We start from the raw sequence: 72,089 nt of genomic DNA, 5'->3' as shown, positions 1-72,089 counted from the left end.
TTTGTTGTTTGACTGGGATGTGCGGTGATTTAGCGGCGGTATATTACGTTATATCGATGTCGTGTTTCACTGTTATTACATCCTGTCACTCGTGTGTTTGCCGTGAGATCTTTACCAAGGCGGATTTATTTTACGCCGCTGTAGTAAATTTCCTGATGCTGCAGTTTGTGGAGTTAGACAGTTCTCACAACGAGGAATATATGAGGCGGATGTTCAGAAGTTGTATCCCTGTAGCAGGAGCGAGGCGATGGCCCATATAGGGGGTAGATGTCGCCCCGCCTTCCCCTATAACACTCCGTATGATGTTGGGCGTCCCACTCATTGGTGATTGGACTACCTAAGTAGACAGACCAGTCGATCTCTGCTGTTGGTTGGACGTGATTGAAGCGTCTGTGGATGTGGCGGATCTACGTGGCACTATCTGTGTCTGCTCATGAGAATCCATAAACCAACCATCTGGGCTTTCCTTCCAGAGCTGATACTGTTCGCTGACGTTCGGGGAGATACAAATGACGGTAAAATCCAGCACCTTAAGAGGGCGCCAAGTTTGATTTTCATGTTATGGTTCCCTTTCTTCCATGTACGGATGTAAAGAAGTGGTACTGGGACTCGGGCGGCGCGGTGGTGCGGGCACGCATCACCCATGAGACCGGTCCCCTACGTGTCACCCAGTGAAGGAGAAGGGCCCCTATTATAAAAGCACTGATGGGTGTCATTTTGGCATTTAGAGTGGCATGGCCCACATGAGAGGTCACACTGCCCTGCTGAGAGTGCGGGTCTGGTGTGCCCCCTGCAGGTGGCAATCAATGGAGGGAGAGAAAGATATGCAAAGCCCTGCTTTAGCGGCTGCTACAACAGGTGAAAGGGAAGTGAGCCGATGCAAGAACCGGCAGGGTCCAGTGAAGAGCTGAGAGCCCAATGGCAAATTACACATGAACAACTTTTGAAGGGGTTGTTCCAAAGTGCACAACCCCCCCCCCCCCCCTCCCCAGAATTCAGGGCCCAGGGTAACAGCTGGCTGCCGCAGGTCCCACACTTGGCACCCTCTAAATCAGCTGATTTTGCCATGGAAAGCAATGGCCGCCCAAGCAGTATAGTATTACAGGAAGCGGTTGACATGAATGACCATCCTGTAATTAGAGGATGACACGGTCATCCAGAATGGGCACTATGTCCAGTACTCAGGGGAACTCTCTTCATGAGGCCATCTGATGGTCCAGGCGGCATGCTGCAGGACCGCGGAGGGGCGGCCGGTTGCCATTTGGCCAGTGTTCATTTTCGCCAGCCATATTTACGGTCGGAAGAAAATAATTGTCATGTGGCTGCTGTCATTGGAGGCCGTGGCCCCTGACCGCTCCCCTTAGCATTTGTGCTTCTGTATACAGAGGCTTGAAGGGGGGAAGGTCAAGGGTCACAGCCATTAATGACAGAGTGGCGGTGGCCTGACCTGAGCTGGGGACAGAGTGAGGGTACTGCTTGTGAGGTGGCTGTAGAGCCACTATAGGGGTCACTATGACTAGTAGGGCCAGTATAGGGGTCACTATGACTACTAGGGCAACTATGGGAGACACTATTAACACTTGGGCAATTATGTTGGTCACTATTAATACTAGGGCCACTATAGGGGTCACTATTAATACTGGGGCTACTATAGGGGTCACTATTAATACTAGGGCCACTATAGGGGTCACTATTAATACTGGGGCTACTATAGGGGTCACTATTAATACTGGGGCTACTAGTGGAATCACTGTGACTGCTGGGACAATTAAAGGTGTCCATATTATTATTGGGGCCACTAAGAGGGTGACTGGCTACCGAGGCACTATTACTCTGTCACTTCCTCAGATATGTGTTGGGTATCTCGGGTATTGATGCTTTCCATGTCTGTAAAGTGAGTTGGGGGTTTTGCTGAGAGGGGGGGGGGTGGCATTTCGCACTTCGCCTTGGGCAGCATGAAGGCTCGGGGCCTCCAACTACTTATTCATGTAAAGGAAGTCAGAAAGATCAGAAATCAGCATGCAGGACAATAAGATCCCCGACAGCCTCCATATTCAATGCCTATTGCTGTTAGCGGCTAATTGGCTGAGCCTTCTGGAGTATTGGACGCCGGAGCCCTTCTGGATGCCATGACAGCTCTATATATCACAGCCTTACAGCTCCGCGTCTTCAGAGACACTTTGTAAGAGTTGATGGGCAGCTCAGATTGGACGCGTTCAAAGGTCACATTACTGTGACAAACGATGATGAAGTAAATGTGATGAATGGCGGGACGGTAATTAATCTGCGCGATCGCATCACTCATCCCATTGTGAAGCCGTAACTCCATATAAAGGAGCCTCCCGCCTTATTACAGCGCCGGACAGTGCGAGCCGCGCAATGAAAGTCTTTGCCGTACCCCGATGGCCCTGATTTGGGAAATACTTGTCTTTACTTAAACTTCCATCTTCTATTAACCCCTTCTAGTCATACGCTTTTTCATTTCTTGTTGTCATTTTTTTCATCCCTTCCTCCCAAAAGCCGTAACCTTTTACTTTTCACAGCCGTGTAACAACTTGTGTTTTGTGGACGAGTCGTACGTTCCAGGGGCACCAGATCATCTACTGAAATAGAAAAAAGCACAATTGTGTCTTTTTTAGGCGTTTCATTATTACCGCGGTACAAATGACTCGATATCCGTATTCTGTGGATCCCTACAATGAAGGCGAGTCACTTTATTCTGCCCCTATAACTGACCCATGTGAGGTCCTGCTATTTGTAGGGTGAGCTTTAGTTTCTGTTGGTACTATTTTGACATAAATACTACTTTTTAATCACTTTCTTTCTTAGCGATGATGTGACCAAAAAAAGCATAATTCTGGGATTGTGTATTTTTATAGCATGTAGTATAAATAATGTGATATTTTAACAGATCGGACCAGATAGGTTTACTTCTTTATTGCTAAACTTGTATTTGTTTTAAATACTAAATATTAACCTCGGTGCTTTTTATTAGTCCCACCAGGGGACTGGAGCCTGTGATTGTTGTACAGTATAGTGCAATACTTTTGCATTGCAGTAGATGGTATAGTGAACCCATCTCCGCCACAGGACATAGATGTATGCCTTGGTTGGGAAGCACGAATGGGTATAAACTAACGTCCTCTAAAGGGTGCGGGCTCAGAAGCAATCAATGTTGATCACAGCATGTAAAGGGTTCCCAAAGGAAGGGCACCCCCTCTATGATGTCATCGGCCCTTCATCATGTAATCACAGAGCGCCATTGAGTTGCCATGGCAAACAGATACCAGACAATGGTGTCCGGGTCTGCCATGGCTGGCGATCACTATGATAAGCGATAATGTACTATCATAGCAATTATAGCGACGCAGGTTCAAATCCCCAACAGGGACAGAAAAATGTTTAAAAAAAATAGTCGTGGCTTAAAAAAAAGAAAAGAATTGTAAAAATAAACAAACCTTTTTTTGCACACTTTACCCTCTTTTTTAAAAAAACTGGAAAATAAAAACAACCCACACTTTTGGTATTGTTGCCTTCATGACGACCCATATAATAATTTGAACGCACGCTTTATCCGTTTTGGCAGAAGCTGTAAAAAATAAAAGCTAAATAACTCATCCAAAATGTTTTTTTTTCATGTTGCCTCCTAAAAACTGCAATAAAAGTGATCGAAAAAGCCATATGAATCCCAAAATGGTACCAATACAAACTACAGCTCCTCATTCAAAAACAAGCCCTCACAGAGCTCTGTCCGTGGAAAAATGGAAAAGTTATGGGACCCTAAATGCAGCGATGCAAAACATGTTTTTCCCCAAAAAAATGTTATTGTGCAAAAGTTAAAAAAAACTAAAAATACACATAATCTTGTAATCGTACCGACCCGCAGAAAAAAATTATCACAGCATGTTGCATGATTAATACTATAAAAAACAAACAATGGTTGTAAGGGCTCAGACCGCTACCTCCTGCACTCCAATGGCAGCTCTCTCCACTAGGCATCCAGGACTGGGACAGGTTTTTTCCTGAAACCTAGCCTTGTTGTATATTCCTCCTGATCTAGTTCCTGCCCTTGTCCTGGCCCCGCCTGGCTGCTAATTGGGACTCTCTATAAAAGCCTGGCCTGCCACTCCCTCCTTGTGTGATTATTCTGCCTCACAGCACTGTTTAGTCGAGCTCCACGTTACCTGCTCCTCTACTATTTCTGCAAGACTACCCGATAAGGACTCCTGGCTTCCATCTGACTACACTTCCATTGCACTTCAACTGTGACTACCTGCTAACGACCTCTAGCTTCCTCCTAACTACTCTCTGGTCCTGCATGACTACTACACCCGTGGCTCCTATTCAGCGCTGGTAAGACGTTACAAAGGCAGGATTGAGGTGTTTTTTCTCCCTGCCCTACAAAAAAATAATATAATATATTGTATAGCTTTTATGTACACAGAAAATGGAAGTAATAAAACCGGCAGCCCTCATACGGCCACGCTGACGGAAGAATGAAAATGTTACGGCTTCTGAAAAGTGGAGATGAAACTCCCCCCCCCCCCTTCCCCCCCCAAATCATCACCAAAATAGGTATTGTATCTATGGACTAAGGTCAGTTCTGGTGCGTATTTATGGTTTGACCTTAGTTCTGGTGCTGTATGTATATCCTACGGTTGCTTCTGGTGCTGTATTCATGGTATGGGCTTGGTTCTGGTGCTGTACCTATGTTATGAGCCATTCTAATTATTTATTTACTGAGCTGTTCTGGTGTTTGCTGCTTTCTTGCCACACGGTGCCATCCTCCAGCGCTTCTCATATGCGCCACTTTTGACAAGAGTTTCTTTTATTTGCTACACATGTTGGACTATTGGGGATGAATGTGTGTGAAAGTAGAAGGAATTTTCTATCCAGGTTCTAATAGTAAAATCCCCCCTTTCCCACCGCAACAAATCTGAGACCCAATCTCACTCTGCATTATGAATCACCGCTTCTTCCACATTGGGGCAGATTGTAGCGATGCAGATATTCTCGTCCCGGATAAATAAAAGTGGACACTATGATGTATATTTTGATGAATGGCTCTCTCCCACGCGATTCCACCACGTAATGTGTAACTGTGGAGAGGTAGTAATGCGGCCGCACGGTGGAGGCGCTGCGCCCGCTGGGAGGGAAACAATCGCATTAGTATCTAAATGTAATTTGACAACTGAAAAAAAAGTAATAGAGTAAAGAAATCCAGATTTGATGAAGGTGCGCGGGAGGAGGAGGAGGGATATTAGCCCAGCTGATTCAGTTCATTACATTATGTAACTCGCAATATCTCAAGGGTCTCGCAGCGCCTTCACCGAGGACGTTCACAACCAAATGATGTTTTAGAATAAATCTGTAAGGCGTTTCTGCCGACCGTCATGGAGTCGCCTTGTGTCACCTAGGAGTCTGTGTGCATTTAAAGGGGTTGTCCCGCGGCAGCAAGTGGGTCTATACACTTCTGTATGGCCATATTAATGCACTTTGTAATGTACATTGTGCATTAATTATGAGCCATACAGAAGTTATCAAAAGTTTTATACTTACCTGCTCCGTTGCTGGCGTCCTCGTCTCCATGGTGCCGACTAATTTTCGGCCTCTAATGGCCAAATTAGCCGCGCTTGCGCAGTCCGGGTCTTCTGCTGTCTTCAATGGGGCCGCTCGTGCAGAATGCCGGCTCCGTGTAGCTCCGCCCCGTCACGTGCCGATTCCAACCAATCAGGAGGCTGGAATCGGCAATGGACCGCACAGAAGAGCTGCGGTCCACGGAGGGAGCAGACCCCGGCGGCCATCTTCAGCAGGTGAGTATGAAGACGCCGGACCGCCGGGATTCAGGTAAGCACTCTCCGGTTTGTTTTTTTAACCCCTGCATCGGGGTTGTCTCGCGCCGAACGGGGGGGGGGGGGGGTTAAAAAAAAAAAAACCCGTTTCGGCGCGGGACAACCCCTTAAATTCTGAACGGTCGCTATATTCTGCCTGGGTTCAGACATTAAGCCCATTAGTAGTGAAGTGAGTTCGTGTCTCACCATGTGAGACAGAGGAAAACCAGGGGATGTGATGTGATCTCCAGGAAAGGTAGTTGCTGGAGATGTTTTGGTAAAACAGGTTTTGGGCCTGAGTTTTTGGAATGGATGGCAGGTTTGGCAGTGGGGCTGTCCATTCCACTCCCTCCACTCCAGGTCTTGTTGTATGGAGGCAAGCTGCTCAGGTGCGGAGGCTGGACAATTAGGGGGTCCATAAAGTCTGCAAAGCTGCAGACAGGAGGAGGCCGGGAGCAGCGAAGTATGCTGGAGGCTGCTGGCCTCAAGAGACGCTTTATTCCTGACCAAGGGGAAAAACTGGACTTTTGTGCAACGTTCTGTGTTTGTGCCGCTGCAGTGAGCCGTGTCGTATAGTCAGGGAAGGGCTCTGTATAGTAAGTGCTGGAGAAGCAGGATTTTGTTTGTGCCTTAAGCTAAGGCTGTGTTTTGTTGATTTTTGTACTTTTTAATAAACCCAGGCCAAGCCTGTATTGACTATACCTGTGTCTTGGTCTCCGACTGCTGTTCACACTGCAACCCCGTGCTCTACCTGAGCTGACTCTCCCACATATGGTGGAGGATGCAGGCAGTGAGAAAACACAGTCTTAAAGAGACATACCTGGAAAACGGACTGTCATATTCTGCTGACACTGCATGTCCTGGGTGAAAGCGGCAGGTGACCTGCATAAGATGGCTGCTACCATGAAGGACCTAGTCAGACAGATGGTGCAGGCCAATCTGCAGCAACAGGAAACCAATCGCCTACTGTTGGAACAAGTGGCTGCACTTCGAGAGGCGGTGAGGGGCCAAACGCAAACCTGCAAGGCGCCCGTGGTGTGCATCCGTAAGGGCCACAGTGCAAGCATCGCTGTAAAAGATTACTCCTACGGACGACGTGGAGCATATCTCAGCATCTTTGAGAGGGTAGCATAGCGGGAAAGGCTACCTATGGACCAGTGGGCGGATGTCGTGGTGCCTTTCCTGACAGGTGAACCCCAAAAGGCCTGTTATGATCTGAGCGAGGTGAACTCCCATGACTACACCAAGCTAAAGGCAGAGATCCTGGCTCGTCTGGGGGTTATCATGCAGGTTCATGCCTAGGCTTTCCAAGAAAGTCCATCACCATGGTCCCAGATGCATGACCTTGTCCACCTGGTAACAAAGTGGCTACAACCCGAGAAGTGCACTCCAGCGCAGGTATGTCAGGTATGTCGAGGGGTCATCCTGGACAAGTACAACCGCTCCTTGCTCCCTAGGATACAGCGCTGGGTTGGACAGGCAAGACCTACCGACGCAGACCACCTGGTGGAGAGGTATCGTGCCACAGAAGAACTGCTACAGACTTCTTCCGGCAGGGGCATTGCCAAGGAGGCCAAGTTGGCTAAGGAGCCGGTAAGACTGCTCCATTTACTTCTGGCGGGAGGTGTGATGTAAAAAGAGCTGGTTCAGAGGGGGAGCCAGCTGCTGGGCCTCAACGGGGGTCTCATGACAGAGGTCCAGGCCGCATACAGTGTTGGAGGTGCCATGAGTGGGGTCACATAGCAGTCCTCTGTCCTCTTACCACCAAGCCCATGGACTGCAGCACCTCCACACGTGTCCTTATATGCACACCCCGTTCTGGCTGCAGAGTCTATGACAGAGACTGAACCACAAGTGTGCACAGTGTACATTGGGGGTCATCCCGTACCGGCTTTGCTGGACTCTGGAAGTCTTGTGACATTAGTGCACGGAACTCTGGTCAATTCGGGGGCATACAGCCGACAGAAAGTTGGAGTACTTTGCATCCACGGGGACACTCGAGAGTACCACAGCACTGTTATTTGTATAGACACTCCTTGTGTAACAACTACCCATGAAGTGGGGTAGTTCTGTCTCTGATACACAAAGTAATACTCGGAAGGGACTTTCAGTTGTTTTGGGACTTGTGGAGGGGTACAAACACATTGTCTTCTAAAAATGTAAATGCTGATGGTACTAATGTGTGCCAGGAGGTAACCCCAGAGCCATATGACCCAGATGCCGAGGTACCAAATGTAAGGGTGACCACAGGTGACAATGCCCATTTTCTCCTAGCTGTGCTGGCTGGTGACGCGCAGCGTCAGGAGGACGTTCCTGACATACGGGAACTGGAAATGTCACGTGATAATTTTGGTACTCCCCCGTTGTTAAGGGCCTGGGAAAATGTGAAAGTTTTAAGCGGTGTACCTCAAAACCCCAGGGCGAATGGGCAGTACTCTTACATGGCGGTTAACAGTGACTTACTGTACAGGGTAGCTAAGGTACACGGGGAGGAGCTGGAAGAGCTGGTTGTGCCCCAACCATACCGCCGTGTAGTCCTAGACCTGGCCCATAAACATGTGCTAGGTTGGTGCACCTAGGATGTAAAAAGACCCGAGAGCGGGTATTACAAAGGTTCTATTGGCCAGGTGTACATGAGGATGTTAAAAGATACTGTAGCTTGTGTCTGGTGTGTCAGCTTACTGCTCCCATGTCTCACTTTGGAAGCCCTTTGGTACCTCCACCAGTTATAGAGGTCCCTTTTGGCCGGATCGCCATGGTCCTAGTCGGGCCGGTAGTGAAGTCTGCTAGGGGGCATCAATTTATCCTAGTTGTGTTGGATTACGCCACGCGGTATCCTGAAGCGGTACCCCTAAGGAACACCTCCTCATAGCTCATTGCCAGGGAGCTGTTCCATATGTTTTCCCGCACAGGCATAACCAAGGAAATCCTCATGTTAAAAAGGGTGTTCAGCAAGAATGGGAAGGATTGGGATTGCTTGTTACCATATTTGATGTTTGCCATCTGGGAGGTGCCTCAGTCTTCCACAGGGTTCTCAGCATTTGAGTTGGTGTATGACAGACACCCCCGCGACCTCCTTGACATTGCCAAAAAAACCTGGAAGAGTGAACACACCCCTTACAAAAGTGTCATAGAACACATTACACTGATGCAGCACAGAATAGCAGCAGTCATGCCCATAGTGAAAGAGCACATAAAGCCAGCACAGGAGGCTACAAGTCGGGTCTATAACGGGGCAGCTTTGACCTGGGTGACAGTGTTCCCTTTCTTCCATGTACGGATGTAAAGAAGTGGTACTGGGACTCGGGCGGCGCGGTGGTGCGGGCACGCATCACCCATGAGACCGGTCCCCTACGTGTCACCCAGTGAAGGAGAAGGGCCCCTATTATAAAAGCACTGATGGGTGTCATTTTGGCATTTAGAGTGGCATGGCCCACATGAGAGGTCACACTGCCCTGCTGAGAGTGCGGGTCTGGTGTGCCCCCTGCAGGTGGCAATCAATGGAGGGAGAGAAAGATATGCAAAGCCCTGCTTTAGCGGCTGCTACAACAGGTGAAAGGGAAGTGAGCCGATGCAAGAACCGGCAGGGTCCAGTGAAGAGCTGAGAGCCCAATGGCAAATTACACATGAACAACTTTTGAAGGGGTTGTTCCAAAGTGCACAACCCCCCCCCCCCCCCTCCCCAGAATTCAGGGCCCAGGGTAACAGCTGGCTGCCGCAGGTCCCACACTTGGCACCCTCTAAATCAGCTGATTTTGCCATGGAAAGCAATGGCCGCCCAAGCAGTATAGTATTACAGGAAGCGGTTGACATGAATGACCATCCTGTAATTAGAGGATGACACGGTCATCCAGAATGGGCACTATGTCCAGTACTCAGGGGAACTCTCTTCATGAGGCCATCTGATGGTCCAGGCGGCATGCTGCAGGACCGCGGAGGGGCGGCCGGTTGCCATTTGGCCAGTGTTCATTTTCGCCAGCCATATTTACGGTCGGAAGAAAATAATTGTCATGTGGCTGCTGTCATTGGAGGCCGTGGCCCCTGACCGCTCCCCTTAGCATTTGTGCTTCTGTATACAGAGGCTTGAAGGGGGGAAGGTCAAGGGTCACAGCCATTAATGACAGAGTGGCGGTGGCCTGACCTGAGCTGGGGACAGAGTGAGGGTACTGCTTGTGAGGTGGCTGTAGAGCCACTATAGGGGTCACTATGACTAGTAGGGCCAGTATAGGGGTCACTATGACTACTAGGGCAACTATGGGAGACACTATTAACACTTGGGCAATTATGTTGGTCACTATTAATACTAGGGCCACTATAGGGGTCACTATTAATACTGGGGCTACTATAGGGGTCACTATTAATACTAGGGCCACTATAGGGGTCACTATTAATACTGGGGCTACTATAGGGGTCACTATTAATACTGGGGCTACTAGTGGAATCACTGTGACTGCTGGGACAATTAAAGGTGTCCATATTATTATTGGGGCCACTAAGAGGGTGACTGGCTACCGAGGCACTATTACTCTGTCACTTCCTCAGATATGTGTTGGGTATCTCGGGTATTGATGCTTTCCATGTCTGTAAAGTGAGTTGGGGGTTTTGCTGAGAGGGGGGGGGGTGGCATTTCGCACTTCGCCTTGGGCAGCATGAAGGCTCGGGGCCTCCAACTACTTATTCATGTAAAGGAAGTCAGAAAGATCAGAAATCAGCATGCAGGACAATAAGATCCCCGACAGCCTCCATATTCAATGCCTATTGCTGTTAGCGGCTAATTGGCTGAGCCTTCTGGAGTATTGGACGCCGGAGCCCTTCTGGATGCCATGACAGCTCTATATATCACAGCCTTACAGCTCCGCGTCTTCAGAGACACTTTGTAAGAGTTGATGGGCAGCTCAGATTGGACGCGTTCAAAGGTCACATTACTGTGACAAACGATGATGAAGTAAATGTGATGAATGGCGGGACGGTAATTAATCTGCGCGATCGCATCACTCATCCCATTGTGAAGCCGTAACTCCATATAAAGGAGCCTCCCGCCTTATTACAGCGCCGGACAGTGCGAGCCGCGCAATGAAAGTCTTTGCCGTACCCCGATGGCCCTGATTTGGGAAATACTTGTCTTTACTTAAACTTCCATCTTCTATTAACCCCTTCTAGTCATACGCTTTTTCATTTCTTGTTGTCATTTTTTTCATCCCTTCCTCCCAAAAGCCATAACTTTTTACTTTTCACAGCCGTGTAACAACTTGTGTTTTGTGGACGAGTCGTACGTTCCAGGGGCACCAGATCATCTACTGAAATAGAAAAAAGCACAATTGTGTCTTTTTTAGGCGTTTCATTATTACCGCGGTACAAATGACTCGATATCCGTATTCTGTGGATCCCTACAATGAAGGCGAGTCACTTTATTCTGCCCCTATAACTGACCCATGTGAGGTCCTGCTATTTGTAGGGTGAGCTTTAGTTTCTGTTGGTACTATTTTGACATAAATACTACTTTTTAATCACTTTCTTTCTTAGCGATGATGTGACCAAAAAAAGCATAATTCTGGGATTGTGTATTTTTATAGCATGTAGTATAAATAATGTGATATTTTAACAGATCGGACCAGATAGGTTTACTTCTTTATTGCTAAACTTGTATTTGTTTTAAATACTAAATATTAACCTCGGTGCTTTTTATTAGTCCCACCAGGGGACTGGAGCCTGTGATTGTTGTACAGTATAGTGCAATACTTTTGCATTGCAGTAGATGGTATAGTGAACCCATCTCCGCCACAGGACATAGATGTATGCCTTGGTTGGGAAGCACGAATGGGTATAAACTAACGTCCTCTAAAGGGTGCGGGCTCAGAAGCAATCAATGTTGATCACAGCATGTAAAGGGTTCCCAAAGGAAGGGCACCCCCTCTATGATGTCATCGGCCCTTCATCATGTAATCACAGAGCGCCATTGAGTTGCCATGGCAAACAGATACCAGACAATGGTGTCCGGGTCTGCCATGGCTGGCGATCACTATGATAAGCGATAATGTACTATCATAGCAATTATAGCGACGCAGGTTCAAATCCCCAACAGGGACAGAAAAATGTTTAAAAAAAATAGTCGTGGCTTAAAAAAAAGAAAAGAATTGTAAAAATAAACAAACCTTTTTTTGCACACTTTACCCTCTTTTTTAAAAAAACTGGAAAATAAAAACAACCCACACTTTTGGTATTGTTGCCTTCATGACGACCCATATAATAATTTGAACGCACGCTTTATCCGTTTTGGCAGAAGCTGTAAAAAATAAAAGCTAAATAACTCATCCAAAATGTTTTTTTTTCATGTTGCCTCCTAAAAACTGCAATAAAAGTGATCGAAAAAGCCATATGAATCCCAAAATGGTACCAATACAAACTACAGCTCCTCATTCAAAAACAAGCCCTCACAGAGCTCTGTCCGTGGAAAAATGGAAAAGTTATGGGACCCTAAATGCAGCGATGCAAAACATGTTTTTCCCCAAAAAAATGTTATTGTGCAAAAGTTAAAAAAAACTAAAAATACACATAATCTTGTAATCGTACCGACCCGCAGAAAAAAATTATCACAGCATGTTGCATGATTAATACTATAAAAAACAAACAATGGTTGTAAGGGCTCAGACCGCTACCTCCTGCACTCCAATGGCAGCTCTCTCCACTAGGCATCCAGGACTGGGACAGGTTTTTTCCTGAAACCTAGCCTTGTTGTATATTCCTCCTGATCTAGTTCCTGCCCTTGTCCTGGCCCCGCCTGGCTGCTAATTGGGACTCTCTATAAAAGCCTGGCCTGCCACTCCCTCCTTGTGTGATTATTCTGCCTCACAGCACTGTTTAGTCGAGCTCCACGTTACCTGCTCCTCTACTATTTCTGCAAGACTACCCGATAAGGACTCCTGGCTTCCATCTGACTACACTTCCATTGCACTTCAACTGTGACTACCTGCTAACGACCTCTAGCTTCCTCCTAACTACTCTCTGGTCCTGCATGACTACTACACCCGTGGCTCCTATTCAGCGCTGGTAAGACGTTACAAAGGCAGGATTGAGGTGTTTTTTCTCCCTGCCCTACAAAAAAATAATATAATATATTGTATAGCTTTTATGTACACAGAAAATGGAAGTAATAAAACCGGCAGCCCTCATACGGCCACGCTGACGGAAGAATGAAAATGTTACGGCTTCTGAAAAGTGGAGATGAAACTCCCCCCCCCCCCTTCCCCCCCCAAATCATCACCAAAATAGGTATTGTATCTATGGACTAAGGTCAGTTCTGGTGCGTATTTATGGTTTGACCTTAGTTCTGGTGCTGTATGTATATCCTACGGTTGCTTCTGGTGCTGTATTCATGGTATGGGCTTGGTTCTGGTGCTGTACCTATGTTATGAGCCATTCTAATTATTTATTTACTGAGCTGTTCTGGTGTTTGCTGCTTTCTTGCCACACGGTGCCATCCTCCAGCGCTTCTCATATGCGCCACTTTTGACAAGAGTTTCTTTTATTTGCTACACATGTTGGACTATTGGGGATGAATGTGTGTGAAAGTAGAAGGAATTTTCTATCCAGGTTCTAATAGTAAAATCCCCCCTTTCCCACCGCAACAAATCTGAGACCCAATCTCACTCTGCATTATGAATCACCGCTTCTTCCACATTGGGGCAGATTGTAGCGATGCAGATATTCTCGTCCCGGATAAATAAAAGTGGACACTATGATGTATATTTTGATGAATGGCTCTCTCCCACGCGATTCCACCACGTAATGTGTAACTGTGGAGAGGTAGTAATGCGGCCGCACGGTGGAGGCGCTGCGCCCGCTGGGAGGGAAACAATCGCATTAGTATCTAAATGTAATTTGACAACTGAAAAAAAAGTAATAGAGTAAAGAAATCCAGATTTGATGAAGGTGCGCGGGAGGAGGAGGAGGGATATTAGCCCAGCTGATTCAGTTCATTACATTATGTAACTCGCAATATCTCAAGGGTCTCGCAGCGCCTTCACCGAGGACGTTCACAACCAAATGATGTTTTAGAATAAATCTGTAAGGCGTTTCTGCCGACCGTCATGGAGTCGCCTTGTGTCACCTAGGAGTCTGTGTGCATTTAAAGGGGTTGTCCCGCGAAACAAAGTGGGTCTATACACTTCTGTATGGCCATATTAATGCACTTTGTAATGTACATTGTGCATTAATTATGAGCCATACAGAAGTTATCAAAAGTTTTATACTTACCTGCTCCGTTGCTGGCGTCCTCGTCTCCATGGTGCCGACTAATTTTCGGCCTCTAATGGCCAAATTAGCCGCGCTTGCGCAGTCCGGGTCTTCTGCTGTCTTCAATGGGGCCGCTCGTGCAGAATGCCGGCTCCGTGTAGCTCCGCCCCGTCACGTGCCGATTCCAACCAATCAGGAGGCTGGAATCGGCAATGGACCGCACAGAAGAGCTGCGGTCCACGGAGGGAGCAGACCCCGGCGGCCATCTTCAGCAGGTGAGTATGAAGACGCCGGACCGCCGGGATTCAGGTAAGCACTCTCCGGTTTGTTTTTTTAACCCCTGCATCGGGGTTGTCTCGCGCCGAACGGGGGGGGGGGGGTTAAAAAAAAAAAACCCCGTTTCGGCGCGGGACAACCCCTTAAATTCTGAACGGTCGCTATATTCTGCCTGGGTTCAGACATTAAGCCCATTAGTAGTGAAGTGAGTTCGTGTCTCACCATGTGAGACAGAGGAAAACCAGGGGATGTGATGTGATCTCCAGGAAAGGTAGTTGCTGGAGATGTTTTGGTAAAACAGGTTTTGGGCCTGAGTTTTTGGAATGGATGGCAGGTTTGGCAGTGGGGCTGTCCATTCCACTCCCTCCACTCCAGGTCTTGTTGTATGGAGGCAAGCTGCTCAGGTGCGGAGGCTGGACAATTAGGGGGTCCATAAAGTCTGCAAAGCTGCAGACAGGAGGAGGCCGGGAGCAGCGAAGTATGCTGGAGGCTGCTGGCCTCAAGAGACGCTTTATTCCTGACCAAGGGGAAAAACTGGACTTTTGTGCAACGTTCTGTGTTTGTGCCGCTGCAGTGAGCCGTGTCGTATAGTCAGGGAAGGGCTCTGTATAGTAAGTGCTGGAGAAGCAGGATTTTGTTTGTGCCTTAAGCTAAGGCTGTGTTTTGTTGATTTTTGTACTTTTTAATAAACCCAGGCCAAGCCTGTATTGACTATACCTGTGTCTTGGTCTCCGACTGCTGTTCACACTGCAACCCCGTGCTCTACCTGAGCTGACTCTCCCACATATGGTGGAGGATGCAGGCAGTGAGAAAACACAGTCTTAAAGAGACATACCTGGAAAACGGACTGTCATATTCTGCTGACACTGCATGTCCTGGGTGAAAGCGGCAGGTGACCTGCATAAGATGGCTGCTACCATGAAGGACCTAGTCAGACAGATGGTGCAGGCCAATCTGCAGCAACAGGAAACCAATCGCCTACTGTTGGAACAAGTGGCTGCACTTCGAGAGGCGGTGAGGGGCCAAACGCAAACCTGCAAGGCGCCCGTGGTGTGCATCCGTAAGGGCCACAGTGCAAGCATCGCTGTAAAAGATTACTCCTACGGACGACGTGGAGCATATCTCAGCATCTTTGAGAGGGTAGCATAGCGGGAAAGGCTACCTATGGACCAGTGGGCGGATGTCGTGGTGCCTTTCCTGACAGGTGAACCCCAAAAGGCCTGTTATGATCTGAGCGAGGTGAACTCCCATGACTACACCAAGCTAAAGGCAGAGATCCTGGCTCGTCTGGGGGTTATCATGCAGGTTCATGCCTAGGCTTTCCAAGAAAGTCCATCACCATGGTCCCAGATGCATGACCTTGTCCACCTGGTAACAAAGTGGCTACAACCCGAGAAGTGCACTCCAGCGCAGGTATGTCAGGTATGTCGAGGGGTCATCCTGGACAAGTACAACCGCTCCTTGCTCCCTAGGATACAGCGCTGGGTTGGACAGGCAAGACCTACCGACGCAGACCACCTGGTGGAGAGGTATCGTGCCACAGAAGAACTGCTACAGACTTCTTCCGGCAGGGGCATTGCCAAGGAGGCCAAGTTGGCTAAGGAGCCGGTAAGACTGCTCCATTTACTTCTGGCGGGAGGTGTGATGTAAAAAGAGCTGGTTCAGAGGGGGAGCCAGCTGCTGGGCCTCAACGGGGGTCTCATGACAGAGGTCCAGGCCGCATACAGTGTTGGAGGTGCCATGAGTGGGGTCACATAGCAGTCCTCTGTCCTCTTACCACCAAGCCCATGGACTGCAGCACCTCCACGCGTGTCCTTATATGCACACCCCGTTCTGGCTGCAGAGTCTATGACAGAGACTGAACCACAAGTGTGCACAGTGTACATTGGGGGTCATCCCGTACCGGCTTTGCTGGACTCTGGAAGTCTTGTGACATTAGTGCACGGAACTCTGGTCAATTCGGGGGCATACAGCCGACAGAAAGTTGGAGTACTTTGCATCCACGGGGACACTCGAGAGTACCACAGCACTGTTATTTGTATAGACACTCCTTGTGTAACAACTACCCATGAAGTGGGGTAGTTCTGTCTCTGATACACAAAGTAATACTCGGAAGGGACTTTCAGTTGTTTTGGGACTTGTGGAGGGGTACAAACACATTGTCTTCTAAAAATGTAAATGCTGATGGTACTAATGTGTGCCAGGAGGTAACCCCAGAGCCATATGACCCAGATGCCGAGGTACCAAATGTAAGGGTGACCACAGGTGACAATGCCCATTTTCTCCTAGCTGTGCTGGCTGGTGACGCGCAGCGTCAGGAGGACGTTCCTGACATACGGGAACTGGAAATGTCACGTGATAATTTTGGTACTCCCCCGTTGTTAAGGGCCTGGGAAAATGTGAAAGTTTTAAGCGGTGTACCTCAAAACCCCAGGGCGAATGGGCAGTACTCTTACATGGCGGTTAACAGTGACTTACTGTACAGGGTAGCTAAGGTACACGGGGAGGAGCTGGAAGAGCTGGTTGTGCCCCAACCATACCGCCGTGTAGTCCTAGACCTGGCCCATAAACATGTGCTAGGTTGGTGCACCTAGGATGTAAAAAGACCCGAGAGCGGGTATTACAAAGGTTCTATTGGCCAGGTGTACATGAGGATGTTAAAAGATACTGTAGCTTGTGTCTGGTGTGTCAGCTTACTGCTCCCATGTCTCACTTTGGAAGCCCTTTGGTACCTCCACCAGTTATAGAGGTCCCTTTTGGCCGGATCGCCATGGTCCTAGTCGGGCCGGTAGTGAAGTCTGCTAGGGGGCATCAATTTATCCTAGTTGTGTTGGATTACGCCACGCGGTATCCTGAAGCGGTACCCCTAAGGAACACCTCCTCATAGCTCATTGCCAGGGAGCTGTTCCATATGTTTTCCCGCACAGGCATAACCAAGGAAATCCTCATGTTAAAAAGGGTGTTCAGCAAGAATGGGAAGGATTGGGATTGCTTGTTACCATATTTGATGTTTGCCATCTGGGAGGTTCCTCAGTCTTCCACAGGGTTCTCAGCATTTGAGTTGGTGTATGACAGACACCCCCGCGACCTCCTTGACATTGCCAAAAAAACCTGGAAGAGTGAACACACCCCTTACAAAAGTGTCATAGAACACATTACACTGATGCAGCACAGAATAGCAGCAGTCATGCCCATAGTGAAAGAGCACATAAAGCCAGCACAGGAGGCTACAAGTCGGGTCTATAACGGGGCAGCTTTGACCTGGGTGACAGTGTTAGTATTGGTGCCCACTGTAGAAAGCAAGTTTGTGGCTACGTGGCAAGGTCCATATGAGGTAATTGAGCAGGTGGGTGAAGTCAATTACAAAGTGTACCAGCCTGGCAGGAGAAAGCCCAAGCAGATCTACCATGTGAATCTGCTCAAACCCTGGAAAGATAGAGAATCCCTTTCATCTGCGAGTGGGCCGAGTAGGGATGTTTCAGCTAAATCTCTGAGATCTGGCCCTAGTGAGAAAGAACAAGGAGTGTATATCTCAGAGACCCTGTCTAAGGTACAAAGGCAGGAATCAAAAGAATTTGTGCACAGAAACTCTGATGTATTTTCAGAAGTACCAGGGCAAACTTCAATCATCAAACATGACATCCTTAACGAGCCTCAGGTGAGAGTCCATCAAAAACTGTACAGGGTGCCCGAGGCTCGTAGACAGGCCATATCGGAAGAGGTTACAAAGATGTTGGACCTTGGGGTCATTGAGGAATCAAAGAGTAATTGGTCAAGTCCCATTGCCCTGATTCCCAAACCAGATGGCACACTGAGGTTCTGCAATGACTTCCGGAAGTTGAACGAGGTGTCAAAGTTTGACTCCTACCCAATGCCACGTGTTGATAAGCTGATAAAGAGACTGGGACGTGCTAGGTTTTTTTACCACATTAGACTTGACTAAACGGTATTGGCAGGTGCCACTCACTGACGAAGCCAAGCAGAAGACTGCTTTTGTTACCCTTGAGGGTTTGTTTCAGTACGTCTGTCTTCCATGATCATATCTGCATGATATTATTTTTAGGTAGGATTGGAGAAGTCACTTGCCAAAAGGGGGAGGGTATGTGAGACACTGAGGAGGTTAATTCTGAATGGTCGCTATATTCTGCCTGGGTTCAGAGTTTACGCTCATTAGGAGTGAAGGAAGTTCGTGTCTCACTACGTAGAACAGGGGAAAACCAGGGAATGTAATCTCCAGCAAAGGTAGTTGCTGGAGATGTTTTGGTAAGATGTGTTTGGGGCCTGTTTTTTTTTGGAATGGATGGCAGGTTTGGCAGTGGGGCTGTCCATTCCACTCCCTCCACTCCAGGTCTTATTGTGTGGGAGCAAGCTTCTCAGGTGCAGAGGCTGGACGATTAGCTCGTCCATAAGGTCTGCAAAGCTGCAGACAGGAGGAGGCCCGGGAGCAGCTAAGTGTGCTGGAGGCTGCTGGTCTCAGGAGACACTTTATTCCTGACCAAGGAAAAAACTGGACTTTGTGCAGATGTGTGGTGTTCGTGCCGCGCAGCGAGCCGTGTCATATAGTCAGGGAATTACTCTGTATAGTAAGTGCTGGAGAAGCAGGATTTTGTTTGTGCCCACAGCTAAGCCTGTATTGACTATACCTGTGTCTTGGACTCCGTCTTTGCCCTTCACATGGCAAACCTGCACTGTACCTGAGCTGACTCTCCCACAGAACGTAAAAAATAGTGCTGGGAAAAATAGGACATTGCCACGTCAAAAGAAAGGTCAAGACTTACTCTATCTTTTGCCAAAATACATAGGAAGCTTCCATAAAAGGGAGGGAGTGACCGACATACAATGCTGGGACAAGAACACAGCCGGCTCTATTTAGGAATTAGTAGTCATTCCGAAGATTTCTGCTGAAAGATTGATTTCTGCACTGCAGCGTAAATTTTTTGCCAATATGCAGCAGCCGCCTGTGTGAACGGCTAAAGATTGGGACTCGATAAGGGGTATTACTCATTCATGCGTTTTTTTTGTGTAAAACTCAAACAGTTGTGTGAATGAAGCCTAAATATGTGACATTCCAAAACCTCAAAATAATAATCTCCGGAAATACTCTGTGCAGCTGGTGAGTCACATCTTCCAATACACAACTGTGTGACGTCTCGCTTGTCCCCATCCACTTCTCTCAGCATTACACTGCTCTGTCCTTAAATACTTTGTGCTGCTCTCTCCATTACCTACTGTAAGCCTCAGCCTTTATCTTCCTACATAGGGAAGCAGCCACCCCTACTACCACCCGTGCGGTTGATATCCAACTTCTCATTTCACTGCCATTGCCTTCCCCATAACAATGATGTTCCTACCCCACATGGGCGGCCTCAGCTCCTGGCCCCCGTGGATTCTCTTACGCCTCTAGTGACGAGTAGTGAGAAGTCTTGCGATGTTCTTGAAATAGTTTCTATTTTTGTACCAATATCTTGTGTCCCCAGGTGAACCCGGCCTTGCCTCATCTTTCGAGCTCACAACATGCGCTCTGTCCTACTGCCAATAAATCCATTAAATACCAAGATGTGCGTAATCTGACTACAATTTGAACTATTCTGTTGAACGCTAAGAGATAACAGTTTTTAAAGATGGAAACATCATTTTCCTAGCAAAATATAAGACTCCCCTACTGAGAGGAAGGAAATCCTTTTGAATTTATCTAAACAGAGTTTCCCAGCAAGCAGTGGATGGGAGGACAACAACAGTACTGGTCTGTCCGACACTGATAAAGTCCGCATTATACCTATAAAGTTCAGGAAACAGGAAAGACACAGAGAAATGGCATCTCCTGCAACCAGAGAAGATGCATCTGTCACAATGCAATAAAACAAGAAAAGTTCTACCTCTATCTAACCCCAACAGAAAATAGACAATCACAAAAAACAGCATATTTACACAGAAGGAACAAAAACATTCACAATACTGTCCCTATAGAACTACTATAATACTGCCCCCTATGCACAAGAATATAACTACTATAATACTGCCCCCTATGTACAAGAATATAACTACTATAATACTACCCCTATGTACAAGAATATAACTACTATAATACTGCCCCCTATGTACAAGAATATAACTACTATAATACTGCCCCCTATGTACAAGAATATAACTACTATAATACTGCCCCCTATGTACAAGAATATAACTACTATAATACTGCCCCCTATGTACAAGAATATAACTACTATAATACTGCCCCCTATGTACAAGAATATAACTACTATAATACTGCCCCTATGTACAAGAATATAACTACTATAATACTACCTCCTATGTACAAGAATATAACTACTATAATACTGCTCCCTATGTACAAGAATATAACTACTATAATACTGCCCCCTATGTACAAGAATATAACTACTATAATACTGCCCCCTATGTACAAGAATATAACTACTATAATACTGCCCCCTATGTACAAGAATATAACTACTATAATACTGCCCCTATGTACAAGAATATAACTACTATAATACTGCTCCTATGTACAAGAATATAACTACTATAATACTACACCCTATGTACAAGAATATAACTACTATAATACAGTCCCCTATGTACAAGAATATAACTACTATAATACAGTCCCCTATGTACAAGAATATAACTACTATAATACTGATTCCTATGTACAAGAATATAACTACTATAATACTGCCCCCTATGTACAAGAATATAACTACTATAATACTGCTCCCTATGTACAAGAATATAACTACTATAATACTGCTCCTATGTACAAGAATATAACTACTATAATACTGCCTCCTATGTACAAGAATATAACTACTATAGTACTGCTCCCTATGCACAAGAATATAACTACTATAATACTGCCCCCTATGTACAAGAATATAACTACTATAATACTACCCCTATGTACAAGAATATAACTACTATAATACTGCCCTCTATGTACAAGAATATAACTACTGTAATACTGCCCCCCTATGTACAAGAATATAACTACTATAATACTGTCCCCTATGTACAAGAATATAACTACTATAATACTGCCTCCTATGTACAAGAATATAACTACTATAATACTGCCCCCTATGTACAAGAATATAACTACTATAATACTGCACCCTATGTACAAGAATATAACTACTATAATACTGCTCCCTATGTACAAGAATATAACTACTATAATACTGCCTCCTATGTACAAGAATATAACTACTATAATACTGCCTCCTATGTACAAGAATATAGCTACTATAATACTGCCTCCTATGTACAAGAATATAACTACTATAATACTGCCCCTATGTACAAGAATATAACTACTATAATAGTGCTCCCTATGTACAAGAATATAACTACTATAATACTGCTCCTATGTACAAGAATATAACTACTATAATACTGCCCCCTATGTACAAAAATATAAGTACTATAATACTGCTCCCTATGTACAAGAATATAACTACTATAATACTACCCCCTATGTATAAGAATATAACTACTGAAATACCGCCCCCTATATACAGGAATATAACTACTATAATACTGCCCCCTATGTACAAGAATATAACTACTATAATAATGCTCCCTATGTACTGGAATATACCTACTATAATACTGCCCCCTATGTACAAGAATATAACTACTATAATACTGCCTTCTATGTATAAGAATATAACTACTATAATACTGCCCCCTATGTACAAGAATATAACTACTATAATACTGCTCCTATGTACAAGAATATAACTACTATAATACTGCCTCCTATGTACAAGAATATAACTACTATAATACTGCCCCCTATGTACAAGAATATAACTACTATAATACTGCCTCCTATGTACTGGAATATACCTACTATAATACTGCCCCCTATGTACAAGAATATAACTACTATAATACTGCCTTCTATGTATAAGAATATAACTACTATAATACTGCCCCCTATGTACAAGAATATAACTACTATAATACTGCTCCTATGTACAAGAATATAACTACTATAATACTGCCCTCTATGTACAAGAATATAACTACTATAATACTGCCTCCTATGTACAAGAATATAACTACTATAATACTGCTCCTATGTACAAGAATATAACTACTATAATACTGCCTCCTATGTACAAGAATATAACTACTATAATACTGCCTCCTATGTACAAGAATATAACTAGTATAATACTGCCCCTATGTACAAGAATATAACTACTATAATACTGCCCTCTATGTACAAGAATATAACTACTGTAATACTGCCCCCCTATGTACAAGAATATAACTACTATAATACTGCCTCCTGTGTACAAGAGGATAACTACTATAATACTGCCCTCTATGTACAAGAATATAACTACTATAATACTGCCCCCTATGTACAAGAATATAACTACTATAATACTGCCCCCTATGTACAAGAATATAACTACTATAATACTGCCCCCTATGTACAAGAATATAACTACTATAATACTGCCCCCTATGTACAAGAATATAACTACTATAATACTGCTCCTATGTACAAGAATATAACTACTATAATACTGCCTCCTATGTACAAGAATATAACTACTATAATACTGCCCCCTATGTACAAGAATATAACTACTATAATACTGCTCCTATGTACAAGAATATAACTACTATAATACTGCCCCCTATGTACAAGAATATAACTACTATAATACTGCTCTTATGTACAAGAATATAACTACTCTAATACTGCTCCTATGTACAAGAATATAACTACTATAATACTGCCCCCTATGTACAAGAATATAAATACTATAATACTGCCCTCTATGTACAAGAATATAACTACTATAATACTGCCCCTATGTACAAGAATATAACTACTATAATAGTGCTCCCTATGTACAAGAATATAACTACTATAATACTGCTCCTATGTACAAGAATATAACTACTATAATACTGCCCCCTATGTACAAAAATATAAGTACTATAATACTGCTCCCTATGTACAAGAATATAACTACTATAATACTACCCCCTATGTATAAGAATATAACTACTGAAATACCGCCCCCTATATACAGGAATATAACTACTATAATACTGCCCCCTATGTACAAGAATATAACTACTATAATACTGCTCCCTATGTACTGGAATATACCTACTATAATACTGCCCCCTATGTACAAGAATATAACTACTATAATACTGCCTTCTATGTATAAGAATATAACTACTATAATACTGCCCCCTATGTACAAGAATATAACTACTATAATACTGCTCCTATGTACAAGAATATAACTACTATAATACTGCTCCTATGTACAAGTATATAACTACTATAATACTGCCCCCTATGTACAAGAATATAACTACTATAATACTGCCTTTTTTGCAGGCTGCCACTTCTAAATATTATACAGACTGGTTTATTAAAGTCAATAGACGGTGATGCAAACTGTAATATTTAGGTTGGCCTCTAGGCGGATTTCCAATACAGGCAGAAGAAGAGTAGACATTTTTTCTGTGGGCTTTACTGAGCACGTTTAGTGGGAATTTACTGGACACCTCTGGAAGTGCTGCTCTGAGGATTTATATAAGGTGCTGAGCAGAGTAGTGGTGGTGTTGCAGCAGTGCTAAGATCGCTGCCAGATTAACGAAGTCCAGTGCGGGTTTTAGATTTGGTTCTGCACCTTCTAGCTCAATGGTGTGACATAATGTAGGTACCTGGGCTGATACTGAGCTAAAGTGCTGTGTATTGTCATTTGCTCACTGTCTGAGCTGGCAGTAAGCGTCTCCTGTTGATGGCTTGGTGTGCACGGTTCCTTACCAGCTCTGTGTGCTGTGGATTATTCTACTAAAGCTGAGTGCTGTGTTTTGTTTTGTCCCTTATCATTTTTGCCAAGTAGGGTTATTTAGGTCCCAGGAATGAGTGCAGGCCCGCATCTATCGACACGATCAGTCTGCCGTGTCAGGCAGGGCTCTTTCCCTCGTTCATTACGTATTTAGGGAAAGACTTCTCGTTTTTTATTTGTCAGTTTGTTTTGGCCGCTGCACGGTGAGCAATTATTGTGTTTGTCTGCAAGTGCTTTTCCAGCACGTCCTGTGCAGACGTAAGAGATGGTTATATCTGCTTGCTGAGTTCGGAGAAGACAGTCCTGCTTGCTTATTGCTGTTGCAGAAAGTGCTGGACTTGAGAACTGCTGCTGCCAGGAACTTCTGATTTATCAAGGTGCTTGATCACCCAACTTCAGGAGCTGCATGCCCACCAAATGCAGCGCCTCCCGATTGCTAACCAGGAGGCTAGTGACTAGGTCAAGCCCCACTTCTGCAAAACTAGTGTGGGGGGTCTGGAACGCAGACCGAAATGCGAATGTTGCCTGTGTCCAAATTAAAAGGAAATATTATATAGAGAACCATAATAAGCCACTACACAGACCGTCTAGTGATATCAGTATGAGTTCTGTTTATTGTTGTACATTGCTAGTTTATATGCAAGTTGTAAAGAAGGCGTTTCCAAATGTTACCTGATGCCTAGTTACAATGTACTTTTGGTGACCAACCCCTCATTCCAACAGTTTACAACATGACTGTAAATCAAAAAGCCTTCTAACAAAAGGTATCAACAAAGCTGTTTGAAGTAGACATAAAAACAGTTGCATGTGATAATAAAGGTCGACTCCTGGCTGTCTAAGTACCTTGTCTCTTGACTACTGGCTGAGTACTTTTGTTAATTACATTTCTTGTTTGACAAGAAATGTAATCTTCAAAGTCCATCAACAATTTGCACATCAAAAGAGAGGGCATTGTTTTTAGTTTACACATAAACAAAACTGGTTCAGCCACCTACTTGGGGTCAGTACATTGTTAGTAAGTTGGAATTCAGTAAGATAGCTGAATAAAATCTAATTAATCATACATTTAGTATTCTAAAATCAATATTCAAATAAACGCTTGAATATACCTTTTTACATATGATTCTATATCCAAATTCTACTAGCAACTTCCGGAATGTTTTACATATTTTTCATTTCCATAATACATAACATTATATAACCAAATAACTAATGTCACATTTATTACACTGTTTCCTTATCTTTCTTATGTTAGGTTATTAAAAATATTGATTGACCCCTATCACTAGTGAAAAGACTCTCCTGTGCAGTGTACAAAAGTTGATGGATGATCTATGTAGCCTTGTACTTATGTGTATTTCCACTGTCTTCTATGTGTATGAATATGATGTGTATTGCACCTTTGCAGCACTGAATGGGTTACTGTCTGGGTTATGTCTGGAAATGTATCTGTTTGTTTGTCATGTGACTTCGTTTTATATATGCGGGTGCAAAGCGGATGAGAGGGATTCAGAAGATGCTACTACTGTTGGAGTGTTATTTGAGGAACAAAAAGGAGAGAGAGAAAGTCTGGGGTGTACTCGGACACCTTCAGCCGGAGTACTAGAAGAGATGGAAGAGGCTGAGCGGATAGACTGCTAATGCCATGAACCCCTTCTTCTTTCCCCGTGTGGACTGGAGTATATGAGGAGGGCCGCAATCTGTGAGAGTTTCCCACCAAGCAGTGTGAAGTGCAATTCTACAAAATCCCGTGAGCGCGGAGCGGTGGAGTGTTGGTGGAGTTGTTCAAGAGTCGGTGTCCGGGGCCACAGAACCACAGATAGCTTGGCCTGTGTATGTCACTCTGTCCTCCCACTTCTGTACTGCCGGTGGATGTAAAGTGGACTGTAATTGTTGGAACTGTCACAATTTGATTTTCAGTAAATGGCTTCTCCAACCGATCCCAGTTTGGCCTTTAAACTTTACCCCAGGTGCGTACTCTTATTAATTTCTCTGGGAGATCACCCAGAAGGGAGAAAGGAGCGATGACGTCACCTGGAGTGGCCCAGTACACGCTTTCCTGGCCCCCTCCATAATGTCATACATGTATGTCTTATGTTGATGCACTGTGTCAAACTGTCTTGTCATTCTGTTGTGTGTATTGCACAGCTGCAGCGTGTGATGGGTTAATGTCTGCAAAGTGTGAGCTGACTTTGTAAATGTAACAATTCTGTCCCGTCACGTAGTATGAGAGAGGCTATAAATGTGAGTGCTTTAGAGCGGGAAAAGGAGTTCCAGGAGGTCCAGCTGCACGGGGCACCTTCAGCCCTCAAGTAGTGAAGCATGGAGGAGGAGGGGAGATTTCCTGAGCGCAAGAATCAGCATGATCAGTAAGTGAGCCCAGAGAGAGAGAGAGAGAGAGAGACAGTCCTAACTTTTCCCTACGTAAGGCCCAGTGCCAGAGATACTCTTCTCACTTGTTCCCGCCCAAGCGTCCTGAAGTCTAGGATCGCTTTGTGGAGGTTCTCGTCTTCATGTTTAACTGTATATGTTCCTAAGTAGAGATGAGCGAACACCAAAATGCTCAGGTGTTCGTTATTCGAAACGAACTTCCCGCGATGTTCGAGGGTTTGTTTTGAATAACGAACCCCATTGAAGTCAATGGGCGACCAGAACATTTTTGTATTTCGCCGATGCTCGCTAAGGTTTTCATGTGTGAAAATCTGGGCAATTCAAGAAAGTGATGGGAACGACACAGCAACGGATAGGGCAGGCGAGGGGCTACATGTTGGGCTGCATCTCAAGTTCACAGGTCCCACTATTAAGCCACAATAGCGGCAAGAGTGGGCCCCCCCCCCCTCCCAAAAACTTTTACTTCTGAAAAGCCCTCATTAGCATGGCATACCTTTGCTAAGCACCACACTACCTCCAACAAAGCACAATCACTGCCTGCATGACACTCCACTGCCACTTCTACTGGGTTACATGCTGCCCAACCGCACCCCCTCCCCCCCACAGCGCACACCAAAGTGTCCCTGCGCAGCCTTCAGCTGCCCTCATGCCACACCACCCTCATGTCTATTTAGAAGTGCGTCTGCCATGACGAGGGACCGCAGGCACACACTGCAGAGGGTTGGCACGGCTAGGCAGCGACCCTCTTTAAAAGGGGCGGGGCGATAGCCCACAATGCTGTACAGAAGCAATGAGAAATATAATCCTGTGCCACCGCCATCAGGAGCTGCACACGTAGGCATAGCAATGGGGAACCTATGTGTCACACACTATTCATTCTGTCAAGGTGTCTGCATGCCCCAGTCAGACCGGGCTTTTTAATTCATAGACACAGACAGGTACAACTCCCTATTGTGAAGTCCCTGTCGACCGACAGCATGGGTGGCTCCCTGGAACCCACCGGCGGTACACAAAAATATCCCATTGCATTGCCCAACACAGCTGAGGTAGTAATGTCGTGCTTAATGCAGGTGGGCTTCGGCCCACACTGCATGCCCCAGTCTGACTGGGGTTCTTTAGAAGTGGACACATGTAGGTTAAACTCCCCGTGGACCCACTGCCTGGGTGGGTGCCAGGAAGCCACCGGCGGTACATAGAAATATCCCATTGCATTGCCCAACACAGCTGAGGTAGTAATGTCGTGCGTAATACAGGTGGGCTTCGGCCCACACTGCATGCCCCAGTCAGACTGGGGTTCTTTACAAGTGGAAACAGATGCATTTATAATTCCCTGTGGACCCACAGCATGGGTGGGTGCCAGGAACCCACCGGCGGTACATAAATATATCCCATTGCATTGCCCAACACAGCTGAGGTAACGTCAGCTGTAATGCAGGTGGGCTAAAAATTAATTTGATTACACTGTAGGCGAGGGCCCACAAAAATTGCTGTATCAACAGTACTAATGTACATCCCAAAAATTGGCCATGGCCAGCCAAGAGGGCAGGTGAAACCCATTAATCGCTTTGGTTAATGTGGCTTAAGTGGTAACTAGGCCTGGAGGCAGCCCAGTGTAACGAAAAATTGGTTCAAGTTAAAGTTCCAACGCTTTTAAGCGCATTGAAACGTATAAAAATTGTTCAGAAAAATTATATGAGTGAGCCTTGTGGCCCTAAGAAAAATTGCCCGTTCAGCGTGATTATGTGAGGTTTCAGGAGGAGGAGCAGGAGGAGGAGGAGGAATATTAGACACAGATTGATGAAGCAGAAATGTCCCAGTTTTGGATGGTGAGAGAGAACGTAGCTTCCATCCGCGGGTGCAGCCTACGTATTGCTTAGGTATCGCTGCTGTCCGCTGGTGGAGAAGAGAAGTCTGGGGAAATCCAGCCTTTGTTCATCTTGATGAGTGTTAGCCTGTCGGCACTGTCGGTTGTCAGGCGGGTACGCTTATCTGTGATGATTCCCCCAGCCGCACTAAACACCCTCTCCGACAAGACGCTAGCCGCAGGACAAGCAAGCACCTCCAGGGCATACAGCGCGAGTTCAGGCCACATGTCCAGCTTCGACACCCAGTAGTTGTAGGGGGCAGAGGCGTCACCAAGGATGGTCGTGCGATCGGCTACGTACTCCCTCACCATCCTTTTACAGTGCTCCCGCCGACTCAGCCGTGACTGGGGAGCGGTGACACAGTCTTGGTGGGGAGCCATAAAGCTGGCCAGGCCCTTAAAGACTGTTGCACTGCCTGGGATGTACATGCTGCTCGATCTCCGCACCTCCCCTGCTACCTTGCCCTCGGTACTGCGCCTTCTGCCACTAGCGCTGTCGGCTGGGAATTTTACCATCAGCTTGTCCGCAAGGGTCCTGTGGTATAGCAACACTCTCGAACCCCTTTCCTCTTCGGGAATGAGAGTGGGCAGGTTCTCCTTATAGCGTGGGTCGAGCAGTGTGTACACCCAGTAATCCGTAGTGGCCAGAATGCGTGTAACGCGAGGGTCACGAGAAAGGCATCCTAACATGAAGTCAGCCATGTGTGCCAGGGTACCTGTACGCAACACATGGCTGTCCGCACTAGGAAGATCACTTTCAGGATCCTCCTCCTCCTCAGGCCATACACGCTGAAATGATGACAGGCAAGCAGCATGGGTACCGTCAGCAGTGGGCCAAGCTGTCTCTTCCCCCTCCTCCTCATCCTCCTCATGCTCCTCCTCCTCCTCCTGAACGCGCTGAGATATAGACAGGAGGGTGCTCTGACTATCCAGCGACATACTGTCTTCCCCCGGCTCTGTTTCCGAGCGCAAAGCGGCTGCCTTTATGGTTTGCAGGGAACTTCTCAAGATGTATAGCAGAGGAATGGTGACGCTAATGATTGCAGCATCGCCGCTCACCACCTGGGTAGACTGATCAAAGTTTCGAAGAACCTGGCAGATGTCTGCCAACCAGGCCCACTCTTCTGAAAAGAATTGAGGAGGCTGACTCCCACTGCGCCGCCCATGTTGGAGTTGGTATTCCACTATAGCTCTACGCTGCTCATAGAGCCTGGCCAACATGTGGAGCGTAGAGTTCCACCGTGTGGGCACGTCGCACAGCAGTCGGTGCACTGGCAGCTTAAAGTGATGTTGCAGGGTGCGCAGGGTGGCAGCGTCCGTGTGGGACTTGCGGAAATGTGCGCAGAGCCGGTGCGCCTTTACGAGCAGGTCTGACAAGCGTGGGTAGCTTTTCAGAAAGCGCTGAACCACCAAATTAAAGACGTGGGCCAGGCATGGCACGTGCGTGAGGCTGCCGAGCTGCAGAGCCGCCACCAGGTTACGGCCGTTGTCACACACGACCATGCCCGGTTGGAGGCTCAGCGGCGCAAGCCAGCGGTCGGTCTGCTCTGTCAGACCCTGCAGCAGTTCGTGGGCCGTGTGCCTCTTATCGCCTAAGCTGAGTAGTTTCAGCATGGCCTGCTGACGCTTGCCCACCGCTGTGCTGCCACACCGCGCAACACCGACTGCTGGCGACATGCTGCTGCTAACACATCTTGATTGCGAGACAGAGGAGGAGGAGGAGGAGGAGGAGGGTGCTTTAGTGGAGGAAGCATACACCTCCGCAGATACCACCACCGAGCTGGGGCCCGCAATTCTGGGGGTGGGTAGGACGTGAGCGGTCCCAGGCTCTGACTCTGTCCCAGCCTCCACTAAATTCACCCAATGTGCCGTCAGGGAGATGTAGTGGCCCTGCCCGCCTGTGCTTGTCCACGTGTCCGTAGTTAAGTGGACCTTGCCACTAACCGCATTGGTGAGGGCGCGTACAATGTTGCGGGAGACGTGGTCGTGCAGGGCTGGGACGGCACATCGGGAAAAGTAGTGGCGACTGGGAACTGAGTAGCGCGGGGCCGCCGCCTCCATGATACTTTTGAAGGACTCCGTTTCCACAACCCTATACGGCAGCATCTCAAGGCTGATGAATTTTGCTATGCGGACGGTTAACGCTTGAGCGTGCGGGTGCGTGGCGGCGTACTTGCGCTTGCGCTCAAACACTTGCGCAAGCGACGGCTGGACGGTGCGCTGAACTACACTGGTGGATGGGGCCGAGGACAGCGGAGGTGAGGGTGTGGGTGCAGGCCATGAGGCGGTAGTGCCTGTGTCCTGAGAGGGGGGTTGCATCTCAGTGGCAGGTTGGGGCACAGGGGGAGAGGCAGCGGTGCAAACCGGAGGCGGTGAACGGCCTTCGTCCCACCTTGTGGGGTGCTTGGCCATCATATGTCTGCGCATGCTGGTGGTGGTGAGGCTGGTGGTGGTGGCTCCCCGGCTGAGCTTTGCGCGACAAAGGTTGCACACCACTGTTCGTCGGTCGTCAGGCGTCTCTGTGAAAAACTGCCAGACCTTAGAGCACCTCGGCCTCTGCAGGGTGGCATGGCGCGAGGGGGCGCTTTGGGAAACAGTTGGTGGATTATTCGGTCTGGCCCTGCCTCTACCCCTGGACACCGCACTGCCTCTTGCAACCTGCCCTGCTGATGCCCCTGCCTCCCCCTCTGAAGACCTATCCTGAGTAGGCGTTGCACACCAGGTGGGGTCAGTCACCTCATCGTCCTGCTGCTCTTCCTCCGAATCCTCTGTGCGCTGCTCCCTTGGACTTACTGCCCTTACTACTACCTCACTGCAAGACAACTGTGTCTCATCGTCATCGTCCTCCTCACCCACAGAAAGTTCTTGAGACAGTTTGCGGAAGTCCCCAGCCTCATCCCCCGGACCCCGGGAACTTTGCAATGGTTGGGCATCAGTGACGATAAACTCCTCTGCTGGGAGAGGAACCACTGCTGCCCAATCTAAGCAGGGGCCCGAGAACAGTTCCTGGGAGTGTTCCCGCTCCTGAGCAGGTGTCATTGTAGTGGAGTGAGGAGGCTGGGAGGAAGGAGGAGCAGCAGACAGAGGATTCGGATTTGCAGCAGTGGACGGCGCAGAACTGCGGGTAGACGATAGGTTGCTCGAAGCACTTTCTGCCATCCAGGACAGGACCTGCTCACACTGCTCATTTTCTAATAACCGTCTCCCGCGTGGACCCATTAATTGGGCGATGAATGTGGGGACGCCAGAAACGTGCCTCTCTCCTAATCGCGCAGCAGTCGGCTGCGACACACCGGGATCAGGAGCTCGGCCTGTGCCCACACCCTGACTTGGCCCTCCGCGTCCTCGGCCGCGTCCACGTCCTCTAGGCCTACCCCTACCCCTCAGCATGGTGTATTACCAGTGATTTGATTTCACAGGCAGGAAATAAATTGGCGCAAGACTGCAGGCCAAATATAATTTTTTCCCTTTTTTGAAAACGAAAGGCCCCACTGCCTCTAGTGAATGAATAATCTAAGTTTAATAACTGTGCTGTGGCCCTGCTAATGTGGCACAGAACTTGAGGGTAGCAGAGTTATTAACTCTGGCAGAGCAGGTATTTTTTTTCCCAATTAAGGAAAGCAAATGGCGAAGCCAGCAGTAAACCGTAGCTGGGTGCGTCTGATTTTTAAACGTTGCACACGCAGCCGACACGTGTCCACCGCTCTTAGGACGGACAGAGGCAGGACAAATAGAATTTTTTTCAGTTTTTTTCCACCAAAAGGCAGCACTGCGTATATTCTATGAATAATAACTGTGTTGTGGCCCTGCCTACACAATTCTTTCCCTGCAGTATCAATGGAGGGTGCAATGCTCTGCAGAGGCGATTTTGAGAAGAAAAAAAAAATGCAGCACAGCTAACAGCAGCCTGGACAGTACTGCACACGGATAAATATGGCCCTAGAAAGGACCGTTGAGGTTCTTGAAGGCTACACTCACTCCTAACACTCTCCCTGCCTATGCAACACTTCTGTCCCTAATGCCGGGTGCAACGCTCTGCAGAGACGATTTTGAGAAGAAAAAAAAATTGCCACTGCTAACAGCAGCCAACACACAGCTATCAGTGGCCCTAATAAGGACCTTTGGGGTTCTTGAAGCCTACACTAACTACCAATTCTTTCCCTACAGCAGCTCCGGTATAAACAGCACTGTCCCTCATCTAACTCACACCGCATCTGAGGCGAACCGCGGGAGGGGCCGACTTTTATGTTCGGGTGACACCTGATCTCCCCAGCCACTCACAGCAGGGGGGTGGTATAGGGCTTGAACGTCACAGGGGGAAGTTGTAATGCCTTCCCTGTCTTTCAATTGGCCAGAAAAGCGCGCTAACGTCTCAGGGAAGGAAGTGAAAGTAACCAGAACACCGCATGGTGTTCGTCACGAATAACGAACATCCCGAACACCCTAATATTCGCACGGATATCAAGCTCGGAAGAACACGTTCGCTCATCTCTATTCCTAAGTCTACCTGCACCTGGAATACTGTCTGTTTTGCCTTGTATCATTTGAGCTGTTTTTAAGTAGTTGTTCCAGTCCCTGGCTGTTCCTGGGGACCTGAGGTATTCTATCATTGTCTGTGGCTCTATTATTTCCCCACCAAGGTTCGTGTTGGTGGGTACCGGAACGGTGGCGTCACCCATGACAACCCCTTCACCCATCCTAATGTTTATTGGACTTCACCGTACCGGAGGTGTCCGGGAGAGGCCCAGCCCTGCCCTGGCCTTGGCTGTGTGCGTCCCTCCAGGAGGGAGCATTGTAAGTGCCACCATGACAAGCCAGCATCTTGCCCTCCCAGCTCCTCAGCACATGCCATATGTCCGAAGTCACCCTGCGGGTCTCTGCGCTGTACATGACAGGAGACACCCTGCTAGACACATATAGAGGGATCTCCAGACAGTGTTCACACTTGTCTAACTTCTAACATTTGACAGTGAATAGATGGGCAACTGTATCAGTGCCAAATTTTATGACAGGCCTTGTCCCTATTATGTGAAGCCACGCCTTATGTATCCCAAAATAGTGCCCCTTGGTGACCATCTCACAGAAATAACAACTCCCAAATGGCCCCAATAATAAGTGACCCCATAGTGGCTGCAGTGGTAAATAGTAACGTTCATAGTGGACCAAAGAGTAAGAACCCGCATAGTCCCAGTAGTAATATTGCCCCCCATAGTGACCTCAGTTGAAATAGCAGTCCTCATCATGGCCCCAGTAGTGATAGTGACCCTCATTGAGGCTCTAGTAGTAATAGTGGCCCCAATAGTAGCCCCAACAGTTTCCCAGTAGTGATAGCGACAGGACAAGACAGGCCATCAATAGTAAATTGGCAAAGGTTTGTCACACAGGATCCCCACTCATCAGCTGTTTGTTGGAACATTGCACTTATGAACTAAGCTGATTTCTGCAGGAAGCAAACAGATCTGTTCTCATTGCAGTGGCCAGATTTGGTATTGCAGTCAAAGTTCCCATTGAAGTGAATGGCCTGTAATACCAGCAGTAGGAATAGAGCGGTCTGCTTTCTGCTTAGTGCACAAGCTTGCTGGCTTTGGTGGACATCTGCAATGGACCCCGCTGATCTACTATTGATGACCTGTGCTAAGGATAGACCATCAATAGTTTACAACTGGATAATCCCTTTTAGGTGGGGGTCCCACACCAAATATTTTTGAAGGGGCTTCCACTACCATTCATCCAGTCCTGATGAGTTGTGCCTTATTAAAATACCTTTGTTGCCGGGAGTCCTGTGCAGCTTCTTATAACTAAATGGAAAAAAGGGATGGTACAAATAAGAGACGGGCCCCTCTCTCTCCAGGGGCCCCACATCAGCCACCTTTGCTGCCTCTTTGATATTTGCTTCCTTACTTATGGTAGTCCCTCCTAAAAGGTTCAGCTCCACTTCTTGCCTGCTGATACCGGCCATATGCGTCTTATGAATATTACATCAGGGTCGTATCTGTGAAATGGCGTTGTTGTCCCGTGCGCCGTTCATTAAGTTTCTGATTTTGATTGGTGTTTTGCGAGGACATGGAGGTCCCTTTATGAAGGCCCCGTCGCTGCCGCACGTAGTGTGAGATCAGCACCATCCATCTCCCAGAGAATCTCCACCGGTCGTAACCGATGACAGAACTCTAAATTAAATGGAATAGAAAATCTTTCCAAAATCCCTCTTCTTGTAATTAGCCGAGGCGTCGGCCGGGGGATGTGCTGAAAACTGAGAATCAACGCAACCTTTAACATGCTTTTTTCCTATTTACAGTAAAATGTGGATGTTTATACCGAGCGTTCTGCCCTTCAGATGGAGCTGATATATATATTTATGTCCAACATACACTGCATGCGATGACCATCAGGCCTCTGTCATTGAGAAGGGATCATCATCTGGAAAGCAGGATCTTCCATCTGCTCAGGCAATAAGATGAGGAGCACAATCTGAAGACACACAATACAAGGAAGTAACTAAGAAATAACATTTATGTCTCAAAAAAGCTGTCCGCAGTTTGGACTCCAGTCCTCAACTACAAAAGACAGACACTAGGATCTCATTTAGACGCCTCATGACCATGACTGAAGCTACAGCACAAACTAAGAATTCTACAAGACAGCCCTGTAAGCACAGCAACATAGTTTCTACAAAACAGCCCCCCCATGTACAACGCTATAACTACTCTGATACTAACCCCCTATGTACAAGAATATAACTACTATAATACTGCCCCCTATGTACAAGAATATAACTACTATAATACTGACCACTATGTACAAGAATATAACTACTATAATACTGCCCCTATGTACAAGAATATAACTACTATAATACTGCCCCCTATGTACAAGACTATAACTACTATAATACTGCCCCCTGTGTACAGGAATATAACTACTATAATACTGCCCCCTATGTACAAGAATATAACTACTATAATACTGCCCCCTATGTACAAGACTATAACTACTATAATACTGCCCCCTATGTACAAGACTATAACTACTATAATACTGCCCCCTATGTACAGGAATATAACTACTATAATACTGCCCCCTATGTACAAGAATATAACTACTATAATACTGCCCACTATGTACAAGAATATAACTACTATAATACTGCCCCCTATGTACAAGAATATAGCTCCTATAATACTGCTCCCTATGTACAAGAATATAGCTCCTATAATACTGCTCCCTATGTACAAGAATATAACTACTATAATACTGCCCCCTATGTACAAGAATATAACTACTATAATACTGCCCCTATGTACAAGAATATAACTACTATAATACTGCTACTATGTGCAAGAAAATAATTAGTATAATACTGCCATCTATGTACAACAATATAACTACTATAATACTGCTCCGATGTACAAGAATATAACTACTATAATACTGCCCCCTATGTACAAGAATATAACTACTATAATACTGCTCCCTATGTACAAGAATATAACTACTATAATACTGCCCCCTATGTACAAGAATATAACTACTATAATACTGCCCCTATGTACAAGAATATAACTACTATAATACTGCTCCCAATGTACAAGAATATAACTACTATAATACTGCCCCCTATGTACAAGAATATAACTACTATAATACTGCTCCTATGTGCTAGAAAATAATTAGTATAATACTGCCATCTATGTACAACAATATAACTACTATAATACTGCCCCCTATGTGCATGAATATAACTACTATAATACTGCCTGCCTTGTACAAGAATATAACTACTATAATACTGCCGCCTATGTACAAGAATATAACTACTATAATACTGCTCCTATGTACAAGAATATAACTACTATAATACTGCCCCCTATGTACAAGAATATAACCACTATAATACTGCCCCCTATGTACAAGAATATAACTACTATAATACTGCCTCCTACATATAAGAATATAACTACTATAATACTGTCCCCTATGTACAAGAATATAACTACTATAATACTGCCCTCTATGTACAAGAATATAACTACTATAATACTGCCCCCTATATACAAGAATATAACTACTATAATACTGCCTCCTATGTACAAGAATATAACTACTATAATACTGCCCCTATGTACAAGAATATAACTACTATAATACTGCCCCCTATGTACAAGAATATAACTACTATAATACTGCCCACTATGTAGAAGAATATAACTACTATAATACTGCCTCCTATGTACAAGAATATAACTACTATAATACTGCCCCCTATGTACAAGAATATGACTACTATAATACTGCCTCCTCCTATGTACAAGAATATAACTACTATAATACTGCCCACTATGTAGAAGAATATAACTACTATAATACTGCCTCCTATGTACAAGAATATAACTACTATAATACTGCCCCCTATGTGCAAGACTATAACTAATATAATACTGCCCCTATGTACAAGAATATAACTACTATAATACTGCCCCCTATGTGCAAGACTATAACTACTATAATACTGCCCCCTATGTACAAGAATATAACTACTATAATACTGACCACTATGTACAAGAATATAACTACTATAATACTGCCCCTATGTACAAGAATATAACTACTATAATACTGCCCCCTATGTACAAGACTATAACTACTATAATACTGCCCCCTGTGTACAGGAATATAACTACTATAATACTGCCCCCTATGTACAAGAATATAACTACTATAATACTGCCCCCTATGTACAAGACTATAACTACTATAATACTGCCCCCTATGTACAAGACTATAACTACTATAATACTGCCCCCTATGTACAGGAATATAACTACTATAATACTGCCCCCTATGTACAAGAATATAACTACTATAATACTGCCCACTATGTACAAGAATATAACTACTATAATACTGCCCCCTATGTACAAGAATATAGCTCCTATAATACTGCTCCCTATGTACAAGAATATAGCTCCTATAATACTGCTCCCTATGTACAAGAATATAACTACTATAATACTGCCCCCTATGTACAAGAATATAACTACTATAATACTGCCCCTATGTACAAGAATATAACTACTATAATACTGCTACTATGTGCAAGAAAATAATTAGTATAATACTGCCATCTATGTACAACAATATAACTACTATAATACTGCTCCGATGTACAAGAATATAACTACTATAATACTGCCCCCTATGTACAAGAATATAACTACTATAATACTGCTCCCTATGTACAAGAATATAACTACTATAATACTGCCCCCTATGTACAAGAATATAACTACTATAATACTGCCCCTATGTACAAGAATATAACTACTATAATACTGCTCCCAATGTACAAGAATATAACTACTATAATACTGCCCCCTATGTACAAGAATATAACTACTATAATACTGCTCCTATGTGCTAGAAAATAATTAGTATAATACTGCCATCTATGTACAACAATATAACTACTATAATACTGCCCCCTATGTGCATGAATATAACTACTATAATACTGCCTGCCTTGTACAAGAATATAACTACTATAATACTGCCGCCTATGTACAAGAATATAACTACTATAATACTGCTCCTATGTACAAGAATATAACTACTATAATACTGCCCCCTATGTACAAGAATATAACCACTATAATACTGCCCCCTATGTACAAGAATATAACTACTATAATACTGCCTCCTACATATAAGAATATAACTACTATAATACTGTCCCCTATGTACAAGAATATAACTACTATAATACTGCCCTCTATGTACAAGAATATAACTACTATAATACTGCCCCCTATATACAAGAATATAACTACTATAATACTGCCTCCTATGTACAAGAATATAACTACTATAATACTGCCCCTATGTACAAGAATATAACTACTATAATACTGCCCCCTATGTACAAGAATATAACTACTATAATACTGCCCACTATGTAGAAGAATATAACTACTATAATACTGCCTCCTATGTACAAGAATATAACTACTATAATACTGCCCCCTATGTACAAGAATATGACTACTATAATACTGCCTCCTCCTATGTACAAGAATATAACTACTATAATACTGCCCACTATGTAGAAGAATATAACTACTATAATACTGCCTCCTATGTACAAGAATATAACTACTATAATACTGCCCCCTATGTGCAAGACTATAACTAATATAATACTGCCCCTATGTACAAGAATATAACTACTATAATACTGCCCCCTATGTGCAAGACTATAACTACTATAATACTGCCCCCTATGTACAAGAATATAACTACTATAATACTGCCTCCTATGTACAAGAATATAACTACTATAATGCTGCCCCCTATGTACAAGAATATAACTACTATAATACTGCTCCCTATGTACAAGACTATAACTACTATAATACTGCCCCCTATGTGCAAGACTATAACTACTATAATACTGCCCCCTATGTACAAGACTATAACTACTATAATACTGCCCGCTATGCACAAGAATATAACTACTATAATACTGCCCCCCTATGTACAAGAATATAACTACTATAATACTGCATCCTATGTACAAGAATATAACTACTATAATACAGCCTCCCATGTACAAGAATATAACTACTATAATACTGCCCTCTATGTACAAGAATATAACTACTATAATACTGCCTCCTACATATTAGAATATAACTACTATAATACTGTTCCCTATGTACAAGAATATAACTACTATAATACTGCCTCCTACATATTAGAATATAACTACTATAATACTGTTCCCTATGTACAAGAATATAACTACTATAATACTGCTCCTACATACAAGAATTTAACTACTATAATACTGCCCTCTATGTACAAGAATATAACTACTGTAATACTGCCCTCTATGTACAAGAATATAACTACTATAATACTGCCTCCTACATATTAGAATATAACTACTATAATACTGTTCCCTATGTACAAGAATATAACTACTATAATACTGCCTCCTACATATTAGAATATAACTACTATAATACTGCTCCTATGTACAAGAATATAACTACTATAATACTGCTCCTACATACAAGAATTTAACTACTATAATACTGCCCTCTATGTACAAGAATATAACTACTGTAATACTGCCCTCTATGTACAAGAATATAACTACTATAATACTGCCTCCTACATATTAGAATATAACTACTATAATACTGTTCCCTATGTACAAGAATATAACTACTATAATACTGCTCCTATGTACAAGAATATAACTACTATAATACTTCTCCTACATACAAAAATTTAACTACTATAATACTGCCCCCTATGTACAAGAATACAACTACTATAATACTGCCCCTATGTACAAGAATATAACTACTACAATACTGCCCCCTATGTACAAGAAAATAACTATTATGATACTGCTCCCTATGTACAAGTATATAACTACTATAAAAGTGCCCCCTATGTACAAGAATATAACTACTATAGTACTGCCCCCTATGTGCAAGAATATAACTACTATAATACTGCCTCCTACATATAAGAATATAACTAATATAATACTGTTCCCTATGTACAAGAATATAACTACTGTAATACTGCCCTCTATGTACAAGAATATAACTACTATAATACTGCTCCCTATGTACAAGAATATAACTACTATAATACTGCCCCTATGTACAAGAATATAACTACTATAATGCTGCCCCCTATGTACAAGAATATAACTACTATAATACTGCTCCCTATGTACAAGACTATAACTACTATAATACTGCCCCCTATGTGCAAGACTATAACTACTATAATACTGCCCCCTATGTACAAGACTATAACTACTATAATACTGCCCGCTATGCACAAGAATATAACTACTATAATACTGCCCCCCTATGTACAAGAATATAACTACTATAATACTGCATCCTATGTACAAGAATATAACTACTATAATACAGCCTCCCATGTACAAGAATATAACTACTATAATACTGCCCTCTATGTACAAGAATATAACTACTATAATACTGCCTCCTACATATTAGAATATAACTACTATAATACTGTTCCCTATGTACAAGAATATAACTACTATAATACTGCCTCCTACATATTAGAATATAACTACTATAATACTGTTCCCTATGTACAAGAATATAACTACTATAATACTGCTCCTACATACAAGAATTTAACTACTATAATACTGCCCTCTATGTACAAGAATATAACTACTGTAATACTGCCCTCTATGTACAAGAATATAACTACTATAATACTGCCTCCTACATATTAGAATATAACTACTATAATACTGTTCCCTATGTACAAGAATATAACTACTATAATACTGCCTCCTACATATTAGAATATAACTACTATAATACTGCTCCTATGTACAAGAATATAACTACTATAATACTGCTCCTACATACAAGAATTTAACTACTATAATACTGCCCTCTATGTACAAGAATATAACTACTGTAATACTGCCCTCTATGTACAAGAATATAACTACTATAATACTGCCTCCTACATATTAGAATATAACTACTATAATACTGTTCCCTATGTACAAGAATATAACTACTATAATACTGCTCCTATGTACAAGAATATAACTACTATAATACTTCTCCTACATACAAAAATTTAACTACTATAATACTGCCCCCTATGTACAAGAATACAACTACTATAATACTGCCCCTATGTACAAGAATATAACTACTACAATACTGCCCCCTATGTACAAGAAAATAACTATTATGATACTGCTCCCTATGTACAAGTATATAACTACTATAAAAGTGCCCCCTATGTACAAGAATATAACTACTATAGTACTGCCCCCTATGTGCAAGAATATAACTACTATAATACTGCCTCCTACATATAAGAATATAACTAATATAATACTGTTCCCTATGTACAAGAATATAACTACTGTAATACTGCCCTCTATGTACAAGAATATAACTACTATAATACTGCTCCCTATGTACAAGAATATAACTACTATAATACTGCCCCTATGTACAAGAATATAACTACTATAATACTGGTCCTATGTACAAGAATATAACTACTATAATACTGCCCCTATGTACAAGAATATAACTACTATAATACTGCCCCCTATGTACAAGAATATAATTACTATAATACTGCCCCCCTATGTACAAGAATATAACTACTATAATACTGCCCCCTATGTACAAGAATATAACTACTATAATACTGCCCCCTATGTACAAGAATATAACTACTATAATACTGCTCCCTATGTACAAGAATATAACTACTATAATACTGCCCCTATGTACAAGAATTTAACTACTATAATACTGCCCCCTATGTACAAGAATATAACTACTATAATACTGCTCCTATGTACAAGAATATAACTACTATAATACTGCTCCTACATACAAGAATTTACCTACTATAATAGTGCTCCCTATGTACAAGAATACAACTACTATAATAATGCCCCTATGTACAAGAAAATAACTATTATGATACTGCCCCCTATGTACAAGAATATAACTACTATAATACTGCCCCCTATGTACAAGAATATAACTACTATAATACTGCCCCCTATGTACAAGAATATAACTAGTATAATACTGCCCCCTATGTACAAGAATATAACTACTATAATACTGCTCCCTATGTAGAAGAATAAAACTGCTATAATAATGCCCCCTATGTACAATATTATAACTACTATAATACTGCTCCCTATGTACAAGAATATAACTACTATAATACTGCCTCCTACATATTAGAATATAACTACTATAATACTGCCCCCTATGTAGAAGAATATAACTACTATAATACTGCTCCTATGTACAGGAATATAACTACTATAATACTGCCTCCTACATATTAGAATATAACTACTATAATACTGCTCCCTATGTACAAGAATACAACTACTATAATACTGCCCCTATGTACAAGAAAATAACTATTATGATACTGCCTCCTACATATTAGAATATAACTACTATAATACTGCTCCCTATGTACAAGAATATAACTACTATAATACTGCCCCCTATGTACAAGTATATAACTACTATAAAAGTGCCCCCTATGTACAAGAATATAACTACTATAGTACTACCCCCTATGTACAAGAATATAACTACTATAATACTGCTCCCTATGTACAAGAATATAACTACTATAATACTGCCCTCTATGTACAAGAATATAACTGCTATAATACTGCCCCCTATGTACAAGAATATAACTACTATTATACTGCTCCCTATATACAGGAATATAACTACTATAATACTGCCCCCTATGTACAAGAATATAACTACTATTATACTGCTCCCTATATACAGGAATATAACTACTATAATACTGCCCCCTATGTACAAGAATATAACTACTATAATACTGCCCCTATGTACAGGAATATAACTACTATAATACTGCCCTCTATGTACAAGAATATAACTACTATAATACTGCTCCTATGGACAAGAATATAACTACTATAATACTACCTCCTATGTACAAGAATATACCTACTATAATACTGCCCCCTATGTACAAGAATATAACTACTATAATACTGCTCTTATGTACAAGAATATAACTACTATAATACTGCCCCTATGTACATGAATATAACTACTATAATACTGCCCCTATGTACAAGAATATAACTACTATAATACTGCCCCCTATGTACAAGAATATAACTACTATAATACTGCCCTCTATGTACAAGAATATAACTACTATAATACTGCTCCCTATGTACAAGAATATAACTACTATAATACCGCCCCCTATGTACAAGAATATAACTACTATAATACTGCCCCCTATGTACAAGAATATAACTACTATAATACTGCTCCCTATGTACAAGAATATAACTACTATAATACCGCCCCATATGTACAAGAATATAACTACTATAATACTGCTCCCTATGTACAAGAATATAACTACTATAATACTGCCCCCTATGTACAAGAATATAACTACTATAATACTGCCTCCTATGTACAAGAACATAACTACTATAATACCGCCCCCTATATAAAGGGATATAACCCCTATAGTTGCACCTTCAGGCTTCTCTTAGTGGACGTCACTGCTGTAATACATTCTATTGGATATTAATTTCCGCTGTAGTCCTGCCTGATATTACTGACTTATCTCCCCCTGATATCAGTAATGTGTCAGTAGCCTCGTGGCGGACGGCATCTGTCTGCTGTGATATGAATCTTCGTGGGGTCTTGTTTCTACAGTAATAGAATATGGCAGTGATTGAGATTTTCTTTATGGAGTCTAATTAAAAGCAGAGGGGTTCGGCCTCGGGATTCGTCTCGCTGCTGATAAAAGCTCACAGCAATAAGGGATTAGAAGTCAGTAACCTCAGCAGAAAGGAAACAACCGAGGAAGCAGATCGTGGCGGAGGGCGGGCGGCCATCACCCAACTTCACTATTGACTATATTGAGCTGCTGGGGGATTAAAGCTTCATGTAAATGTCAGGAAGTCTCCGCTGCAAATCCCAGCGATTCCTGAAGAGGGCGACCTTCATGTCAAATCAACCTATCAGATGTCAAGAGGCCAGCACTGCAGTGTAATCCTCCAACAATAGCTTTAGCTTGTCTGCATGCAGGGAAATAATTAGAGGGCAGCGTTACTCAGGTTTACTACTTATTGGGAATTTGGGAAATTGCAGGATTCCAATAAACAATTCATAAAGGAAAATGTCAATTTGGTTAGATTTTTTTAATATCAGATGCATTTAAAAAAACTTTTAGTGGTATTTTTATTAATTTCACATGTCCTTTTATGTAAAAAAAATCCTGAAATCCATCAGTTCTCACACTGGCCACTAAGCCTAATAGTCTGACACTTCCTGTTCTGTAGAGGCAATGTCTCAGCTGTCATCTCATTATCATAACACTCAGGATTACACTGAGAGGAGACACCTATATATAGATAACACCAGACCACCATTCACAATAGTCACAGCTCACCTCCTCCCCTCCCTGTACAGGCAGGATTACACTGAGAGGAGACACCTATATACAGATAACACCAGACCACCATTCACAATAGTCACAGCTCACCTCCTCCCCTCCATGTACAGGCAGGATTACACTGAGAGGAGACACCTATATATAGATAACACAGGAGCCACCATTCACAATAGTCACAGCTCCCCTCCACCCCTCCCTGTACAGACAGGATTACACTGAGAGGAGACACCTATATATAGATAACACAGGATCACTATTCACAATAGTCACAGCTCACCTCCTCCCCTCCCTTTACAGACAGGATTACACTGAGAGGTGACACCTATATATAGATAACACAGGGTCCACCATTCACAATAGTCACAGCTCACCTCCTCCCCTCCCTGTAGAGACAGGATTACACTGAGAGGAGACACCTATATATAGATAACACAGGATCACTATTCACAATAGTCACAGCTCACCTCCTCCCTTCCCTTTACAGACAGGATTACACTGAGAGGTGACACCTATATATAGATAACACAGGGCCCACCATTCACAATAGTCACAGCTCACCTCCTCCCCTCCCTGCACAGACAGCATTACACTGAGAGGAGACACCTATATATAGATAACACAGGAGCCACCATTCACAATAGTCACATCTCACCTCCTCACCTCCCTGTACAGTCAGTATTACACTGAGAGGAGACACCTGTATATAGATAACACAGGACCCACCATTCACAATAGTCAATGCTCACCTCCTCCCCTCCCTGTACAGACAGGATTACACTGAGAGGAGACACCTATATATAGATAACACCAGACCACCATTCACAATAGTCACAGCTCACCTCCTCCCCTCCATGTACAGGCAGGATTACACTGAGAGGAGACACCTATATACAGATAACACAGGATCACTATTCACAATAGTCACAGCTCACCTCCTCCCCTCCCTGTACAGGCAGGATTACACTGAGAGGAGACACCTATATATAGATAACACAGGATCACTATTCACAATAGTCACAGCTCACCTCCTCCCCTCCCTTTACAGACAGGATTACACTGAGAGGTGACACCTATATATAGATAACACAGGGTCCACCATTCACAATAGTCACAGCTCACCTCCTCCCCTCCCTGTAGAGACAGGATTACACTGAGAGGAGACACCTATATATAGATAACACAGGATCACTATTCACAATAGTCACAGCTCACCTCCTCCCTTCCCTTTACAGACAGGATTACACTGAGAGGTGACACCTATATATAGATAACACAGGACCCACCATTCACAATAGTCACAGCTCACCTCCTCACCACCATGTACAGACAGAATTACACTGAGAGGTGACACCTATATATAGATAACACAGGACCCACCATTCACAATAGTCACAGCTCACCTCCTCACCACCATGTACAGACAGAATTACACTGAAAGGTGACACCTATATATAGATAACACAGGACCCACCATTCACAATAGTCACAGCTCACCTCCTCACCACCATGTACAGACAGAATTACACTGACAGGTGACACCTATATATAGATAACAGAGGATCAGCATTCACAATAGTCACAGCTCACCTCCTCCCCTCCCTGTACAGTCAGTATTACACTGAGAGGAGACACCTGTATATAGATAACACAGGACCCACCATTCACAATAGTCAATGCTCACCTCCTCCCCTCCCTGTACAGACAGGATTACACTGAGAGGAGACACCTATATATAGAGAACACTGGACCACCATTCACAATTGTCACAGCTCACCTCCTCCCCTCCCTGTACAGACAGGATTACACTGAGAGGAGACAGCTATATATAGATAACACAGGATCCACCATTCACAATAGTCACAGCTTACCTCCTCCCCTCCCTGTACAGACAGGATTACACTGAGAGGAGACACCTGTATATAGATCACACAGGATCCACCATTCAGAATAGCAAAAGAATAGGCAGCAGCACAACCTATTCCAATATCATAAATGGGAATGACAGAACGCAGTGCAGGATCCTTAAATCAGGTCCGGACTAGTGACCAATATGCAAAGATTCCGAAATAGCCAGCAGCTGGATCAGCACTCAGGAACTTTCCTCCAAAGATAAGACGATCTTTATTTCTAAGCAATTAATAGGCTGCAACGTTTCGACCTTTTATGAGGTCTTTTTCATGCTGGTCAGTCCGGAGGGGCCACACCCCTTCCCCAAAGCCCTAAGCACTTTTGATGAAAGGGGCGAGGCCGGAGCAAAAGGCTAAAAAGTCACAGATCTTTGCAAGGGTGGGACATGAGCAAATATTAGCGACTTTTTATAGTGAACTGTGACATAATTATTAATGTCCCTGATTGTGCGTAATTTTCAGTTCTCGGACTGCAGTATAAAGAATGAGGGGTTTATTTCTTCTATGAATGCCATAATCATGCCCAGCTACAGGTTGGCATGGTAAAGGGGGCTCCGCTGTGGACCATCCTTGCTTATTAGAATGTTTCCCTGACTATGAGATGATCGTTGTGTCTTGGATGACATGTAAGTGTAAGGCGATGACCTCACTCTAAGCGGCTGCCAGCGGGATGTGGCTCTTGGAATATGATGATGAACATCACACCATTGTTGCAGATGTTGGTGCGAACCAGCAGCTGATTGTACCCTTTCAATAAGATGAAGTCTGCTGGGGGTCCGCACCAAAGTCCGTGTCACAATCTGCAATAATGATGGGATTTTGGTGCAGATTTTGGTAAAGATATTCAGCTGAAGAAATTCTGCATCAATTCTGCTCCATGTGAACATACCGGTAGACGGCTTTCATAAGAGTGTGGTCACCAGTAGATGCTATGGTGATGATGAGTGTGAGCTACAGAGAGCAGTTACATAATGCATCCACAGGAGGGCAGAGTGGTGTTGATAACAAACAGCACCACATCCGTCTAAGATGTGTGTATATAGATAGTTGTACATATAGATATATGTATCCCCAAGAATATACATATCGCTCTCTCTCACTGTAAGTATCCTCCACACTCCATAATATCTCCCTATACTCAGTAGATTTACCTCTCCTCCCAACACAGTGTGATATATACATTTCCCCTTAATATATCCTTTCCCAGCCCCACTCCCTGCAGAATGTGATTGATTAGCTCTCCTCTCAGCTCCCTTCCACTTCCCCTCCCTATGACAGCTCTTACGCACCCCCTCAATCAGCTGAGGCTCCCTCCTCTCTTCATAGTGCAGCCCTTCCTTTCCCGCAGCTCTACACAGCTTCGATGCTGTGCAGCAAGTGGGCGGAAACATTCTGTGAACACCGCAGTACAGTAGAGTTGCTGTGTAGAGCTGTGAGGGGGAAAGAGCTGTAGTGTGAAGAGCGGAGGGAGCCTCAGCCAATCAAGGGGGTGCATAAGAGCCGCTATAGGGTGAAGGTGGGGCATTGTCATGGCACACCCTGAACTCCAGAAGGATGCTGCAGCCTGTGCAGTTACACATCCATAAGGCTAGCCTTGGCTGTACCAGAGTATTGCTACAGGGGAGGTGATGATACATTGTTCGGGATGTCTCTGTACCCATTGGTGTTGAGGGTTGTCTTCACTATAACCAGTGGCCCCAGTCCTTCCCAGCAGAACCCTCCCCCGACCAAAATAGTACCTCCTCCAAACTTCAATGCTGGGTCAATGCAGTCATGTAGAAACTGCTCTCCAGACCACCGTCACACCCAAGTGCCACCATCCGATCGGAAGATGGTGGGCTGTGATTCATCTGTCCACAACACTTGTTTCCCCTCACAGTACGTCACTCCAAGCCCCATCGCAAGTGCCTGTCAGGGATCTGGGTTCTGGGTGACTGGGAGTTCCTGAATACCCCCAACCCCTGTCCCTACCTACTTGCCTCCCTAGGCTAAGCCCTAGGGCAACAACTAGGCTACAGTCCCTAGACTGGCTAGGGATGCGGGGGAAGGAGCCAGACACACAGACAAAGGCAAGTCAGACAATCCGGGTTGGCAACGGAAGAGAACGCAGTACAAGCGGTCAGGCGAAGGCGCAGGTAAGTCAAAGCAGGAGATCAATACAAAGGACCGCCGGTGTAGCTGGAGACCAAACATACACTGGCAACCTAGGAGGAAAACTGAAATGTTTAAATGCTGCCAGAACTCCCGCCCCAGCAGCTGATTGGTGCAGGGAGCCTGACAGCAGCAGGACCCAATCACCGGATGCTGGGAGAACAACCCCCAGTGTCTGCTAAGGATAGGCAGAGACCCAGACATCCAGCAGCGAGTGCAGAGACCCAGACAGCAAGCAGCGAGTGCAGAACAAGGTGTCATGGCAACGGGGACCCGGCGTGTGCGGTAGCCTGCCGCGTCTCCAGCAACCCTGCTAACTAGGCAAACGCTCCCTGCACACGGGAACGTGCGCCCGGAGCACCGAATCATGGCGGCCCAGGAAGGTCACCAAGACTGGGACTCCTCTGCACCGCAGTCTGGGCAATAGGGCCGGTAGTGTGGGCACTGAGACCCCCGAAGCTGCTGGACCTGACAGTACCCCCCTCCTACAGGGGTACACCACACCCCCACGGCCAGGGGTGGGCTTGGGGGGAAAAGGCCCTGTGGAACCGTTGGACCAAATGTGGTGCATGCATATCCCTGGTGGGAACCCATGTTCAGTCCTCTGGCCTAAACCCCTTCCAGTGCATCGGGTATTGTAACGTGCCTCTAACCCATCTGGCATCCATACTTTTTTCAACCTTGTACTCCAGTTCCCCCTGTACCAGCATAGGAGAAGGCGAGCAGAAATGGAGCCACATACTTCTTGAGCAAGCTCTTATGGAAGACCATGTGAATCTTCCAAGACCGAAGCAGAGACAATTTATATGCCACAGGTTTGACAACCTGCGAAACTGCAAACAGACCAATGAAACGAGGAGCAAGTTTCAGGGACGGCACTTTGAGTCTCAAATTCTTGCTTGACAGTAAAACTTGCTCCCCAACTACAAAAGGTGCAGAGATAGTGCGTCTTGACTGCCTAAGCTGTTTCTCCTGGGAACCCTGAAGGTTCTTACAAACCTGGGCCCAACCTGTGCCCAGCTCATCAGTAGATGTGTCAGCAGACGGAGTGTCAGAAGCTGAAGGAGCAGAGAATGTAAAACGGGGATGGAAACCATAACTACAGAAAAACGGTGACACTTGAGAAGATGAGTTAACATGGTTATTAATTCTAAATTCAGCGAGAGGTAAGTAGTTGGCCCACCGAAACTGATTATCAGAAACAAAAAGTCGTAGGTACTGGATTAATTCTTGATTCTTGGTTCAGTTTGTCCGTTAGACTCAGGATGGAATGCAGAAGAAAAAGACAAATTAATATTTAGGTTCTTGCAGAAGGCTCACCAGTAGTGAGCAACAAACTGTACCTCTCTGTCTGAGACAATATCCTGCAGAATCCCATGTAGCCGAACAACAATAAACATTTCAGATAATAACTTAGTGACATTTTGGTAAAACGATCAACTATAACCCAAACGACCGCATTCCCAAGCAAGGTTGGCAAATCAGTTATAAAGCCCATGGACAGATGGGACCATGGCCTTGATGGAATGGCCAAGGGGTGAAGAGGACCCTCAGGATGTCTCCTAAGATTCTTCCCCCTTGCGCAAACTGGACATGCGGACACAAACAACCATACATCCCTGGCCATATGCAGCCACCAATAGACTCTGGATAGTAACTCTTGAGTACCCCTGATACCGGGGTGCCCAGCTAGGACTGAACCATGCGTCTCCTCTAACACCTTCAACCTCAACGACAAAGGAACAAAAAGTTTGCCTTCCGGAAGGGTTTCAGGGGCCGATTGTTGAGCAACGTGTATAAGAGGTGAAAGGTCGGAGGAGACAGCAGTGAGAACCACCCCGGGGGAGAGAATACTCTCAGGCTCAGACTCTGCAGGTGCCAGGGGTACCAAAACTCCTAGACAAGGCATCCGCCTTTACATTTTTTGAACCGGTTCTGTACGTCACCAGAAAGTTGAACCGTGAGAAAAACAAGGCCTAGCGGGCTTGACAAGCATTCAACCTCTTCATGGAGTCTAAATAAACGAGGTTTTGTGGTCTGTGAGTACAGTGATCTGATAGAGTGCTCCTTCCAGAAAGTGCCTCCATTCCTCAAATGCCCACTTAATAGCCAGTAATTCCAGGTTACCTATATATCGTAGTTTCGTTCAGTAGATGAGAACTTTTTGAAAAAATAGGCACAAGGCCGAAGGTTTGGAAGTGTGGAGGGACCTTGAGACAGTACCGCTCCAACTCCAAACTTGGAAGCATCTGCCTCCACCACAAACGGACAGGATAGGTCAGGCTGGGTGAGGACGGGCGCAGAAGAGAAGGTAGTATTCAGGGTAGAGAAAGCTGCAAGAGCATCAGAAGACCTGGTACTCACATCAGCCCCCTTCCTGGTGAGATTAGTTAAAGGCTTAGCAACCACAAAAGTTTTTAAGAAATTTATGGTAGTAGTTTGCGAACCCGAGGAAGCGCTGTAGAGCCTTTAAGGTGACTGGCTGAACCCATTCCGTGATCGCTTTCACCTTTACTGGATCCATCTGAATATTGCATGGCGTAATGATATACCCCAAGAATTATATTTTCTGGACACCGAAAACACATTTCTCTAATTTAGCCAACAATTTGTTATCCCTGAGTCAGCACGGTGTATAAATGGACACGATGTGTCTCCCAGTCAGAGGAGAAAATCAGGATGTCATCCAGGTATACCACAACGAACATACCCATGATATCCTGGAAAATGGAATTTATATACCCTTGAAAAATGGCTGGGGCATTACATTACCCAAAAGGCATAACGAGGTATTCGAAGCGGCCAAGAGAAGTATTAAAGGCCATCTTCCAGGCATCCCCTTCCCATATACGGATGAGATTAAAAGCTCCCCTCAGGTTGAGCTTAGAGAACCACTGGGTCCCAGAAACCTGATTGAGGAGGTCGGGGATGAGAGGAAGAGCGTATTGGTTTCTGACGGTTATCTTGTTGAGCTCTCTGTAATCTATACAGGGCCTGAGACCCCCGTCCTTCATGGACTTCCTCTCAGGGACAGTTATGTTGTAGATCTGACCCTTAGGAAGTTTGGCACTTAGGACCAGATCAATCTTACAGTCTCAATCTCTATGGAGAGGCAAAACTTCAGATAGCTGCTTGGAGAAAATGTCAGAAAATTCAAGATATAGTCTGGTAACTCAACACCCTCACAAACAGAAGTATCTAAATTGACAGGACACATGTGATTGGTACACCGGGGACCCCAGTTGACCAGATCCAGAGTGTCCCAATTAATAATGGGATTGTGTTCTTTTAACCAAGGTAGTCCTAAGACTATGTCCACAGACAAGTCTTTCATGACGAGGAAGGTGCAAGACTCAGTATGCAAGTCTCCTACAGTGAATTTTACATCTAGGGTAGCTAGTTTGACGAGGCCAGCACGCAGTGGAGTGGGGTCTACCCCAGAAACCTGAATCGGAGGATCTAAGCGTACCAAGGAACCAGAAATCTGAGCCACAAAAATCAAAATTAACAAAATTTGCTGTGGCCCCGGAATCAACAAAGCCTTGCCCGGCACGAAAGAAGAAAATAAATTCTAAGGCGCAGGACAAGAACATATTAGACACAACTGGGAGTACCTTAGCTCCTAGGCAATCCTTCCAACATCTGACTACAAGCGGAAGTCTTTCCTGCCGAGGCTTCTTCCCGCAGATAGCGATCCAATGACCAGACTCTCCACAATACAAACAGAGGTTCTTCTTTAGTCGGTATTCCCTTTGCTGTTTAGGTGACATCGTTCCCAATACCATGGGTTTAGCAGAGGGAGGTGAAGTTGTCTGGTTTACAGAGGAGGAGGACAGGCAGTCTGGACTGGTCCTAACGGATCGTCTGGCTCTCAGTTGACGGTCAGCTTGAATTGCCAGCGACATTGCTTGCTCCAGGGTACTAGGCTCAGGATGGGCAGCCAGCAGATCCTTGAGGCCTTCTGAAAGGCCGGTCAGGAACAGGTCCTTGAGGGCTGAGTCGTTCCACCCCGATTCAGTGCAGTGCTGTCTGAATTTGGAGCAGTAGTCTTCCGCCACTTTCCTACCCTGACACAAGGACAACAGCTGGGAGACAGCGTAGGCAGACCGGTCAGGCTTGTAATAGATCTGACCCAGAGCTGAAAAGGAGTCCAAAGACTGACGTGTGGGGGATTCAGAGGGTAAAGAGAACGCCCAGTTTTGGGGGTCTCCTCTCAGTCAGGAAATCACGATCCCTATCCTCTGGTACTCTGTGCCAGAGAAGTGGGGTTGAAAAATCAAAGTACAGTTTGCAGTCTTCATGAAAGGCAAAAGACTGTTTCCTCTCACCAGCAAAGAAATCCGGCAAGGTAGCTCGAGGCTCAGGAGTTGTCACCGGTACCGAGGGGGGCTGACCCATAGCCAACACCTGTTCTCGTTGTTGTAAACGGGTAGTCAGACCCTGGAAATAGTTTGCCAAGGCAGACATGGTCTCCATAGAAGGGGCAAAATGTAGCCGGTCAGGAAAAAAATGTCTGACCTGTTGTGGGCCAGTGCATCTGTCAGGGATCTAGAGTCCGGGTGACTGGGAGTCCCTGAATACCCCCAACCCCTGTCCCTACCTACTTGCCCCCCTAGGCTAAGCCCTAGGGCGACAACTGGACGACAGTCCCTAGACTGGCTAGGGATGCGGGGGGCAGGAGCCAGACACACAGACAAATATAAGAGACAATCCGGGTTGGCAACGGGAGAGAATGCGGTACAAGCGGTCAGGCGAAGGCGCAGGTAAGTCAAAGCAGGAGATCAATACAAAGGACCGCCGGTGTAGCTGGAGACCAAACATACACTGGCAACCTAGGAGGAAAACTGAAACGTTTAAATGCTGCCAGAACTTCCACCCCAGCAGCTGATTGGGGCAGGGAGCCTGACAGCAGCAGGACCCAATCACCGGATGCTGGGAGAACAGCCCCCAGTGTCTGCTAATGACAGGCAGAGACCCAGACATTCAGCAGCGAGTGCAGAACAAGCGCGTCCGGGTGTCATGGCAACGGGGACGCGGTGTGGGCGGTGACCCTCCGCATCTCCAGCAACCCGGCTAACTAGGCCCACGCTCCCTGCGCACGGGAGAATGCGTCCGGAGCCGGCGCATTGGATCGGGGAGGTCACCAAGACCGGGACTCCTCTACGCCGCAGCCCGGGAAATAGGGACGGTAATGCGCGAACGGAGACCCCTGCAGCCGCAGAGACCAGACAGCGCCGCTGTGCAGTCATTGCTCTGATGTTGTATGCAGCCGCTCGTCCATGTAACCCTTCGCATGCCATTCCCTACAGAGGGTTCTGGTACTAATGGATGTTCCATTGGCCTGTCAGAACTCCTGAGTGAAGGCAGACGATGTCCTCACAACTCCTACAAGGGCTCGTTGTCCACGATCTGTCAGCTTACGAGGTCTCCCTGAACATGGCGGCACCGCACACACCGGATGGCTTCCATCTCTCAGTAACATGGCCAACAGTGGACTCTAGAAGGTCCAGAAGCTGTGATGTCCTTAACTGATTGGTTGGTGATATCCCCCCACCAGACCTCGTGTTCAGCTCTACACCTGGTGACATCCCACCACCAAACCTGTTGTCAGCTATACAACTGGTGATATCCCACCACCAGACCCCGTTGTCAGCTCTATACCTGGTGACATCCCACCACCAGACCCCGTTGTCAGCTCTACTCCTGGTGACATCCCACCACCAGACCCCGTTGTCGGTTCTACACCTGGTGACATCCCACCACCAGACCTCGTTGTCAGCTCTCCACCTGGTGACATCCCACCACCAGACCCCTTTGTCGGCTCTACACCTGGTGACATCCCCCCCACCAGACCCTATCGTCAGCTCTCCACCTGGTGACATTCCCCCCACCAGACCCCGTTGTCAGCTCTCCACCTGGTGACATTCCCCCCACCAGACCCTGTTGTCAGCTCTACATCTGGTGACATTTGATGGTTTCTGTACTGGGATCTCCTGTGTGATCTTCTCCTTTATACCTGATGCTATACATCACTGGACCGCACCGGATTTCTGGGGGGCCAATACTTTTGTCAACATAGTGTATGTCTAGTTACAAGGAATGTTCTGGTGGCCACTGAAGACAGGAAATCACGATGACTGTAAGTGCAACACTGCAGAATACACTAAGTCTCTAAGTATAGAAATAAGCATGGATGGTGGCGAGTCCCGAGGCACTGATGACCCGAGTGTGAGCAGTGACTGCAGTAGAGTTCAGCGTTAATGGTTCCCGGAGTCTTGGATAAATGAGTATGGCGTTCGCCAGCGCCGGGACACAATGCGAGTGTTTCATTGTGATATTGAGGCTGTCGTCCTCTCGGAGTTCTGAATTAATTAGATTGGCTAATGGGACATAATTCTTACATTTCTCCTCCTTAAATGAGATCCCGCTGCTTTCAGAAGAAACGCCGAGCCTTATTATAATCCTCGGCTTATATAACATGTAGGCAGCTCGCGAGACGGCACAAAGCCGTAATTAACTTATTAGATGTGTAATTAGCCTCTTTAACCCTCCACCCTGCGAGGCTCCGAGTGAGTTTGTCAAGAAGCACTTTCCAAGGTATATGTCATATCAGCCAGTAATGGGAAGCAGGAGGCGACGGAGAAGGTGCCGGCTATAATTCCCTTGTTCTATAAGGATGTCAGGCCGCTACAAGTCACCCGTGACAAATCTGAAATGCGTGTCCTACCAATTATATGGAAACGGCTTTTCTTTCTTTTTTGGAAGTAGGAAATTTATGGCCTATCGTAATATTGTGATGTCTAATCAGCAGGGTCTAACTGTCCAAATAAAAGGGGTTTTCCAGCTGTAGCGCCATGCATTTGGTTGTGGCTGTGCATGGTACTGCAGCTCAGTCCCAGCTGTAGCAGCAGACATAGCCACAATGAAATGTGCAGCGCAGTGCCTTGTACATAATGGAAGATATATGGCACCATAATCCCTTCCCGGCCCAGGGTATAAATGTATGTCCTGGCTGAAAAGGGGCCCCCACGAATGGGCGTACAATTACATCCCATGGATGGCATAGGCTTAGAAGCTCAGCCTGCGCCATCTGCAGCAATAGCTGGCTGTGACTGAGAGACAGCCTCCTGCTGCAACAGCGGGGATCAGTGAGAACACCGCTCCTCGTTGCTTACCTCTTACATGCCACGATCAATATTGATTGTGTAATGTAAATGGTTCACAAAAGGAGGGTGACTTCATCAGCTCTCCAAAAAGTAATCGTGGGGGTCCGAACAGCTGCCATGGAAACTGGATGCCAGTCAATGGTGTGTAGGTCTGCCATGGCTTGTGATTGTTATGATAAATGGTAATGCATTGCAGTACTGAGGTACTGCAGTGTATTATCAGTGCAATCATAGGTTCAGATCTCCTGCAGTAACATAAAAATGTAAAAAATAAAATTAAAATGCTTAAAAAAACACACAAAAGACCTTTTTTTTGCACGATTTCCCCTTTTTGTTAAAAAAAACAACAAAACAAAAACAAGATTGGTGTTGCTGCATCTGTAACAAGGCACACAATAAATCGAAGACAGGATTTATTCTGCCTGGAAAACGCTAAAAAAAACTGAGCCAAAATGCTTTTATTTGTTCATTTTGCCTCCTAAAAAAATGCAACAAAAGTGATCAAAAACGCTGTATGTGCCCCAGAATGGCACCCATAGAAACTACAGCTCATCATGAAAAGAAACAAGCCCTCCCAGAGCTCCGCCCAGGGAAAAATAACAATAGTTATGGGACTTTAAATGCAACGTCCAGCAAACCCGATAGGAAAATATCCGAGCCGATGAACCCCAAGAAGGTCTCCATTATCCCCTTCTAGGATGCAGGGGGGACATATCCTCCAAGGATCTGGCAAACCAGGAGATCCAAACATTTAACCCCTTGAGTGGCACGCCCGGAAAATTTCCGGGACGAGCTCCACTGCCCATAGTTATATACCCTGGAAGATTTCCGGGCTATGCATCACTATGGGAGCTGCAGAGCACAATGCCACAAGCTGTAACAGTGTGCTCTGCCTGCACAGACCCACACAGAACAAAGCAAGGGCTTTGAAAAACCAGCAGAAGATATTGCCGATATGTCGGCAATCTCCTGGTTTGTTTACAGGTTGCCATAGAGACCATCCGCTTGTCAGAAGCAAGCCCATGGTCTCTGTGGCAGGGAGAGCTGGTTGTTAGCTGTGAGAGGACAGCTAGGTACTAGCTCTTACAGCAGAGATCAGAGAAAACCTCCGATCTCTGCTGTGTTAACCCTTTACATGCTGCAGTCTATGTGACTGCAGCATGTAAAGAGCTGTCACTGCAGCATGTAAAGGGCTGTCACCATCGGACCCCCGGAATGTGATCAGGGGGTCCTGATGGGTCCCTGTGGAAGTCCCCTAAAGGGACAAAAAAAAAAAAGTAAAAAAAAAAAAGTTAAATTATAAAAAAATAATAAAAACACTTGTCTCCCTTTACTTTGTAAAAAAATCAAAAATACAATCACACATGTGGTATCCGTGTGCGTCGTAATGACCCAGAGAAGGAAGTTAATACATTATTTAACCCCTTAATGACATGGCCCCTTTTTTTCTTTTTTCCCCATTTCTTTTTTTCCTCCCCCCTGTTTAAAAAATCACAACTTGTCCCACAAAAAACAAGCCGTCATATGGCCATGTCAATGGAAAAATGAAAAAGTTATGGCTCTTGAGACGCAACTGCAAAATTAGTTGAAATTCAATGATTAGACCATTTTAAAAAACCTGCCCTGGTGGGCACGACAGGGTGGTAGGAAACCCGCCACTCAAGGGGTTAAACAGCTCCCACGATCTCTTCAGAGCCACTGGGTCTTTGGCACCGTGTCAGCAATTCCTGGCTATGACCTAGACCACATTAAAGACATTGAGGTAGCAATTGCTTAATCTGTTTGAGATTAGTCTTCATATGTGACAGCAACACCGCCAACCTGGTTAAACCCCGATCATTGCCCCATTGCATGGAAAATTGAGCAATGATCTGAGACTAAGGGCTCTTCTCACACAAGCGCATAAATGGCAATGGCATTTTTAATGTTTTCACGCCAGCTCCGTATAAGCGCCTGAATGGGCGTTCTTCTGCGATCACGGCCAGCGTTTTCTTGTCCATTCACATGACCGCTGCAAAAATGCCTCCCCCTCCCTTCTCTTTCCCTGCTTCCATTGTAGTCTATGGGACCTGCCGGCGTATATTGGCCAAAACATAGTTGGCTGAGCGTATATGCGCTGGCCGTGTATATGTTCTATCTTTCACGCTGCCGGCGTATTTACGTGCCGTATATTCACCCGTGGGAACAGCTGCATTGGAAACCAATGCTTCACATGGGTACCGCTTATGCACCCAGGAGTGAAAATGTGGCTTATATGCACACGTGGGAATAAAGCCTACGACTAATGATCTGAGACCAAGACTGCTTGGAGATAACTTGTGGCAGCAACTGAACCGACCGTAGACCCCTTACGTTATGCCAATGCACTTCAGAGGTCAACCCCAAGTTGATTCCAATAGGGCGATGTTCCGCTCTTCTAGGTGCCCAATAAAATAAGGAGTTCCTGAATATCCCAACTTGTACGGGGCTTACTCCTGCAAACATGAAATAAAAAGAACACAACGCATTCACTCAAAACCAGGTCCAGATGAACATAAGAACGGAAGCTGCCTGAACCCCTTCTGCCCAGCAGCTTGATTGCTTGCTTCACCAACCCCAACCTATCAGCTTCCATAGCTCTACCCACTCTACCGCTACATCAAAACAAATGGAAGACATCGCGTCGACTTTTGTGGCTATGCCATCATTGACTGAACCCTTGTAAGGGTGTCAGGGTTGGCGGCTATCAGGGTCGCCGTGGCCGCACTGCTGGCACTGTCGCTCCTGTGGCTGGGTTGCGACGCAGGGAAACTCCGGCACTGGTTACCACTCCTGGCCACGCGGCTTCTATACGCCGCAGAGGTGCTTGGGACGTGGCGGCTGCTGCCCGGCGCTGCGTACCTGTTGCCATGGCAGCCGGCTGCATTTCCTCTGGCTTAGTCTGTCCTGCTAGTGCTGAGAGAGGGTCTCCCAGCACTCTCTGATTATCCTGCTGCAGTCAGCTGCTACCCCCCAATCAGCTTCTGGGGCGGGAGCTCTGACAGCATTTAAACCCCTCCGTTGCTTCCTGTCACTCACCAGCCTTACTCTGCATTCCTGACTGATAGTAGTATTTGACCTCGGCTTCTTCTCCCCTGACCTGACTCCGTCTCCCCCGACCTGACTCCGTCTCCCCCTGCCTGTACTGCGCTTTCCGGACTGACTTTTAGTGCTTGACCTTTGGCTTGCTCCTGGACTGGTTGTTGTTTCCCTTGGTGCTGCACTCTGGTTCTTTTTTCTGTCTGTTCGTTTTCTGTTTCCTGGGACTGGGGTGTCCTACATTGTTTTCCCTAGCCAGTGTAGGGACCGCCGCCCAGTTGCCGCCCTGGGGCTTAGCCCACGGGGACAAGTAGGCAGGGACAGGGGTTGCGGGCTACGTTGCAGGGACCCCCGACTTCTGCCTTCCCTGGTTTCCTGACAGAAACACTGGCCCAAACGTTTTCTGGTTCCTACATCCATCCAGCTAGACTAAGTCCATCTATGGAGGGTGTTCCAGCTTTAGCTAATCAGGTGCAGGTTCTGACAGGAATAGTGCAAGATTTAACCTCTTGCATCCAACAGATGGAACAGGATGCGGCCAGCGCCCCGGCTGGTTCGCCTCCTGCTCATGCGGTTAAGCTTGAGCCCAAGGCTACCCTCCCTGATTTCTTTTCCGGGGATTGGAGACAGTTCTCTTTCCGGGAGGGCTGTTAGCTGTATTTCAGTTTGCGTCCTTACTCCTCTGGAACCAAGTTCCAAAGAGTTGGGATTGTTATATCCTGTTTGAGAGGAGACACGCAGAATTGGGCTTTTTCCTTGCCCGCTGACTCACCTATCAGGCAGTCCCTGGACTAGTTTTTTACCGCGTAAGGCCAGATCCATGACAAGCCAGATAGGGCCGGGTATGTGGTCTCCAGGTTATTAGAACTGCGACAGGGTAGATGTGCAGCGGAGGAGTACTGTTCCCAATTTCGACAGTATTGCGCTAAGTCTCGTTGGAACGACCAAGCCCTTAAGGACTTATTTCTGACGGGTCTCTCTGATGCCCTGAGGGACCTCCTTGTTTCTCATCCTGAGCCTGACAGCTTGGAGCAAGCCATGACGCTAGCCATTAGAGCCGACCGTCGCCTTAGGGCGAGACGCACTCCCGAGACCAGTTCTGGGTTATTAGCCCGTGGGACCAACATCCAGGGTTCTTCGGACGTTCCCCTGGAATCCATGGAACTGGGCTCCATGTCTCCCAGACAACGCAAGGAGTTTCGTTTGAAGAACTGACTGTGCTTGTACTGTGGAGAACCATGACACCGGGTGAATCCTGCAAGAAGAGGCCGCAGCTGGAAAACTACCCCTCCTAAGTGATGTCGGGGAGGATTGCCTAGAAGCTCAGGTACTTCTGGAGTGTTCCAAGTTGCTGTTACCATGTTCTATTGTTTTTGATTCCTTTTTATTGTTCTGGTCAAGCCTTCATAGATTCTGGGGCAGCCGCCAATTTCATTAATTTTGATTTCATAGCTCCTATAGCCAAGGTGTTAAGAAACCTTGATCCTCCCGTCCAGGTTTCTGGACTCGATTCTACACCCTTACTAGCCAGGCAGGTCAGTCGGGTTACTCCAGAGCTTAAGTTTTCCGTGGGGGCCTTGCACACAGAGTTTTGTACCTTTCCGGTCATGGAAAACTTATCGGTGGACGTGGTGCTCGGCCTACCGTGGTTGAAGGTGCATAACCCAGTTATCAACTGGGAGACTATGGAGCTAATCTGATCGGGGTCAGGGTGTAGTGATCACATGCCCACAGTTCAGGTTCATTCTACTGAATGTAAGGATTTGACCCTGCCGCACTATTTGGCCGAATTTGCTGATGTATTTTTTTAAACGGCTGTCCGAGGCATTACCACCTCATCGGGAGTGGGATTGTAAGATTGACCTTACTCCCGGGGCGAAACTTCCAAAGGGGGGTATATAAACCATCACTGTACCGGAGCGGGAAGCTATGAAGGAATATGTTTCCGAGAGTTTGGCCAAGGGGTATATTCACCCATCTGAGTCTCCTGCTGGGGCAGGGTTCTTCTTTGTAGAGAAAAAGGATGGCGGCCGTCAGTCATATATCGACTATAGGGGCTGGAATAAGATCACAATCCGTAACCAGTACTCTCTTCCTCTGATCCCTGATCTCCTGAATCAAGTATCGGGAGCCAAGTGGTTCTCCAAGCTGGATTTGTGAGGAGCGTATAACCTGATCAGGATAAGAGAGGGAGACGAATAGAAGACGGCGTTCAATATGCCATTGGGGCATTTAGAGTATTTGGTGATGCCTTTCGGTTTGTGTAACACCCCAGCTGTCTTCCTGGGATTCATGGATGCTATATTCCAGGATGTCATGGGCATATTCTTGGTGGTTTACTTAGACGATATCCTGGTTTGCTCCACTAACTGGGAGTCACACCTTAGTCACTTGCGGGTAGTCCTCACCTGACTTCGGGCTAACCAGCTGTTTGCGAAGCTGGAGAAGTGTTTGTTTGGGGTTCAGGAGATCTCATTTTTATGGTACATAATTACCCCTTCTGCTATCAAAATGGATCCAGGGAAGGTTAGGGCGATAACAGAATGGGCGCAAACTGCTAACCTGAAGGCTTTACAGCGTTTCCTGGGTTTTGCCAATTTCTACCGTAGATTTATTAAAGGTTTCTCAGTGATCGCCGAACCATTAAAGGATTTAACCAAGAAAGGGGCTGAGGTAGGCAGTTGGACACCGGAGGCGGTCACTGCCTTTTTGTGTCTTAAAAAAGCCTTCTCCTCCATGCCAGTCCTTGTACAACCCGACTTAACCAGCCCTTTTTTGTGGACGTTGACGCTTCTGAATTTGGGGTGAGCGCTGTCCTGTCGCAAGGACCAGCAACCCTCTCTAACCTCCGACCTTGTGCGTTCTTCTCGAGAAAATTCTCGCCCTCTGAACATAACTGCGACATAGGTAATAGGGAATTGTTGGCCATCAAGTGGGCTTTTGAGGAATGGCGGCACTTCCTTGAGGGAGCCAAACACCAGATTACCGTTCTCACTGATCCCAAGAACTTGGTGTACTTAGAGTTGGCTAAGAGACTAAATAACCGGCAGGCACACCGGGCTTTATTTTTTTTCTCGTTTCAATTTCATCGTCACGTTCTGGCCTGGGCCAAGGAACATTATAGCCGATGCGTTGTCACGTAGCTTCGATGTGCCTGAACCTGTGGATTCTCAGCCAGAGGGGATTCTCTCTTCTGGAGTGGTCCTAGCGGCTTTGACCTCCGATATCTTGTCTCAGATATATGCTGGCCAGCAAGCTACCCTGGAGGCTCTTCCGGAGGGCAAACTGTTCGTTCCCCTCTCCCTGAGCCTACAGGTTCTCGATGAGATACACTTTTCGGTCCTTACCGGTCATCCTGGCATTAGTGGGACATTGGATTTATGCTCTCGGTTATACTGGTGGCCCCAGATATCCAGAGATGTCTGTGGTTTTGTCAAGGCCTGCGCTGTTTGTGCTCAGGGGAAGAATATTAGGAGACGCTGTGAAGGTCCTATTCTTCCTTTTCCAGCTCCATGTAAACCTTGGTCGCATGTATCCATGGATTTCATTACGGATTTACCCCCGTTGCAGGGTTGTACTGTCATTTGGGTAGTGGTCTATAGTTTCTCTAAGATGGCCCATTTTGTCTCATTGAGTAAATTACCCTCGGCTAAGGACCTAGCTGACCTGTTTATTAAGGAGGTTGTCCGTTTACAAGGTATCCCCAAGGATATCATTTCTGATCGGGGGTACAGTTCCTGGAACGTTTCTGGCAGGCTTTCTGTAAGCACATCAATGTTAACCTTTTCTTCCGCCTTTCACCCTGAGTCCAACGGACAGAGGGAGCGTATGAATCAGGAACTTATTCAGTACCTTCGTTTGTTTGTCTCGGACAGTCAGGAACAATGGGTGAAGTTTTTGCTTTTGGCGGAGTTCATCATCACAGGTTTCCCCTTTTTTCTGCAACTATGGGTTCCATCCCCGCTTTGCCTTATCTGTCTCCTCGCCATCCGATAATCTGTCGGCTAATTCCTTTACGGAGGGGCTGGATGCAGTCTGGGTCAAGGTTCGCAAGAACGTACTGGAATCGCAGGAGAAGTTGCAGAAACAAGACACTTGGGGATGCGCTGTGTCTGACCCTTTTGTAGTTGGTCTTATCTGTCCACTAAGAATTTAAAGCTGAAGGTACCATCTCTCAAGCTAGCTCCTCAGTTTGTCCTCCCGTTTCCCATTTCCAAGATTATTAACCCAGTTGCCTATGAACTAGCCATGCCTGATTCCTGGAAAGTGCATAACGTCTTCCACAAGTCGCTTTTGAAGAGCTTCGTTCCCCCGGTATTGCCTACCCGCAAACCGCCTCCTCCCACCCTTGTCCAAGGGGAGATGGAGTTCAAGGTAGAACATATTCTGCACTCCAGGTGGGTATGGGGCACTTACCAGTATTTAGTGCACAGGAAGGGGTTTGGACCTGAGCAGCGGTCTTGGGTCCTAGCCAAGGATGTACATGTTCCGCGACTAGTCCGCCGCTTTCATAGAACCTACCCCCTCAAGCCAGCTCTGGATCATGGGGGTCTGGTGTCCCCCCGTAAGAGGGAAGGGGGGGTACTTTCAGGGTTGGCAGCTATCCGGGTTGCCGTGCCCGCATTGCTGGCACTGTCTCTTCTGTAGCTGGTGTGCCGCGAAGGGGAACTCCGGCGCTGGTTACCACTCCTGGCTACGCAGCCAGTATAGGGACCGTCGCCCAGTTGCCGGCCTGGGGCTTAGCCCAGGGGGACAAGTAGGCAGGGACAGGGGTTGTGTGCTACATTGCAGGGACCCCTGACTTCTGCCTTCCCTGGTTTTCTGACAGAGGAAAGGAAAGGTGATGAATCAATCTAAACTTGCCTCATTCTTTTTGGGGACCAGACCAAGCGAGGATATCAGCAAATCTGAGAAAAGAAGATTGGTAAACTGGCCAGCCATCTTGCCCAATTCAGCCTCCTTTGAAAGATTTTCATGAGCTATAAACAAATTGTCTAAGTGATTTTAAGTTGTCTGCCAAGATCTCCACAAGTAAAGGCTCATGTGGGATATAAAATCCCACCCTAAACCCTTCACCCTTGCTTCTGGACTCCTGGAGGAAGCAGCTAACCAGGGTCCCATGTCTCTGGTGCTCACCAGCGTCCTCTGAAGGGTTGGCCTAGATTTTCAGAAGCAAGCAGGGTGGGAGCCGGAGCAGACAAGGCACTTGTGCTGAAATTTGCAAGGAATTGACAGTAGTCGTCATTGAACAGCTAGCAGGCACCATTTGGGTGCTGGACCATAGTTCTTCCAGGAAGGGACAGATATTGCCTCTAAATGGACATCAGCAGGACACAAACATCATTTGCTTTATTGCCCAAACCAGGATTAGGTAAAGAAGCCAACCAGTGACAACATGTTTTGTCCTAGTGTGGTAACCGCTGAGATGACACCGCAGGCTAGCGGGTGTTGGAGTTTTATGTCACGTGATAGGGTGGTGTCGCTAACGTGAGGACCCGGGGTCCCACTCTAGCTTTTGTTAATGTAGCTGTTTTAGTGATGCAGAGTGACTTCTGACACCAGGGGCGTAACTATAGAGGATGCAGGGGATGCGGTTGCACCCGGGCCCAGCCTTGGGGGGGCCCATAAGGCCTCTCTTCTCCATATAGGGAGCCCAGTACTATGAATAAAGCATTATAGTTGGGGGCCCCGTTCCAGGTTTTGCATTGGGGCCCAGGAGCTTCAAGTTACGCCTCTGTCTGACACTCAGACACTCAGACCATAAAAACAACTTTAAGAACTTTACTAACACTTCTGATGCAATTCCAGGGTAGGAGAAGTCCAATCTTCTCCCTTGTAGCTTGATTCTCTCAAAGGACTTAAGTATAAGCTTCCTAAGTCATTAGGATAAATTACTGGATGCTCTGACTTGCTAACGTGTATCTCTCTGCTCACAGCAACTAGGCTCCTCCTTCTGGGTTGGCCCCTCCCCCTTCTCTCCAAACGCAAATGCTTTCACCTTTGTTCCGCTATGATATCCATACCCCATTCCAACTCCTGGGTGTCTTCTTCTTCTTTCTTCACCAGCTTCGGACTGCTACACAACTCCACCCTATCCTTCTCCTTAACCCCTTACAGGTCGCCCAATCCCATACTTTCCTTATCACCTGGCTCCCCAGTCCATAGGTAGCTTCATTATACATATTGCTGCCTTACAGGACTGTCACATGACACCTAGGAATGCAGTAAATCACACTTTCTGTAACCGCCGAGCTTAGCATAGGACTACGTGACTCTCAGAGAATGGAATGGAAGAGTTTAGGGGATTTTTCCGATTCATTTCAATTGCAGTCCAACTTGGTGTCAAAATGCCTGACAGTGAATGGTGCATAAAATCGCAATTTAGGCTATCTCAATTTGGGAAAATTGCGCAATGGATGCATCACACAGTTTGATTGCCGTTACTCTGATCCCTTTTAAATCAAAGTCTGGCTGTGGAAGTTAGAAAAGCCTCACAACTCATACCGCAGGAAAGCTTCATTATGCAATTGGGGTCAGGTGATACTGCGCAATCACTTCTATGCAGATTAGCATGTAAATCGCCCTATCACAGCAGAACTCGTAACATGAAACTGCATTATTCTGCCCCTTTAAGACAATGGAGGGTAAAATACAGAGCCGATAAAACTCTATTGTCCTAAATGGACTGGGGGTGTTGGGGGGGGGGGGGGGGTCAGCTCCATCCATATAAGAGCTTCAGCTTTTGCTCATCTATGAACATAGAAAAGTCACCATTGTTTTCCGAAAGCGGATTCCACGCAGGCAGCACGCCGGGGTTTGTGGAATTTGCATGCAGACAGCGAGATATCAGTCTCCAATCGCATAGAAATCTGCGCTCTTCAAAATTAAAACCCGCACAGTCCATTTACTTCTGGCTGAGATGATGTTGTGATTAGAAGAGCAGCGAATGAAATCAGACTGTAAAGTCCTCATTATGTCTGCGGACTGATAACAAGGCCGCACGGCCAGCGGAATGATCAATACCGAGGGGTTTCCAGGTGAGCCGTGCAGGAAGCCTATAGAGATGCAACAACTGATCAGAAAGAAGTGGCTTAGAAGCTCAGCGAGGGGCGGCAATGACTTAAAGGGAAAGCACAAAGGTATAAACTCCTGCACCAAGTGCTCCAAAATAGAGCTTTATTAGATATACATTTAATGACTGCAGGCTGCCTGAGACAATAAGCACTCATTAGATAAATCACCCGTATGGGTACGGATTGGCCCTATTTCCCAGGGACATGAGTGGAAGACTCCAACTCCCTCCACCGTATAGGAAGCTGTTGATATCTATGATCACAATCAGGGGCTCATATATAAGAAAAATCACCAGGTGATAGACTCATGTACAAGTGAAAAACTGCCCTGAACTCCATATGGACCAAGTGGAAGACTCCAACTCCCTCCTCAGTAGCAATGACAATCACAAAACGAGCATTCATGGCAGAGGGCAAAACACCGCCAAGAAAAATGTGCTAAAAAAGCTGATGGCTCCCAAGATGTCTCGGCAGCTCCCTGATGTCCTCGGGGATATCAAGGCCAATAGTGAGCCGCCGGCTTGTCAGAACATTTATCACACAAAAAGGCATGACCCCAATGTATTCATCCACCAATACCGACCCTATGCCACACTCGCTGGCCAATGATTGGCTGGAGCCTCTCATACCCCATCATTCATCCAGATAGCCAATCCAATGAGAGAAGGGCGGAGCCCGGCTTACAACAGAGCTGGGAACTCCCAGTAAACTGAAACCGATAGATGAGCATGCTCAGTAACAAGGGGACACGTAGTTCTTAGGGGTGTCTAGCTGATACTTTGCAGGTAAACTAAAGCCATGAGGAGAGCATGCTGAGTAACAGTGAGAAAAAAACAGACATATAAATTAGATATCCTAACGAGAATCTGGAGACTGTCTCCCTTTTGTATGCGGTACTGGTGCATTATGTCTCCACCAGAACTAGGGGAGGAGACATGGGTTGGGTTGCCAGAGTAGCAGGGAACACCCATGTAACGCCCTCGTAGCACCTTACATGTCATTAACACCCTGTCCTGCGCTGTGGTGGTCGGCTCTGGCCACGAATGACAGCTGGCTGTCCCGTAGTAGCATACTTGTTATCACCACCCAGTCCTGTGCTGTGTTGGCCGGCTGTGGCGAGGACTGACAGCTCCGGCATAGCACCTGACATATGAGAAGCACCGTGTTCTGCACTGCTGTGCTCAGCTCTGGCTTTAACTATGTGGAGGACAACATAGGCGCTTCCAGGATGTTTCCTGCAAAGAAAACACCGGCAGTGGCTGAGAGATCCGTCCCCCTGCTAACCAGTAGCATGGATCCAATTATACCAGTTTCAAGCTTAGCAGAGACAGCTGCATCAGCGTCCGTAGCGGGACTGGTATAGCAGCTTACACAGTTGTAGTGTCCAGCACCGGGAGTTCTAGCAGTAGCTACCAGCGCTCTTGCCGGCATTAGCACAGTCAGGCAGCATTAGCCAGTCAGCTAACTGCCCTGGGGCGACGGGCTGCTGCTTCCATACACCCGATCCAGAATGTCTCAGGCAGCCAATCACAAGCTGTGGGTGTGCACTCTAATTAAGACCGCACAACCCAGGTCTCCACCCATTCTACTGGTGGAGACATAATGCACCAGTGCCTTTGTATGCTGCACTCCGGGGTCACGGGGAGAATTCCCATACAGGGAAGCACCAATCATGAGAGGGTTGGAGGTTCTAATAAAGGAGTCAGTCAGTTTATGAAATTTACTATTGATGCAGCGTCCGAGGAGCAAGCCCCAGCCTAGGAGACAGTGGGGTAGAGTTTGGGCCTTGTCATGGTGACTCTACCATCTCCAACCCGGAGGGTAACCGGTGACACGTTCAAGAGGCCGAGGACAGGCTATTAAATAGGTTAACCCACTGGTGGATTACCTTAGTCCTTTTGTCACTCGTGACGCCACCGTTCCATCCTCTGCGGTGAATCCAGTTGTCAAAAATAAAGAGTCCACACACAGGGAGTTAACTTTCAGAAACAAACCTGGAACGGTCGGTGAAGTTCGTTTACTGGATGTAACTTGGTGTGACAGGGAGGATTCAGGGGTAGGCAGGAGAAACCACAGTCCCGTTATCTGTGGGTCCCGGCAACACACTTCCTTCTCTCTCCAGCTCTCTACCGATCATCACTCACATTTGGAAAGTGGGTACTCTGCATGGCGGCTCCTCATTCTCTCTCTGTCCTTTCCATCCATCAACGTAAAGGTCTGGGTACATTGGGCCCAGGGCGTTCACAAGGCATCCGTTTGGCTTCTTCCATCCTGGTGCTCCTCCAGGAACTGAGCAGAATCTCTCCGACTCCCAAGCGCTACACTCTAACCTCAGCCAACTCTCTGGCTGGGATGTCCTAGCTGTAAGGGTCTCGCAGGCATTCCTTCTTGCAAGCCCAGCACAGACCACACTGCACTCCCCCTCTTGCACACACCTTGAAATCACATATATATAACGAGGTCACATGACACACACAAGATACATTTCTACACATTAGACCCTGACAATACAGTAAGCACGAGACATTCACACTGATGGAGGGCCCCAATGACTCCGGGCCACTACATTGATAGAAGTAGAAATAATAACAATCAGTGGACTTTGTTTCTTTATTTTGGTCTTTTTCCTGATATTCTGTGAGTTTAGGCTGGTTTCACATCTGCGCTTGGGTTCTACTCTCCTGCTCCAGCCAAATGGCTGCGTCTCTTGATGGAGCCAAACAGCGCCAGCCGGCCCCCGTGGACTATAATTTCCGCCTGGCTTCACAGCAGAAACAAAAATGCTGCCTGTAGCGCTCTTTCTCGCGGTATATTGGGGCGGTTCTGTCCCAGCCCGATGTGGATCCGGATTCTGCAGCAAATACTGTCCGCAGCACGCAATAAAAAAAGCGCTTTTTCCTGCAGACAAGCGGAAATCAATTGCGATTTTCCGCTCACAGAGAGAAAAGCAGGAGCTTAAAAAAAATTAAAAACCTGTATTGCGCATGTCTGACGGCGAGCAGTGCGGCCCATCCGCAGTACAGAGGAAGAAAAAGAAAGGTGCGCGGACGCCGCTGCCGCCAGGGCCGGACCGCCGTGTGCAGGCGGCCTAATTACTGCAGCATTGTATCCATCCGTCACTATTAACACTCCGGAGCCTCTCAGGATCTGCGCGGAGCCGCCACACTCTGCCACTTCTCTTTCTCGCCTTCGCCTTTCTGTTCTTCGCCTCCTATAATCTCCCGTCGTCCCGCATTCCAGCTCTGCGCTGTAAAGAGAGATGATATGAAGGTGAGAGGAATAGAAGACGACAGACGCTCCCCGGGACGGCGTGCCCAGAAGGGGGGCTGCCAAACCGCAACCAGTCAGACGCAGCAGCTACGTGTCATCCCGCCGCGGGGGCCGCGGTCACTGCTGGATGCGCTCCGAGCTTCATGAACACGTAAACCTGGATAGTGGAAGAGTCAGGACAGCGAGTGACCTCCGCAGGGAGCACTCCGGAATAATGAGAGGATACAAGGCTTATATAGATGTAGCGGCCGCAGATAACGCGGTGGGATCCGCGGACAGGACGTGTGACTCCAGATGATGGGGATGGCGTGGACACGTACGTATATTAGACCGCCACACACCCAGCTCGCCATCAGGGCACAGTGTGCGCTTGTACTAAAGCCTCCGACACGCCATCCGAATCTCGTAAAAAAAAAAAATGGGACGGGAATTACATCCTGCAAACGCTTGTCATGTGCGAACCGTCCGTCTACCGGACAGAACCTGCTGGCCGCCACTCGCATGCAGCAGCTGTGTCCGTATTCAGATAGGGGCCGTTAATCTGACCGCCTTCGTATTTGTTGACCAGCGATTTATTGCGATCTGCGATGCGTTTTGGTATAATTCACATTAACTGCGCATTTAGTTTTCATGAAAAATAAAAAAATCGCATGAGGTTCCAACAGTCAGATGCGTATTCAGACGACCGCTGGCGCCACTACCCTCTGCGGCACGGGGCGGAGCTGCGCCTGAACGAGGGGAATCCCCTTCGCTGGCAGTTCAAACTCCGCGCCAAAGCACAGGAGTTTGAAAAAAGCAGTGGGGAGCTGGCGGCCGCCGACCTCTGCCGCTCGTGGTATTCACTGCCCGCGGGGCGGATCATATCCCGGCTGTACCAGTCACGCGCCGCCCGCCCCTTCCATGGAATAAAAGGCTATCCGCTTTTTTGTGTTCTTTTCTCCCGCATTTCACGCATCCCCTTGCGTATTTGCGCATCTGCCGTAGACTTCTATGGGGCCTTTGGTGATAAATGTGCACATAAATAGAGCACGAAATGTACAGGAAAACGCGCTCATTGGAACGAACCCACTGACATAAATGGGCTCTGTGCTCTACCTCTTGTGCGCAAACACGATCGTGTGAAGCCGCCATGACGGTGCCGCCTCATCAGCGATTGCAATTGTTTTCTGTGATCGCGATGGTTTTGCAGGAATAACCATTATGTCGCATCGCTGCGCAGACAATGGTCAGGCGCGTTCAGGCACAATCGCGGCATCGTATCGGCACGGAAATCGCATGTATATACGAGCGCGACGTGATTTCCTGGCTCTCACACAAGGTAATGAGCGAACAGAACTGCTCATAGACAGGAGGCGCCGCCATATTCCCACCTCGGACCCTCCGAGTCACTCCTGAGTAAACAAACGGAAATGTGCGTTCTTTTCTCCTGCGAGTTTAATCGCAATCAGACGGAACTGGCGTGTGAAGATCACCTGTGCGGCATTAACAGCGCGAGCCGCGTGGAGGGGATTCACTGAGTCGGAGTCACATAACGCGGATATAATCCGCAACGATTAACAAAATTTTTCAAAAATGAAAAAGAAAAGAAGTTTCTAAATCTTCAACACCTGAAATACAAGGAATAATTAGCGCCGCTGTCCCGCCATATAACGCTTCATGTAGGGGCGAATTGCTGCGCGTATTCTGCTGCGGAATGCCTGCCGCGCTTCACCATGTGAGAAGAGTGTTCACATTCACTGACAGCAAGCAGTTCCTTCACATTGCTTTATGTGATATTTATCAGTACCCCTGATATGTGTGCAGTATAGAGGGAGCATGCAAGTGGAAGATGGGGCAATACCTCTGCAGCGCCACCTACTGGAGGGCAGCGTTCCTGCAAGTCAATGTCAGACAATCAGTAGGACTTTCTAATGTTAAAAACGTATCGCATCGCACAAAATTTGGCAGTTCGTGCTTTGCGATGCCATAAAGAGGCGCCGTAGGGAAATATGGGAGATTAAAAAAAGCGAATTGCAGAAAGACGGGACATCGCGAATGTAAAGGAAACCATCGAGAAGCGCGGGACTCAGAATTCTGTGTTTTCACTCACTTTTGTATTGTGCAAAAATATGTGATTTTGCCACAAGTGTGAAGGAACCCTAGGCCTGCAGGAATGCCGCCTTCCCATAGGTGGCGCTGCAGAGGGATTGTTCCATCTTCACATTTGCATATTACCGTGCGTGGCCTTATAAGTCTCCTCAATCCCTCCTTGGGGTCTCTCACACAAGCGTCCTGAGTAGGCACCTAAAAAAAAAATTGCATCTAAAAGAACCCATGTCCTGTATCTGAGGGCACAGCGCTGGCAGCTCCTATAGACTCCTATGGGAGTCGGCTCGCAAAAGGAAGGAGTGGGGAATAATTGCCACTAGCAGCCACAATGCGATGGCGGCGGCAGTTCGCTCACCTGATGTAACGCTCCGATAGCCGCGCTGTCAGCTGGTGTGAAGGAGCCCCTAAGGAGAAACGATCCCCTTCCTGACCCACCTACAGAGGGAGGTGACTCCAGCCTTAGTGTGACGCTGATCCCCGCTGCTCCAGATGGCGGCGCTCTGCTGCAGTGGGAGGGAGCTCCGGACCTTGCAGCCAGCAGCCGCCATGCTGGACCTGGTATTTAATAGACATCTCGTATTTTCAGCGCAGCTAATTGGACGGCGGCCTCGGAGGCGAATGTTCTCATTCTGATACAAGACTACAAAGGTTATTTGCATAACACGTATTTAACAGCACCGTGCCGCCGGCGGATGAAATTCCGCGCAAATCTGACTAATTGGTGGCAGCAGCATTAACAGGGAAGAAATAAATGAGGAGCGTAAATGAGACGTCTGACTCTGATTACTATTCATTACGGCTAATTGCAGTAAGTGGCGATCTGTAATTGTGGCACGCAGCTATGATGCAGGAAGTGATGTCCTTGGTTAAGGAGGCGATCGGCCGCCGCGCCACTCGTAC

The sequence above is a fragment of the Eleutherodactylus coqui genome, chromosome 4, assembly GCF_035609145.1.
Source record: "Eleutherodactylus coqui strain aEleCoq1 chromosome 4, aEleCoq1.hap1, whole genome shotgun sequence".
NCBI lineage: Eukaryota > Metazoa > Chordata > Amphibia > Anura > Eleutherodactylidae > Eleutherodactylus > Eleutherodactylus coqui.
This window is presented reverse-complemented; position numbering follows the sequence as displayed.